The sequence below is a fragment of the Equus przewalskii genome, chromosome X (genome assembly GCF_037783145.1).
Source record: "Equus przewalskii isolate Varuska chromosome X, EquPr2, whole genome shotgun sequence".
In the NCBI taxonomy this organism is placed as follows: domain Eukaryota; kingdom Metazoa; phylum Chordata; class Mammalia; order Perissodactyla; family Equidae; genus Equus; species Equus przewalskii.
In genome coordinates this window covers 59,034,469-59,106,557 of record NC_091863.1, presented here as the reverse complement: position 1 = coordinate 59,106,557, position 72,089 = coordinate 59,034,469, and the positions used below count along the sequence as shown (strand labels likewise).

Here is a 72,089-nt window from a genome sequence, read left to right as displayed (position 1 = left end):
GTTCAATGGTTTTGGAGAACAATGCCAACAAGAGTCCTTGAGAGACTATTTCTCCGACTTTGCTTCACCCCACTCAGGAATTTTATGATTGCCTCTGAGTTGTTCAGCAATGAATGATATTTATTTTGAACAAAAGGGCAAACTGATGGTTTTGAGTTTTTATATAAGCCTTGAGCTCTCCTGGAAAGCGTGATGGAAAAGAAATCTTCCATCCTTTTAAGACCCACCTCTGCCCTTCCTCAATGACTCCCTTCTTTATAAAAACTTTGAGTTTCCTTACTATTTTTTTGAGATGTTCCACATTTATGATCATGCTCCCTATTGTAATAGCCTGAACAAATCATCTCCTTAATTGTCCAGTGCATTTTGCCTTTTACAGGCCCCTACCTTTCTCTCCTGTTTTATCACATAACAGTCTCTCCTTTGTTCACTACACTCAAACCGTGTTGGCCTTTTTGTCCCTGCAGCAGACATAACTTCTCTCTGACTTTCAGCCTGTGCACATGCTGTTCCCTGTGCTGAAATGTTCTTTTGAACTCCTCCCTCTCATCCAGCTCAGCTCAAATGTCAGTTCCTCAGGTAGGTCAGGATTCCTCTCCCATTATCACACTCATAGTACAGTTGATCTTCATTATTTGTGGGTTCTGTATTTGTGAATTTGCCTACTTGATAAAATTTATTTGTAACCTCAAAATCAATACTCGTGGTGGAGTTGCCATTCAAGATGGCAACTAGGAAGATCTTTAACTCACCTCCTCCCACAAATGCACTGAGTATACAGCTACATATGGAAGAATTTCCTCTTAAAAAACCTAAAGCCTGGCTGAATGATGACTACACATCAGACAAATGAGAAGAAAACCACATGAAAGTGGGTAGGAGAGGCTGAGACGTGATCTCCCCATAAACTCCACCCGCTGCATGGTGACTCACAACTGGGAGGGAACTCAAAACCCAGAGCTTGTCCCTAAGGAGTGAAGGGTTCAAGTCCCACATCAGGCACCCCAACTTTTAAGGCAGTCACTTGAGAGATGAGCCCCATAAACATATAATTTTGAAAATCAATGGGGCTCACGTTCCAAGACCCACAAGATGGTAGCAATCTGAGAAATGCCTCTTAAAGAGCTCACACACTCAGACTCATCCTCCCCAGGGCCCAGCTCAGAGGCGTCTGATCACCCTCAGACTTAAAGTAAAGGAAGCTCACCTGCTTATATTAAAGCATTGCCCTGAGGGGCAGGCATCTAATTTAACACACACATCTAGGAGCCTGCTGGAACACTCCCTCGGGTTGGAGACTAGCAGGTGCCATCTTTGTGCTTTCATTTTGCTATGCTCCAGAACACAAGCATCTCCCAGAAGGGAGCCTTTACATGTATCTTGTGCCTTGATTTTTGTGGCTGCTGCCTAGAGGATGCTTCTTGATTGCCTGGCTCTGGAGACCAGGGAAGCTTGCATTCCTGGTCACACAGGACTGTAATAATTAGTGTCACCCAGAAAGGAGCTCATACCCCTGTCTGTGCGTACCCTGATTTTTGTGACTGCTGCCAGGGGATACCTCTATATCACCTGGCTCTGTTGGCAACTGGGGTTTATGCTTATGTGTCCCACAAGTCTGTAACCAAAGGAGAAATACTTCTTAAACAGCTACCACCCCCAGGGCACTGCAAGAGGCAACAGACCCAGGAGATTGGTCTTTCTGTGAGGGAGGCCTATTAGCTAATCATCGTGACTGTGGCCTGAGGGACAAGTTTCTAATTAAACATACATCTAGGGGCTGAATGTAACCCTTTCCAGAGAACTTGGAGGGTGGGTACTATCTTTGCACTCACTCTCTGCTGTGGTGCAGGGTGTCAGTGTCTCCTGGAGGGGAGCTTTACACACTCTGGCACCTGGTTTTTGTGGCTGATGCTCAAGGGATGCCCCTTGATCACCTGGCTCTGGTGGCCAGATGGACTTTGGTTCCTGGGTCCCACAGGACTGTGGCAATCAGAAGGACAATTCTTGGTAAGCTACCACCATCAGGGCACTGCACAGTGGGCTGAGGCACATCCCACAGTATATCTGTGAAGGAGGCCACTTTGCTTTTCCTGGAACTTAAGACTGGAGAGTAGGCTTTGGGTTTGGCTCACATTTAGTGGCCTATGGAGCTGCTGTCAAGGGACATAGGCTATGGACATCATCTTTGTGCTCTACCTCTGCCTTTTTCCAGCTTGCTGGTATCTCAGAAGGAAGCTTATTCACACATCGGGAGCCCTAGTTATTGTGATTGCCACTCAGGGGACACTTCCAGATCACCTGGCTCTGGTGGCCAATGGAGCTTACACTTGTGGCCCCTCAGGACTGTACATATTTGCATACTTTTAAAAGCTTCTGTCTGAGAGTCTGAATTTTAGTCAGCCTGAATCTAGATGCTGAGATCCTCCCCTTTGGGACACTGATGGGTCTGGGCACATCTTCAACTACTGGGAGCTATTAAAAAATATGATAGGCTGCTTGGACAAGCACAGAGGTTTGAGAGATGACCAAGAGCTAGGGCAGGGTTAAGCAGAAAGGTTCATCTCCTACACTAGGCCACTCCTTCAAGACAGGGAGGAGATTGGTTGTTTCATCTACTTTATAGAAACCACCACAGAGAGTCAAGTGAAATGGAGAAATGGAGGAATATGTTCCAAATTGCAAAACAAGATAAAACCTCAGGAAGAAACCTTAACAAAACAGAGTTAAGTAATTTACCTGATAAAGAGTTCAAAGTAATGGTCATAAATTGAACCCTTGTTCACTGCTGGTGGCAGTGCAAACTGATGCAGCCACTATGGAAAGCAGTATGGAGTATCCTCAGAAAATTAAGGATAGATCTACCATATGATCCAGCTATCCCACTGCTGGGTATTTGTCCAAAGAACTTGAAAACACAAAGGCATAAAGATACTTGCACCCCTATGTTCATTGCGGCATTATACACAATAGCCAAGACTTGGAAGCAACCTAGGTGCCCATCAAGGGGCGAATGGATAAAGAAGATGTGGTATTTATACATGATGGACTACTACTCAGCCATAAGAAATGACGAAATCCAGTCATTTGTGACAACATGGATGGACCTTGAGGGTATTATGCTGAGTGAAATAAGTCAGAGGGAGAAAGTCAAATACCATATGATCTCACTCATAAGTAGAAGATAAAAACGACAAAAAACGCCACATAGCATTGGAGATTGGACTGGTGGTTACCTTTGGGGAAGGGGGGAGGGGGAGGGCAAAAGGGGTGATTAGGCTCACATGTGAGGGGATGGACTATAATTAGTGTTTGGGTGGTGAACATGATGTAATGTATACAGAATTTGAAATATGATGTACATCCGAAAAAAATAAAAATTAAAAAAAAAAAGATGCTCACTGAGCTCAGGAGAAGAATGGATGAACACAGTGAGAACATTAACAAAGAGATGAAAAATATAAGAAAGTGTCAAATAGAAGTCACAGAACTAAGAATACAATAACTGAACTGAGAAAGACACTAGAGGAGTTCAACAGCACGTTGGATGATGAAGAAGAAAGGATTGGTCAATTCAAGGACAAGACAGTAGAACTCACCTAGTCAGAGCAGCAAAAAGAATGTAAAAAGTGAAAATAGCTTAAGGGACTTGTGGGATAACATCAGACTAACGTTTGCATTATAGGGTGCCCAGAAGCAGAAGAGAGAGAGAAAGGGAGAATCTTATTTGAAGAAATAACTGCTGAAAACTTTCCTAAATTGGGGAAGGAAATGGACATACACACTCAGGAAGCCCAGAGAGTTCCAAATAAGATGAACCCAAAGAGATCCACTCCAAGACACATTATAATTAAAATGTCAAAAGTTACAGACAAGGAGAGAACATTAAAAGCAGCAAGAGAAAAACAACTTGTTATGTACAGGGAACACTTATAAGACTATCAGTAGATTTTTCAGCACAAACTTTGCAGTCCAGGAGAGAGTGGAATGATATATTCAAAGTCATGAAAGGAAAAAAAATTCAAACCAAGAATTATGTACCAGGCAAAGTTATCATTCAGAATTAAAGGAGAAATAGAGTGTTCCAGACAAGCAAAAGCTAAAGGCCTTCATCACCACTAAACTGGCCTTACAAGAAATGTTAGAGGGACTTCTGTAAGCTGAAAATAAAGGGCACAAATTAATCACAAGAACACATATGAAAGAATAAATTTCACTGGAAAAGTAAATATATAGTAAAGGTAGTGGATCAATCACTTATAAAGCTAGTATGAAAGGTAGAAGACGAAAGTAGCAAAAATACCTATGATTACTATAATTAATTAAGGAATACTCAAGATAAAAAGATGTAGAAGTTGACATAAAAAATATGAAAACTGGGGGGGGACTAAAAAATGTGAAGTTTTGGAATGTGTTCAAATTTAAGTTGTTATGAACTTAAAACAGACTGTTATATACATAGGATGTAATATATGAACCTCACAGTAACCACAAAGCAAGTACTTATAGTAAATGCACAAAAGATAAGGAGAAAGGAATATAAACGTACCACTAAAGAAAGCCATCAAACCACAAAGGAAGAGCGAAAGAGAAGAAGAAAGGAACAGAGAAGAACTACAAACAGAGAAAAATTAACAAAATGGCAATAATCACATACCTATCAATAATTACTTTAACTGTAAATGGACTGAATTCTCTAATCAAAAGACATAGAATGGCTGAATGGGTTAAAAAACAAGGCCCATTTATGTGCTGCCTATAGGAGACACACTTTAAGTATAAGGACACACACAGACTAAAAGTGAAAGGATGGAGAAATATATCCAAGCAGATGGAAACCAAAAAAAATCTGGGGTAGCTATACTCATATCAGACAAAATAGACCTTAAAACAAAGTCTGTAATAAAAGACAAAGAATGGTGTTACATAATGTTAAAGTAGTCAATCTAGCAAGAAGAGATAACATTATAAATTTATATTCACTCAACATAGGAGCACCAGAATATATAAAGCAAATATAAAAAGACCTAAAAGAGTAATTGACAGCAATACAATAATAGTAGGGAACTTTAACATCCCACTTATGTCAATGGATAGATAATCCAGACAGAAAATTAATAAAGAAACATCGACCTTCAATGACACATTAGACCATATGGACCTAATAGATGTATGCAGCACATTGCATCCAAAAGCAGCAGAATACACATTCTTCTCAAGTGCACATGGAACATTCTCCAGGATAGATCACATGTTAGGCCACAAAACAAATCTTAATAAGTTGAAGAAGACTGGAATCATATCAAGACTCTTTTCTGACCACAATGGTATAGAACTGGAAATCAATTACAAAAAGAAAACTGGAAAGACCACAAAAATGTTCAGATTAAACAACATGCTACTGAACAACAAATGGGTCGTTGAATAAATCAAAGAAGAAATTGACAAATACCTAGAGAAAAATGAAAACAGAAATATGACATACTAAAATCTATGGGATGCAGCAAAAGCAGTTCTAAGAGGGAAGTTCATAGTTATACAGGCCCACCACAACAAAGAAGAAAAATCTCAAATAAACAAACTTTATACGTAAAGCTAGAACTAGAAAAAGAAGAACAAACACAGCCCAAAGTTAGTAGAAGGAAGGAAATAACATAGATTAGGGCAGAAATAATAAATAGACACTAAAAAGACAATAGAAAAGTCAATAAAACTAAGAGCTGGTTCTTTGAAAAGAAAAAATATTGACAAACCTTTAGCTAGACTCAACAAGAAAAAAAGAGAGAGGGCTCAAATAAACAAAATCAGAAATGAAATAGGAGAGTTACAACTGATTCCACAGAAATGCAAAGGATCATAGGAAAGCACTAAGAACAATTATATGCCAACAAATTGGACAACTCAGAAGAAATGGATAAATTCCTAGAAACATACAAACTACCAAGAATGAGATGAAGAAACGGAAAATCTGAATTGACCGATTACTAATGATGAGATTGAATAAGTAATCAAAAACCTCCCAAGAAACAAAGGTCCAGGGCCAGATAGCTTCACTGGTGAATTCTGCCAAACATTCAAAGAAGATTTAATGCCTATCCTTCTCAAACTCTTCCAAAAAATAAGAGATGGAACACTTCCAAATTCATTTCAAAAGGCTAGCATTACCTTGATACCTGAACCAGACAAGGACACTGCAGAAAAAGAAAATTACAGGCCAATATCCTTAATGAACACAGATGCAAAAATCCTTAATAAAATGTTAGCAAGCCAAATTCAACAATACATTAAAGGGATCAAGTGGGATTTATTCCAGGGGTGGTTCCAAGTTTCAATATCTGCAAATAAATCAATATGATACATCACATTAACAAAATGAAAGATAAAAATCATATGATCATCTCAATAGATGCAGAAAAAGCATTTGACAAAATTCAACATCCTTTTATAATAAAAACTCTCAACAAACTGAGTATAGAGGGAAGGTACCTCAACATAATAAAGGCCAAATATGACAAACCCACAGCTAACATCATACTTGATGGTGAAAAGCTGAAAGCATTTCCTCTAAAATAAGAAACAAGACAAGGATGCCCACTCTCACCTCTTTTATTCAACATAGTATTGGAAATCCTAGCCACAGCAATTGGGCAAGCAAAAGAAATAAAAGTCATCCAAATTGGAAAAGAAGAAGTAAAACTGTCACTATTTATAGATGACATGATATTATACATAGAAAACCCTAGAGACTCCAGCAAAAAACTGTTGGAACTAATCAATGAATTCAATCAATATACAGAAATCTGTGGTGTTTCTACACACTAATAAACCATCAGAAAGAGAAATTAAGGAAACAATCCCACTTATGATTGCATCAAAAAGAACAAAATACCTAGGAATAAATTTAACCTAGGAATAAAATTAAGGGAGGTGAAAGACTATGAGACACTGACGAAAGACACTGAAGACAGAAATCAATTAAAAGATATTTTGTGCTCATTGATTGAAAGAATTAATACTGTTTAAATGTCTGTAGTACCTGAAGCAATCTACAGATTGAACGCAATCACCATCAAAATTCCAATGGCATTTCTCATAGAACTAGAACAAATAATTCTAAAATTTGTATAAAACCACAAAAGATCCCAAATACCAAAAACAATCTTGAGAAAAAAGGACAAAGCTGGAGGTATCATGCTCCCTGATTTCAAACTATACTACAAAGCTATAGTAATCAAAACAGTATGATATTCACATAAAAATAGACACAGATCAATGGAACAGAATTGAGAGCCCATAAATAAACCCCTACATATATGGACAACTAACTTATGACAAAGCAGCCAAGAGCGTACAACGGAGAAAGGACAGTCTCTTCAGTAAATAGTGTTGGAAAAACGGGATAGCCACTTGCAAAAAATGAAACTAGACCGCTATCTTACACCAGACACACAAATTAACTCAAAATGAATTAAAGACTTGAATGTAAGACCCAAACCCATAAACTTCCTAGAATAAAATAAAGGCAGTAAGCTCCTTCACACCAGTCTTAGTGATGTTTTTGTGGCTATGATTCCAAAGGCAAGGGAAACAAAAGCAACAATAAGTAAGTGGGTTACTTCAAACTAAAAAGCTTCTACACAGTGAAGGAAACCAACATCAAAACAAAAAGACAACCTACCACTGGGAGAAGATATTTACAAATCATGTATCTGACAACGGATTAATATTCAAAATACATAAAGAACTCATAGAACTCAACAACAACAAGAACAAACAAACCAATTAAAAAATGGGCAGAGGATCTGAATAGACATTTTTCCAAAGAAGACATACAGATGGCCAACAGGCCCATGAAAAGATGTTCAACATCAGTATTTATTAGGGAAATGCGAATCAAAACACAATGAAGGCCTGTCCAGTGGTGTAGTGGTTAAGTTTGCACACTCCGCTTCAGTGGCCCAGGGTTTGCCGGTTCAGATTCTGGGCACAGACCTATGCACCACTTATCAAGCCATGTTGTGGCAGGTGTCCCACATATAAAATAGAGGAATATGGGCACAGATGTTAGCTCAGGGCCAATCTTCCTCAGTAAAGGGAGAAGGATTGGCAGCAGATGTTAGCTCGGGCTAATCTTCCTCGGGAAAAATAAATTAATTAATTAAACAAACCCAAAACACAATGAGATATCACCTCACACCCGTTAGAATGGCTATTATACAAAAGACAACAAATAACAAGTGTTGGAGAGAGTGTGGAGAAAAGGGAACACTCATATACTGCTGGTGGAAATGTAAATTGGTGCAGCCGCCATGGAAAACAGTATGGAGATTCCTCAAAAAATTAAGAATAGAACTACCATATGATCCAGCTATTTCACATCTGGGTATTTATCCAAAGAATACAAAAACAGTAATTCAAAAAGATATATGCACCTCTATGTTCACTGCAGCGTTATTTACAATAGTCAAGATATGGAGACGACCAAAGTGTCCATCAATGGATGAATGGATAAAGATTGCATACATATGTATGTATGTGTATATATATATGTGCGTATATATATATATATTATATATGTATATATATATATGATGCAATACTACTCAGTCATAAAAGAGAATGGTCTTGCCCATCGTGACAGCATGATGGACCTTGAGAGCATTATATTAAGTGAAATAAATCAGACAGAGAAAGACAAATGCTGTATGATTTCACTCATATGTGGAATCTAAGAAAAAACAAAACAAGAAAACAAACTCATAGATACAGAGAACAGATTGTGGTAACTAGAGGGAAAAGGGTTTGGGGAGTAGGCAAAATGGGTGAAGGGGGCCAATTGTATGGTGATAGATGGTAACTAGATTTTCGGTGGTGATCACTTTGTAGTGTATACAGATATTGATCCATCAATGGATGAATGGATAAAGAAACTGTGGTATATATATCCAAGGGAATATTATTCAGCCACAAAAAAGAATGAAATCTTGCCATCTGCGACAATGTTGATGGACCTCGAGGGCATTATCTAAATGAAATGTCAGAACAAAAACAAACCAAGCTCATAGATACAGAGAACAGATTGGTGGTTGTAAGTGGCAGGGGGGAGGGGGTGGGAGAAGTGGGTGAACTTTTTTTCTTTTTTTAGTTTAAATAAATTGAATTAAGAAAATACTCATACCGCTTTGGGCATCATTCATGGACAGGCACGTAGCAGTGAAAATTTTGAGTTGCCCAAGTCATGTGTTCCCAACTAAGATTGAACAGGGCAATATGCTGCCTTCTTGTTTCAGCTCTCATAATTTAAACAGAGTCCTTTTTGCAATCTATTTAATGCCACGTTTTTGCATTTTTTGTACCTTTTGTTGGTGATTTTGCTGTTTCAAATGGCTCATGTGCATAGTGCTGAAGTCCTGTCTAATGTTCCTATGCACGAGACTGTGATGTGTCTTACAGAGAAAATACTTGTTTTAGATAAGTTTAATTCAGGCGTGAGTTTGCTGTTGGCTGTGAGTTCAAGGTTGATGAATCAATAGTATGTATTAAATAAAGTGTCTTTACACAGACACACATAAAACAAGGTTATGTATTGATTGGTTGATGAAAATATTGTGACCAGACGTTTACAGGAACTTAACTCTGTATTTCCCCAGAAGCCATGGTTCATGATTCACTAGTTCAATGTTGGTGGTGACTTTATAGAGTGTAACTACTGTGAATAATGAGAATCAACTGCACTTTGGTCTTTTCCTTTGTAGCATTGATCACAGGTTATAAGTATATGTTTATTTGCGTAATTTTTAAATGTGTGTCTCCTCCACTAGAATGTAAACTTTAGGAGGACAGGGACTAGGATTGTTTCATTTGATTAGACCCCCAGTACCTGATACAGTGCCTAGGATGTAGCTGGTGCTTGATAAAAATTGTTGAATGGGTAATTGAATGAATGACTGAATAAACAAAGTGCCTGTAGCTATGCGGCAGAGGAATACCTGAGCAGGGAGCCAGGCAGGTCATTATAGAGGAAGGTTGAAGGCTGTGGTAGGAGAGACCATTGGTCTGCTCCCCATTTCCACTATAGTAGCTCTGGTCCTATAGTGTGGACTATACTCAATGTATAATGGAAGGATTTTCCATTGAGAGTAAGATGTGTCTCAGGTGCCAAAGCAAAATACCACCTTCCTTTAAGTAGTTTAGTATCCTTTCATTGTGCTTACAGTGAAAACAGTCAAAAGCAGCTCCTGCAACCTGGTAGTTGTAAATACCAGGCAGATTTAGAAGAGGTGTGGGGTTTTCTTCCTTTCCACTGGAGGCCCCAACGTGGATTCACATGTGGTCATAACTCCTTTTGGGGTTTATATCTGTTAATATACCCCAGGCGGAAGGCCTGGAACACATATCTACATCATGTTTATTGAAATTAAATCACTCAGGCCTTTCTAGGTGTTCTGATATAACATGGCTAACAGATACTTATTCATTTAGTAACCCCAGAAAGTTGGTTATGGAACATAATCCACCCATCAGAAAGTCATCTTGAGGAGCCAGTTAGTTGGGCCATTGCAGAAAGGAAGTCAAAATAAATCCAGGGCCAAGTCAGGGAAGGCTTTATCCAACTTAGTAAAGGAGTGTTTGAAAGCTGACCTTATGTGTAGGCAGAAATAGTAAGTAACCTATTTTGTGGTCACCTATGTAGAATGATTTGAGGGTCATCAGGAAGGGTCTTCCCACCCCCATTCCTTAATGAGATCTTTTTTTGCACCCAAACTATGCTCTTGGTTATTCTGGACAGACCTCCCTTTTTTTGTTCAGCCTTGCTAAATTTTACCTATCATTCAAAGCCCTGCTCCTCCAAGAAGCTTCCCTGGTGATTAGGTCTTAGTGCCCTCCCTGTCAGACTGTCTGGGCACCCTAGGACTTCTTTCATGTACTGGCTGCCTTTATCAGTGGTAAACAGTGATACAACTAACATTGTATGGCTCTGATGAAATGATTTCCTGAAGGACGTTATATGCTATTGGAGGACAGGGAAATGTCCAGCATTTTCTTTGTATTCCTACCATTTCCTAGCACAGTCTTCTGCACACTTTGGCTCTTAGTAAAGATTTGTTTAATAAATGGAGTCAGGCAATGAACCTTTGTGAAGCCTTCTCTGCCCACCTTACCTGGAAAGTACCTCTTTCTTCAGAGCACTATATTGCCTTGAGAGTTGACTATATTCCAGAGACGACTCTGGTAAAGAAAGTTTGGGTGGTAGGGGCTCATACAAATATGATCATGACCTGGGCTTTACTTTCTCCACTGACCACGCAAGAGTTCTTTTTGGCGCTCAGGGTCAGCCCAAACACATTTGAAATGCAGGTAGAGATGGTCTTTAGTGTTCTGCATTTCCTTTTTGATTTCTTGCCCGCCCTAAGATTCATGATCTTGCCCATGCCCCCCTCTTGCCTATGATTCCCCTACCCCGACCCATATCTATTCTCTTTAGCTGTGTCTACATGGTCTAAATACACGCAGGCTGCTATTTCCCTCCTCAGGCTTGCTCCAGTCCAGATTTAGTTTGTATCATCTGTCTTCATCAATCATACTGGCTGATTCTCCATATTTCAAATTTCAAGGTCTTCTTTAGGCCTCCTGCAGCCAATCTGTCCAGCTCAGGGTATTTCTCCTATGAGTAGGACCCTGGATAGAGGCCCGGCCAGATCTCCTGTGCCCAGTTGGACCTTGGGACAGTCCAGGCATCTCCAGAATGACCTCTGCAGCTCACCATAGGTTAAGGCCAACCCCTGGCTCATGGGTTAACAAGGCCAGGTATCTCTCAGCCCTGATGTTCTTCAGCTTCCTCCTACCTCAGAAACATTTGTCTTTTAGATTAATTTTTTTTCCCAGTTAGATGATTTGTTTTGTGAGTATCAAGTGGAGTCTCTTTTTGCTATTTTCTGTGCATATTCTGAAGCTTGTTTTCTCTGCATGCTGTCCCTGTTTCGGTTTCTGTTTCTCTGCTTTTCTCTCCGTGTCCCTCTCTGCTGAGTCTTCTCTCCTTTGTGAGGGTAAGTTACTCTCCCTCAGAGTAGTGTGGACAGTCCTTCTAGAACTGTGATGGGAACTGTGGTTCTAAAGTCGCTTTTCAAAAGTTCCAGGTGAGGGGAGAATTGGCGCTTTGCTTTTAGGGCACTTAAGCAAAAGACCTCCATGGCTTATCTGAGAACTCTTTGGGCAGGCACTGGACATTGTGGTACCTGGGCCGTGGCATTTCTCCCTTGCCTTATATTTTACCTCATTCCCTATTTTTAGCTAAAAGCAGCATATTCCTTCATCTTTGGCCAATTTCCTTCACTTTAGGTCAAGCTGTCTTAACCTTGGCACTCTTGACATTTTGGGCCAGATAATTCTTTGGGGGGGCTGTGTGGTGGAGGGCTGTCCTGTGCATTGTAAGATGTCTAGTAGCAACCTTGGCCTCTACTCACTAGATGCCGGTAGCACCTCCTTACTCAGTTGCAGACTCTCACCCAGTTGTGACAACTTAAAATGTCTCCAGACATTGCCCAATGTCCCCTGGGGGGCAAAATCATTCCAGGTTGAGAACCACCTCTCTAGGTTCCCTCTGCTTTCATCCCTAGTCCTTTGCCTAATGCCTTCCTTCTACTCAAGCCTTTTCCCCAGCCTCAATGGGAAGTCTCCATCACTTGATTAATAAAGTCATCATGGAAGTAGCAAAGGGAACTCTTAGATTTAGAAGACTTGGTTTTCATTGCTCGGTCCACCACTTACTAGCTATGAGGGCCTGAACAAGTTATGTAATTCTCAGTTTCCTCATCTATAAAATGGAGACAAAACTCCCACACCACAGAGTTTTTGTGAGGATTAAATATCTTTTTTCTTCCTGAAATCATTATTGCTAACCATTACTTTTACCATTTATGGCTTCAAGAAGTAAGATGATAGTGAATGGAGCCAAGGGTAGAGCTGGAAGCCTTCAACAGTGCTGTAACCCACAGTGGCATAGAAGAAGAAAGGCACATATCTGGAAGCAAGAAAAAAAGAAGCATTGGTTTCCAAACCTAGTTGAGCATTGGAATCATCTGGAGACATTTTTTTTTGAAAGGATAGAGTCCTGAGCTGTCTCCTAGGTATCCTGAATGCTGATATCTGGATGTGGGACACAGGATCTGTACCAAACAAGCTCCCCAGTGGATTCTGAGGATAAGCCATATTTGGGTACCACTGAATTAGGTGATCTCTAAAGTCCCTTCTAGTTCTGATAGTTGCTGATTGTATATTTCTATTTATCCTGTAAAGTATTATACAAACTGGAATTGTACCTTCTGAAGATGATCTTAGGGAATTTTCATGGTCGTTTTTGGATACTAGAGTTGAAGAATGTCACCTTGTTCCAAGAGAATGAAGCAGCTTCTGGAGGCACATTTGACCTTTTAAGCAGGGAAGAAGGAGGCAGCTCCATGAAGCTTCAATCAACAGTTGTTTTCACTTCACTAATTAAAGAGCACAAACCTACAAACTGGCTAGTGAATAAACCTCAGTCAATGGTCCACAGACCACAGGGCTGACTAGGCCAGGATAGAAGATAGGATTTCCAGTGGCGGGAGCCTTGAAAACATTTCTGATTAGCTAGAGAAGTGACTGCAAGGTAGGTGCAGGAGGATATGTAACCCCGAAGAGTAATCTTCAGGACAGAAAAGGAAAGGGTCTTTCTGTTCCAGAAGGCCAGGGAGCCTTTGGATGTAAAACAGGATATAGCCCAGATCCTGGGGTTCTATGTCTCAGTGGCTTGCTTTAGCATTGATTTTCTTACCTCAGACCATGCTGAGGTATAAGAAAAAGGAACTGGGATGGAATGTACCATTAGCTATGTCAGACAGGCCAATCTGTGGGACTGCTTGAGTTACTTTTGGATCAGAGTTCAATGTTACATAAAATTAGCTGGGTCTATGTTGGTGTTTGTTTTGTTTGCTCTTGGTTTCCTGGTAAAAGCTCTTTTTGACAAATTCTAATGTTGTCTTCACAGAACTAAGAGAAAAAAAGGATTTTCCACACTGTATTAGTTTTCTATTGCTGTGTAACAAATTATCACAAATTCAGCGACTTAAAACAACACAAACTTATTATCTTACAGTTTCTATGGGTCAGGGTCCAGGTGCAGATTAGATGGGTCCTCTTCTCAGGTGTCACCAGGCTGAAATCAAGGTGTATGCAGGGCTGCAATTTCATCTGAGGCTTGGGGTCCTCTTCTAGGCTCACTGATTTGTGGCAGAATTAATTTCCTTGTGGTTATAGAACTGAGGTCTCTGTTTTCTTTCTGGCTGCTGGCTGGGGACCACTCTCAGCTCCTATAGGTTACCCTCAGGTCCTTGTCATGTGACCCCCTCCACAGGCAGTTAACAACATGGTTGTTTGCCTCTCCAAGGCCCATAGGAGAACCTCTGTTGATTTGAATGTCTCTGACTTATTTTAAGTGCTCGCCTGATTAGGTCAGGCCCACCTAGGATACTCTTCCTAAAATAAAGTCAACTGATTAGGGACTTTAATTACGTCTTCAAAATCTCTTCACAGCAGCACCGAAATTAGTGTTTGATTGAGTAAATGGGAGAAAATGTGTACACCAGGGGCTGGGAATCTTGGGGTACCATCTTAGAATTCTGCTTACCACATATAACTTGGTCAAGAAGTGTGGTGATGGGGCCCAGAGAGAAAATTATCCAGGGCAGCGGGTGGATTGTGTTCCTTTGGATTAAGGCTTTCCCCAGTCAGTTATATATAATAACAGGGAGTGTGATTGGGATGTTAGGCAAGTCTCTTCAGCAACGTGGCTCCTCTTGGAGAGGAGAGGGATGTCTTTGGTCATGATCTGTGCCACCCCTCTTTCCTACCCCAAGTTGCTTATTTGGCTTACAGGGCAAATACTCCAGTCAGTTTTTCCCCCACCTGTGATTTTCAAGTTAGATTGGATTGTGATTTGAAACAGAATCAAGAACAGTGTGGTGTCAAAGAAAGACACTTCCTTTGGCAAAGACCTTTCCAGCCCTTTGCAAGTGTTCTCTCTCCAAGTGCCCCTGACCACAGTGCAGCAAAGACAGGTGAGAAAAGAATCACACAGCCAAAAAGGAAGCTCTATAGTTTCAGGCCAGGGTGACTAAGTGCCTCAGGATGTGAGGTTGTGGCATAAGGAAGTTGTATCTTTTGGGAGAAAGGATAAACTCCTATTGGTGTGGGGACCTCAGAAGACCTAGGAGACAATTTATAAATTTGTGTGTATGTGGGGATAAGACAGGAAGGAGGAGAATGCAATGCTGGCCTGCTGGCTTGTTTCTCTTAGAAGCAATTGAGACGGTGGAATTTGTTAGAGTAATAACAATAATAACTAAATTTTTGGACTGTTTTCTATATGTAGGCACTATTCTAAGTATTTACATGTATTCACCCTCCCCCAAATCTTTTGAGGTGGGTACTATTATTATTCTTGTTTTATAGGTGAGGAAACTGAGGCAAAGAAATTAAATGCAAATTATCCTAAACTCTGGTTAATAGCATGCATGATAACGTGTTTGGGGGAAAATGTACTGATGTCTGCAACATAGTATAGGATACAACAACAACAAAAGGATGGTCTGATGGATAGATAGAGGGATGGATAATAAGTGTATATATATGATAAAACAAGTACAGTAAAATGATAATGGTGGAATCTAGTGGTGGATATGTGGGTGTTCACTGTAAAATTCTTTCAACTTTTGTATATGTTTGGAAATTTGAAAAAAGTGAATAATCCAAGATCACACAGCCAGTAATGGCAGAGCCAGGATTCTAATCCAAGTAGTTTGGCTCCAAAGTATGTACTCTTAACAGCTGTGCTAAACTACTTCTCAAAAGCTGGTTTTCCAAGGATTTATAGTGTATTGAATGGTTGAAATTAGGTTGCTCTCTCAAGTCATTTACTCTTTATAAGCTTTGCTGTGGAAGCTATAGAACAGTGTAACAGTCTCTGTCACAAGAAGCTCAGGGTCTTGTTGAAACAAGATACACACATCTAAATCAATCTGAGAGCAGATAAAATAAAGGAGCAGAGTTCTGGAGGGGGACTAGTAGGAACTGAATTGGAGGCATGGATTGGGGCACTGCTGTACTTCTCAAAGAAAGGAGGAAGGAGGAGAGTGGGGGTAAGGGTATAGAGTTTGAGACATTTGAGGTAGAGTGGAGGAAGTTTGGGCCTCAAAAGACTATCTTGTAGGTATAGCAGGAAGTGAGATCATCTGCCAAGAAAGAGTGGGTGGAGGCCAAGGTGTTAAGGAAAGTAGACAAGAATTGAAACCATTGCTTTGGGGAGTGAACATGAGATGCCTAGAAAATATGTTGGGCAGTAGGCACATCCCAGTTGGGGTCAGAGGGCAAGTATTTACAGTGGCTCTATATTTCTTCAGCCAAGTTCATTGTAGCCTATAGAGATAGGATAGGACAAGGCAGGAAGCAGGATAGGCTCAGAAGAAGACAGGAAGGTGACCAAGGTGTCTAAGGTGACTTTGATAGGAGAATGATAGGGAGGACAGAAAGTTTGGCTCTCCCTCTCCTTGAAAGTCCTCTGCTTGACCTTGCTGTAAGAATCTGGCTCCTCCCTCCAGCCTGTCAGTGGCCTGCAAATCTTTTAAATCTGGATACTAGCTCTGGCAACCTTACCTCTCAGGCCTTAGTTCTCTGCTGTCTAGGTTTTGTCCTCAAGGCTTAATTAAGTCCACTCTTTCAAAGGTCACCAAATCAAATAGCCTTCATTCTGTGCTCATTTCCTTGACACATTTTCTCTGTGCTCGCCCTCTTTTCTAATAACTTTCCTCCCTTGATTTTCATGATGATATTCTCTTGGTTCTCCTTCTACTTTCTGACTGCTCTTTTTCAGTCTCCTTGGTTGAACCATTCTACTTCTTCCTCCAATTTCTCAAAGTAATTGGTCCCAGGAGTCCATCCTTGGCCTTCTTCCATTCTTGCTCTATAAGGTACCCCTCAGATCTCTGAGAGATCCTATTTACTCCCATGGCTTTAACAATGATCTCTTTTAAGATGACTCTCAAATCTCTACCTCCAGACTTGACCTTCTTCTGGAGCCTCAGATCCATATATTCAATTGGCTGGTGAAACCTCCACCTGGATGCCCTTAGATAGCTCAAATTAAGCATATCTTAAAAATCAAGTTACTTCTTCAAGTCTGCGGATGTCTCTTTTCCCCATTACAGGTATGAGTTCCTGGAGGGCAAAGCCTGGGCTCCTTGGTTGTCCTCACAGACTGGAGCTAAGCTGGAATCACAATGAGAAGAAGGGATTATCCCCTTGCACAAGCCTCAGCAAAGGGTGGTCTTGTTGGAGGAGTTAATAGCAGGTATAAAAGAGGGCTGCGTGAGGGTGGGCACTGCTATGCTTTGTACATGGATGCGATTCACACACTTTGGGCACATTGGCCGTTATGCCTCTTGGCATCCCTAGTCCCCCTCCTCCAATTCTTGCTCATATACATATGGACCCATGCCCAGGCCTTTCTCGTGTCTACTGGCAAAGCACCCCCCTTAACACATTATTCACATGCCATCCCCATCAACTTCAGTTTAGATAACCTTCAGACTCAGGGAACAGTGTGGAAGATGAGGCCTGGGAAGGCAATGCTTGTTTTAACTGCTCTATCGTCCTTTTTGGAACACTCTTATCCCCTAACCAGGGACTGACTGTGCCCTGGGGCTGGGACTGAGAGATTGTGGGCTGAACAAGTTTATTCCATACTTTCTGTCATTTGTTTTTGGATAGGAGTTTTCATTTTCTGTGCATAACCCTAGGAAGGCAAGCTAGGAAGCCACTATTATCTTTGCTTTCTAGATGAGAAAACTTAGACCTCAATAGACGTGATTTGAGATGGAGGTGGGCCTAGGAGTCTTGGGCTGCTCATTTCCAGCCCAGAGCACTTGCCACTGCCCCACACAACTGAGCTCAATCAATTCCTGGAGGGCCTGGTTCCTAATGCAGGTAAGCAGTCAGCACTTAAGGGAGATGTTGCTGGGGCCAGGATGGGCTGGGATTCTGTTTGCTTTGCTTAGGAGATGGTGGGGCAATCAGAGATCAGGGGCCTGTGAGCTGCTGTGAGAAGGGAAGGAGGGGCTTGGGATTTGGGCCCAGGAATTCCCATCAGGAATGAAACACTTTCCACCTGCTGCCACCTAAAGCGCCTAACTCCGTCATGGAATTTGCGTGCAGACAGTTAGATCGGACTTTGGAAACAGAGGATGAATAATGAGTTTCCTTCTTTCTGTTCACAGAGGCCAGCCAAGAGCCAGAGCTGGAGCCAGGCCTCTGGTCGTAAACTAAACAACAGAACCAGTTATTGGTTTCAAGTCTGACTGCCTCCTCTTGTAAGGACTTTGGAACTTGGAGAAGCTCCCTTACCCTTTATAAGCCAGCAGAAAGAAGTATGATTGTCAAGACCCCAGACAGAATGGCAGGTAAACTCAAAGATGGAGTGGGAGGCTGAAAGTTCTGCTTAGAATATATTTAGTGATTTTATTGCTTTAATTCTCCCATCATGTCTATGAAAAGCTTGCTGGGAAGGACCTGATTTAGGGGGTGGAGGTGGTGATTACATAGGCAATATCAAGGCACTGGGTGCCTTGGAATTGCGGGATGAGAGCTTAAAGAGATATAACTTCCTGGGGCCTAGGGAGGGGCCCTGGGCTAGCCCATAGCTAACCATCACAAGAATGTACCAGGAAACTAACCCTCTAGTCAAGTCTTGACCAGATGGGAGTTGAATATATAACATGAGGCCTCTTCAAGGCACATGTCTTTGACTCTTGCCTCTCACCTACTAACTGTGGGACAAAAAACATGTCTGGTCACCCCTCTGGGTCTAAATTGACTTTTATGTTCAATGGGGATGATGCTAATCTACCTCACAGGGTTGTTGAGAGTATTAAATAGCCACAATAAATGTGAAAAGGCCTCATAAACCATAAAGCCTGGTGCAGATATGAGGGGCCAATGTCATTATTACCACATGTTCTTCTGGTTTCTCCTAATTAGCACCTCTGGGAGAGACTAAGGAAATCCTAGGATAAAGGGTGAAATATAAATGAGTCTATTTTAGCCCGGGTGACCTCTAAAGAGGAGGAATGCATGGTCACGGGTTGGGGGGCTGGAGCTCTTCCAATGATATTTGTTCTCTTTGGTGTATGTTTGCCTTGTTCCCACGGTGGAGGTGCCAAGTTGGGCCTTCAGTTTGGGCCATAACTCCCTTTTGGATGTCATCCTCAGTTGCCTCTCTGCCTGACTGGAATTTGAGCAGGAAAATGAAACTAAGTTCAGGAGTTAGAGTCCTATCAAAGGCCAGTCAGCTTTACATCAAAATGGAGATTAGCTCCATAAGCGCTGGCTGGGTAAGAATCAGCCCAGCCAGGGAGGCAGTACAGAGTCAGGGAAGAGCCTTTGACTCGGAGTCAAGCCAGAAGGTCTGCGCTGGCTCTGCTCCCGACCAGCTGTGAGACCCTGCACCTGTCTGAGACTTACGTATATATTACCAACTGAGAGTATGTGGGAACCCCTTCTATAAGGCAGCATATAAAGGGAAGTAGTTATCGTTGTTACTTATGTGATGTAAGGAATTGTTATTTTCATTATTCTATCCTCAAATGTGATGTCTTTGGTTGAAAAGGAGACCAAGCATATTGAATTTGTATATCCCATTTCCATTTATTAGATAAACAATTGAAAATGCAGAATCTATTGTTTTTATTATCAGCATATTTGAAGAACAGGTTTATTCAATAGTGGAGGGGTACCTTAAAGATCTTTGCCTAGTTATGGGATTTATTTTGGGGATGATAGAAATGTTGTGGAATTAGAAGAGTTGATGGTTGCACAACATTGTGAATATACTAAAAAACCCACTGAAATCACTTTAAAATGGCAAAATTTTACTTCAATTTTAAAAATTGCAAAAAAAAAAAAAAAGTTCCCAGAAGTCATAAGGGCGATGAAGCCTCGACCTGAAGCAGTGAGAACAGGTCCAGAGCAGACAAGTCAAACATTGCTTCTTAACGTGTGAATTGTGTACTTGTGAGAGATAGGGGAGTCTTTTGGGTGGTATGAGTGTAAGAGAGCGACAGACTACTTAGGTATAAAAGCAGTACATCCCAGAAACAGTCAAGATGGAGTAGTATTGATAATGGGTGTGGAAATGGTAGTCCCAGTGTGGCTTTTGGGAATCTCAACTGGAGGATCCCTGTTGGCTTCAGGGATGAGTAACTCATATTTGCTTATCTGAGGGGTGGGGGAACTAGTTACTATTGTAAAGGCAAACATAGGTTGACTGACCATTCTGGTTTGCTCAGAACTGAGAGATTTCCTGAGATGGGGTGACTTTCATTCTTTCTTTTTTTAATTTTCTAAAAGACTATTTTTTTCCAGCTTTAGTGAGGTATCCTTGCCAAATAAAAATTGTATATATTTAGGTTTCACAATGTGATTTTTAAGGTGTACAACTTGATGATTTAATATATGTATACATTATGAAATAATTATCACAATTATGTTTATTAACACAGCCATTACCTCACATAGTTACCATTTTTCATGTGTGTGGTGAGAACACTTAAGATCTACTCTTAGCAAATTTCAAGTGTACAACACAGTATTATTAACTATAATCACCATGCTGTACATTAGATTCCCAGAACTTATTCATCTTATAACTGAAATTTTTTACCCTTTAGCCAACAATCTAAGTGTCTTTCGATGGATGAATGGATAAAGAAAATGTGGTATAGCTATACAAAATGGAATATTATTCAGCCATGAGAAAGAAAGAAATCCTTCCATTTGTGACAACGTGGATGAGCCTGGAGGACATTATGCTGAGTGAAATAAGCCAGACACAGAAAGACAAATATGTATGATCTCACTTGTATGTGGAATCTAAAAAAGTCGAACTTATAGAACCAGAGAGTAGAATGGTGGTTTCCAGGGGCTGGGGGGACAGCAGAGGAAGTGGAGAGATAGGAGATGTTCAATGTTAAAAGTGTGAATGTCCCGGGAAAACAAGGTTGCCCTAAAACTAGTACCCCTACTAGCAGAGAGGGTGAAAGGGCCTGAGGAATGCTTTACAATTCTCTGGTTTAGATGAAAGTGAAATGTCACATCCCTGGTTGGGATAGGCAAAAACCATTCAGAAAAGAAGTCAGAAGGAAAAAATTTCTGAGGGATACTGGGTAATGAAAGCCATTGTCAAGATGCTGGTGAGGGAGCCGGCCCTGTGGCCAAGTGGTTAAGTTCACACGCTCTGCTTTGGCAGCCCAGGGTTTTGCTGGTTCGAATCCTGGGCGTGGACATGGCACTGCTCGTCAAGCCATGCTGAGGTGGCGTCCCACATGCCACAACTAGAAGGACCCACAACTAAAAGTACACAGCTATGTACCAGGGGGGCTTTGGGAGAAAAAGGAAAAAATAAAAATCTCAAAAAAAGAGAGATGCTGGTGAATGGGAACTGTGTCGGGGGTGACAAAGAAGGTCTTCTGGTGTACCCCTGGGCCTTAGACGTGGTAAGCAGCGCCATCCACAGAGAATGAAATTTTTGGAAGCAGCAGCAGCAGCAGTTTTGCTACAAAACACAAGGAATGTTCAGACAAACTAGGAAATGAGGAAGAATTGGGTTCCTGGCTTTCTGAGTCTAGAGCTAGATTGGTGGCTAGCTCTATTTTGAGGCTGACAGAGGTTATCACACCTAGATCTTGAATGGCCAATTGAAGTTAGATTTCCTTTGGGACCTGTATTCAAGATAAGACATGAATTTGAATGTTTGCTGAATACCTATAATGAACTAGGTCATAGGCTCGAGTGTTTTAGGGATATAATGGTAAACAAGATTGACATGATCTCTGCCTCTATGACAGGTAATCACTTAAGTGCTACAAGAGAAGTATGGGGCCTCAGGTAGAGCAGAGGAGGGACACCTAACGTGGCCTGGGGAATCAGGGAAAGCTTTCCAGAGGAAATGAGGTCTAAGCATAGGCCTGGAGGATAAATAAGGATTAAAGAGGTGAAAGATGGGGGACAGGCATCCCAAGCACAGGGAATAGCATAGGCAAAGATAAAGGAGCGAGTGTGTGTATTTGAAGAATTATGGTATAGTCCAGTATAGCTAGAGTAGGCTATACTTCTCCAAGTGTGGTCCACAGACCGTCTGCATCGGAGTTACATGGGCTGCTGCTTAAAAATGCAGATTCTAAGACTTACTGTATCTCTGTGGTGGGGTCTGTGAATCTGCATTTTAATTTGCTCTCTTGGTGATTCTGATGCATTATAATGTTTTATATAATCCTTAAGCTATATAGATTACATATACTCTAAATGGCAAACATTTATACACTCATACATACACACATACAAGAAAATGTGTGTGTGTATGTATGTGTGTGTGTGTGTGTGTTTAGGAGCTAAATAGGAGATTAGAGAGGGAGGGAGGCATCAAATTTTTGAAAAGCCTCTTTCCAACCTTTTTCTCAAGTTGAAAGGTTGCTCTTCCTAAGGCCAAGGTCTCTGGGGCTCAGCTACCCTAGGCCTCTCCGCAGGGCTGAAGGGATCAATATCTGGCTACACCTGTAATCCATTTAGGGCACACTTGTTGGGAAGCTCTGCTCTTGGCCATAAGGAGTATAGACTTTGTCCAACAGGCGATGGGGATCCATTGAAAGGTTTTAGGAAGAAAGTGACTTGAACTGATTTGTTGTTTGGAAAAAAATATTCAGTTTACAGAGGGAGACTGGATTAGAGTGTGGAAAGATTGAAGATGGGGAGATTAGTTAGGAAAGTATTCCAATAGCTGAGTTCTTTAACTCCTCTAGCCTGATAAATAAAAACATATTGTTTTATTCAGTGATTAGAGATTAATAGCACTCTCCTCATCCCCCTGTTTTCTTTACGCCTGATATAATCAGGCACTGTCATGAGAGTTAGGAGCTGCAAAGAGAAGATTCTGTCCCATATTTGAATTTAACTGGTTATGATGGCAAAGATTCACCCTCACACTTGAAGTTTCTTAAATTGGAAATATGGGAAGCTAAAGGTAATAGAGATCTTCCCTTATGGTTGGCTCTGGGTTCTGTCCATGGGACCCCCCTCATTGAATGGGAGAGGTGAGGTCAGAATCTCTGAGATGGAGTGCAAAATCAGAAGCCAGGAAGATGTCAATTGGCGCTAAACCTGAAGAAGCGGAAGTACAAGAAGGCAAGAGATAGCTGTCAATGGGGAACAAAATGCTGAAGGTAAATGGGGGACATTCTGGCTGACCCATGTCCCACTCTGCCGCTTCCCTTGGGATCTATGGAGAGTGATTCCTTGCTTCCATGGATGGTAAACCAGATTAAGGGAATCTCAAGGGCACAAAAGGATCTGCAGAGGGCAGTGGTGTATGAGCCTAGGGAGTTGAAAAGCTACTTGTTTATGAAGCATTTCTCATTTGGGGAGGGACCGATTCATTTGTGGAGGAATCTGTCTCCTGGGGATGTGTGGTGTGGTCTGACCTTGTGGAGCCAGCATGACCTACTCAGGATCAGTCTTCCCACCTTAATTAAGACTTTTGCTGCAGGTAAAAGAAACAGCTGCTGCTATCCAGAGTAAATCAGTCACAAAGAAACCTGCTCCTCATTCTGTCTCCTGGTTTCCCATAAATGCCTGAAGCCCAGCCTTGTAGTTGGTATGTACTTTTAATTATTTCAAGAGCTGGCATCGCTTGCCTCATAGTAAAAGTGTCATGAAATTACTGTAAGGTTGCATGAGTTTGGGCCATAAATCTTACTCACTTCGGCTACATCTCATACCTTAATTCACTGGAGTATAAAATACCATTTACACTGGTTCTTAGTTCACTTAATCATAATTAAATGACCTCAGAGGGCAGTAATTCGTTGAGGCTCTGGCTTTGATGTGACACAAATAACAAAGTTGGTTTGCCATGTGGACGGGTTCCTCCACACTTTTACATTGGCCACAGATCTCGTGGAGCATATAATGTTGGCTTTTTGGTGTGGGCATATGCTCTGGTTACATGGAACATCTGGGCCACAGATGTGGTTGAGGGGACCAGCTAAATGGTCCCCTTTTGAATTTTGTTACACCATCTTCAGGCCCCTCTAGGCCTTCTCTTGATTTCTTTCAGTTCTCCAAAGAATGAGTGTTTGCCCCATGTTGAGCCTAGATGAGGGCACTTCCTTTTTCAGCTCCTCATCTTTGTGTTATTCTCTTTCTAAAGCAACTAAGAGATCAGTGGCTCAAGAATTTTCAGACTTTACCTCCATGTGTACAGCTTCCTAAGCTCATGTCCTTAATCATGGTGTGTTTCTTGGGATCAGACCCTCAAGACCAAGAGCTCTGGGGACCACTGCCATTTGGACACTCTACTTAACTTGGCAAAACTTTGCTGTCTTCCCATCCAAATGGATTCCTTTCATCTTCTCCATTATCGTCAGTGGTACTACCATCCTTTTGAGCTCCCAAGTTCTAACCCTCGAAGCTTGTGGTGGCAGAATAGTGTCTCCAAGCCCCTGAAGACGTCCATGTCCTAATCTCAGAACCTGTGAATATGTTAAGTTACATGGCAAGGGAGGATTAAGGTTGCAGGAATTAAGGAATTAAGGTTGTTAATCAACTGACCTTGAGATCGGGAGAGTCTCCTTGATTATGGAGGTGGGCCCAATGTAACCACAAGGGTCCTTAAAAGTGGAAGAGGGAGGCAGAGGGAGAGTCACAGGCAGATATGACTAGGAACAAAAGACTCAGGGATGCAACGCTGCTGGCTTTGAAGATGGAGGAAGAGGGTCATGAGGCAAGGAATGTGGTGGCCTCTGGAAGCTGGAAAGGGTAAGGAGAAGAATTCTCACCTAGAGCCTCCAAAAAGGAACGCAGCTTTGCCGACACCTTGATTTTAGCCTAGTGAGACCTGTGTTAGACTTTTGACCTACAGAACTGTAAGTTAATACGTTTGTGCTGTTTTAAGCCACCGAGTTTATGGTAATTTGTTATAGCAGCAATAGAAAACAAATACAGAGCCCATTTTGACTTTTCTCTTTCACTATATCTACTTAGATGATCAATCTTGTGGATCCTTTTTCAGTCACATCTCTCAGATTCTTATCATTGCTTCCCTTGGTATTTTCCACCTGCTTTACAACTTGGCTTGTTTCATGGACACCAAAATTCTTTGCTCCAAATGACCTATATATAGATACTAGAAGAATTATTTTCAAATACAATTTTCACCATATTATTCTTGCTCAGGAATAAGTTATGGCCTTACATTGCATCAATTCCCAAATTCTTATTCTGGCCTCCAAGGTTTTACCATTAGGATATGGGGTTCATGGGAAAGCACCTTGCTATCTAGAAATCATTTATATAAATGTAAGGAATTTCTATTAAAAATAAAGGACTTCTAATATTGGCCTTCTAATGAGGCCAATGTCTTGCTTTCTTCCCTCTAAAGACAGGTGAATTCACATAGGTAAGAATCTAAAATACAACTCTGTGCTTGCATCCCACCATACTATTATTTTGTAAGTGTTATCAGTAGCTCAGTTTTTTAAGAGTTTTTTTTTTTAAAGGAAAGATTGCTGTTTCAGTTACCTATTGTTGCACAGTTAAATACTCCAAAACTTAGTAGCTTGAAACAACAATTTAACACTTTTCATGATTTTGTGGGTTGGCTGGGTGGTTCTTCTGTTCCAGTGATATTTGTTGGGATCACTCTAGTGTCTGAGTTCAGCTGGTGGCTGAGCTGGGGTGTCTTGGTTCTCCTCCATGTGTTTTTTCTCTCTGCATGATGTCTTATCTTCTAGAGCCTTTCTAAGTAGCCTCTTTCTCCAGCAAGATTAGCCCAGGCTTTGTTAAAGATGGCAGCTAGGCACCAAGAAGGAGAATTCTGAGAAGACAAGTCTCTTTTTGTGTAGTGTTTGCTAATATACCATTGGTCAAAACAAGTCACAAGGTCAAGCCCAGAGTGAATGTGGGAGGGAACTAAACAAGGGCATAAACACTGGGAGAAGTGGTTCATTGGGAGCCACCAATATAAGTCTACCACAGTTCTTTTTCTCTTTTTTACACTTTTTTAAAATTAAAGGAATATTTTTTACAGGAGTTTAATGTTTACAGAAAAATTGAGCAGATAGTGCAGGAAGTTCCCTTTGCCCCCTCCTCCCTCCACAGTTTATCTTCTTCTTATTTTTTATTTTTATTTATTTATTTTTGACAAATAAAAATTGTATACATTTAAGGTATACAATGTGATGTTTTGATATATGTATGCACTGTGGAATGATTACCACAATCAAACTAATTAGCATATTCATCACCTCCCATAGTTTTGATTTTTTTGTGTGTGTGGTGAGAACACTTGAGATCTACTCTCTTAGCACATTTTAAGTGTACAATACAGTATTACTAACTGTAGTCACCATGCTGTGCATTAGATCTCCAGAACTTATTCATCTTACAACTGAAGGTTTGTACCTTTTGATCAATATCTCCCCGTTTCCCCCACCCCCCAGCCTCTGGTAACCACCATTCTACTCTCTCTCACTATAAGTTTGCCTTTTTTTTTTAAGATTCTACATGTAAGTGAAATCATGTGATATTTGTCTTTCTGTGTCTGGCTTATTTCACTTAGCATAATGTCCTCCAGTTTCATCCATGTTGTCGCAAATGATAGGATTTCCTTCTTTTTAAAGGCTGAATAATGTTTGCATTAGCATGGTACATTTGTTACAATTGATGAACCAATGTTGATACATTATTATTAACTGAAATCCATGGTTTACGTTAAAGTTCACACTTTGCGTTACAGAGTTCTATGGGTTTTGACAAATGCATTATGTCCTGTATCCATCATTACAATATAATACAGAATAGTTTCACCACCCTAAAAATCCCTTGTACTCTGCCTATTCGTCCCTCCCTCCACCCCCAATCCCTAGCAACCATTGATCTTTTTACTGTCTCCATAGTTTTGCGTTTTCCAGAATGTCATACACTTGGAATCATACAGTATGTAGCCTTTCCAGACAGGCTTCTTTCACTTAGCAATATGCCTTTAAGCTTCCCTTTCTCTTTTGTTGGCATTTGATGGCACAAGCAGGGCAGAGGTAGACCTGACTATTGCCTCAGGGCCTTCTCCCACTTGAGATTTCCACCAGGCATTGTTTTTGGAACATATTTGAACAGTTTTTCAAGAGGAACTCAGACAGGATGGGAAAATAAGGAGGCAATTGTGCCAGCTGCTGGATGTGTCTGGCTAAATTCTAAATAACAGTTGTGGTAGATTGTTAAAGTAATTGTCCCTAAGGAATCATGCCTCTCGGGATCTGTGCACTTTTATGTTCCCTCTCACATTGACACTTGGCCAAGTAACTTGCTTCGGCCATTGAATATTAGTAAATGTGACACAAATGGAAGTTTGAAAAACCCTTGTGCTTTGTGGTTGCCTTCTCTTGCTCCTGGAGACTCTTCTGCCGCCATATGAAAAAGACTAGGCTGACCACCTTGAGGTTGAGGGATTACACTGAGAAGCCCAACTGACAGACAGCACCAATTGCCACCCATCTGAGTGAGGCCATTTTAGACCATCCAGCCCCAGCCGAGCTATTGGATAGCTATAGCCACATGAGTGACCCAAGAGAGTCCAGTAGAAGGAGCACCCAGCTGAGTCCAGCCTGAATTTCTGATTCCTAATATTTGTGAGCATAATAAGATGGTTAAGTTTTGAGGTAGTTTGTTACACAGCAATAAATAATTGCTACAATAGCTATCTAAATTTGAGTTACTTGTTATGGGTCATTGGCTAGAACTGGCCTGCCTGTAAATGTGCTGCCAGGACCTGTCCAGGTACAGAGAAGGGTAATTAAACACTTTGAGGGAATAAAAATTGACATTCTTTTGAAACTAGGAAATGTTGTTCTTAAGGTCATCTCACTTTTTTGAACTTGGTAAACATCTTCCTGTTAATTTGTTTTGTAGCTCATTAGTCACTAGATTTAAATCTCTTTAAATCCCCCCTGCCCACTTTAAAGAAACTTCCTTGTTGAAAACCTTTCTCCTAGGCAGCTGGTGATAGTTCCAACTTCCTTTAGTATCAACATGGTTTACCCAGAGGTAGCAGCATCACGTGTACACTCGCCTGTACGGTACTCACTTTGTGTCTATGACAAGGTTATTTGTTTTTGTCAATCTTTTTTAAAACTACATCCTTTAGATATTGTCATTTAAAGTTCTGATTATAATTATTTGTAGATATTGTCTTTCTGCTTCTAAGTAAGGGAGCATTATAGCACAGTGGTTAAAAAAACATACCCTGGAGTCAGGCTTCATGGTTTTTTGTCACCACTTCCCTACTTACTAGCTTTGTGATCTTGGACAAATTATTTAACTTCACTGTGTTCCAGTTTTCCCATCTGTAAAATGAGCATTATAACCTATCTCCTAAGGCTGAGATGATTAAAATGATATAATTCACTTAAAGGACTCACAATCAATATTAGCTGTTGTTATTATATACTACAAACAGAGTCTCAGAGCCTGAAGGCAGCTTCTTGTTGGGCCAGGCCTCTCTTAGAACTTTTAGAAATTGAGTAAGTCTTTATTAAGACCCTACCATGGGCAATCTTCCACTGGGGGTATAAACCAGAGCTTTGATAAGGGATCCTGGCCACCTGACCTTCTGCTCCCATGTCAAGGCCCTTACTCAATTAGTCGGTGAATGTGTCCTTGTTACAGATTGTTTGCTGTGGGCCTACTGTGGACAATATGGAAAATCACTGCACACTATCCTTTCTCTCAAGAAGCTTCCAGGAAAAATGAAATAACTGACAAAGATGACAGTATAGGATAAGTTAGAAGACCATTTATGTTAAGTGCCAAGTGATAGTAAGGGTTGTAGAAGTTCAGAGAAGGGAGAGATCTGTGAGGCTGAAGGAGGCAAGACAGACTTCCTAGAAGAACTAAGACTTGAGCTGGGCCTTGAAGGATTTATTAGGTAGAAAGGAGGAAGGAAGCCATTCCAGGCAGGGTGTACAATCTAAGCAAAGCCAGATGCTGATGTGGCTAAGTGAATTCAGGTAACTGTGAAGAGACCATTAAGGGATGTACTGAGGGACTCTCAACTTGCAGTGTTTGAGTTTTCCCCATATTTAACCCTCCCCTTGCTCATGTCTTCTTCCCTTACTTCCAGCACAACTGGTTCCCTCCAGAGCCTCTGCCTAATAAGACAGCATTATGGGAATTTATTTGACCTGGCAGGTACAAAAGTTGTTCAGCCCAAGCCCAGGCTCCCTAAGGGCTGATACAAAGTTCCTATCTGGCCAGCAATGTTTTGTGCATATTCAAACATGTATTTGTTCATTGTATAAAATGAAACGTTATAGAGAAGGAGAAAAGCATGGCTTCTGTAAGAAGTTTGTGGCAGAAGTGAAGTTCTAAAGCTGATGAAAAACTGTTGGAATCTTTAAGAGACAATTTTGAGCAGCCCAAGGCAAACTAACTTTTATATAGCCATGTGTTTCAAAGAGCAGGGAAATTAGATAGGAGGAGAAATAGCGGGAGAGAAGATCTGACAAGAAAGAAAAATCATAAGGCTTCATCTGTAGACGTTCTGGAGCATCCAGCCTAGGTAAACATATGGAATTGTGATGTGGTGGAAATTTTTCTTTATCCAACTGAAACAGGGTGAAACCAGAGAAGACTCACGTGGAACTGAAAGCACTTTTTTTTTTTCTCTGTACAAAAAAGATGCAGGACAAGTACTTTGGAGGTTCTGAAATATAAGTGGCAGCATACTAAGAAGGCCACTCATTGCGTTCTCTCTTGCAATTTCTAAGAATATGGAGCAATAGAAATTGAATAGTTACAAAGCAGATAGTGAAAAAACGTAACCTTCTTTTCTTTGTATCACAGAGCTCAACTTTTTTCTTACCCAGCTCAGACCTATATAGCGGTTTTTCAACAATTATTATATCAGATCATCTGGTCTTTTGGGCATTGTGCATTTACTCACTGCCAAGGACCATAGATGTTGCCAGACCTTTCTCTAGTCAGGAGGTTTCTGTATTTTGGTATCTCCTCTTCTGGCTCATTAATCCTTAGTATTTCTATGCACCCCTTCTCCCAGTGCAGGCTTAAGAACCCTCTGCTTCTTTTTCTACACCCTGCAAGAATGTGCAAGCTCTTGTAAGACTGCCCTCAGGCCCACCTGCCTTGCCTCCTTTTTCAGTCCTAATTACTTCATGGCTTTCAAATCATACAAAGCACCAGGGGCTTAGGGGCTTCTCCGTGAGGCTTGCAGTCTCCCTACACTACGGCTCAGGAAGCAGGGCACAAACCTTAGATGTTCTTTTCTTCCCCTAAACCTACCTGGGGTTCTCCCCCTGCAACTCTACCTGGGGGTTTTGATCCTGTGGGGCAAGTCAAGAGAATCAAGTCTCAATTTGTTTCCTTCCCTCTGTCCCCATCCTCTCCTTCTCCAGCTCCAGCAGGCTTCTCTGTTTCCTATGGGGTGGGTAGTTCCCATATGTTATAACTTGCATTCTCAGTTTTATGATTTACTTTATGGAGAGTCCTCCAAGATTGGTTACTGAAATTTAAAAGCTCAGCTTTTACAGTTCTGAGAATAACCTTCCTTTTCTTTTAAAGTCTGAGTTTCAAGATTGTTGTCTCCATACGGACTTTCAAAAGCCTACTTAGAACCTTAAAGCTGAACAATGACTTTTGTTTTAGGTACCACCTGTCCTCCTCCTTCGGAAGTCATAGTCTCTGGGATCTAGGCTTAACCACAGAAGTCTTAGGCCAGTGGTACTCAACTGGGGTTGATTTTGTCCTCTAGGGAATATTTGACAATATGTGGATACATTTTTGATTGTCACAACTGGGGGTTTGTGCTACTGGCATCTTGTGGGTAGAGGCCAGGGTTGCTGCTAAACATCCTACAATGCACAGGACCGCCCTCTACAATGTCAAGAATTTTTAGATTGAGAAACTCTGGTCTATGCCCACCCCATTAATGACCAAGAAGGGAAAACCTATTGAGTGATATTTTAAAATGTCACCCTGCTGCTTTTACCTTGAAAGGTCTAACTTCTAAGGAGGGCTCAAAGTGAGAGTCATTTGTGTTAAACAAATAAATGCAGTACTGCGTTATGGTGTTGAGATCTAATCAAGTTGATAGTAACACTTCTTTTTAAACCTTACTCTTCACTGTAGCCTTTAAACTTAGGAAACTGTTAGTAGTTAGCAATGAGTGATTAGCTAGTATTTAAACTTTTCAATTTAACAAATATTACACCATAAGTATTATCTGTGTTCTAAGTTATATCCATCAACCTCCATCTGCCAAAAAATTTGTTCATAAAGCCATAAGCAGGCAGTGCCATCCACTTAGCGGGGGCCTTCTGAATTGTAAGCATAATGCCTAGAAAGAATGAATCAGCCTTGACAGTGTTAGACTTGGTAAACCCACATGTATAATGCGATAACAAATGTTATGGCTAAAATGACCGTATAATTTATCTCCCAAATTGGGACACATTTGAGAGTATATGGAGGTGCTATTAAATAATCATATCAGGGTAATAGGTATAAACTGGGACTGTCCAGAGCAAATCCTAGTTATAGCTCTCTTGAAGGTGTCTACCGGTGAATATCCAATTAATTCCTCATGAAGTATTAGCTGCTAACAGCTTACAATGTGTCTCTTTCCAGGGGAAGTTGTGTTTTCACATGGGGCTTTAGGAGACCAAGGAGCCTTTAAGATCTAAAATAACACAATTGTGATGTTACTAAGGTTGCCTAGCAGTGGGGAAATTGGGAACAGGAAATACTTTTCTGGGGCTCCTCAAATTCTACTAGGCAGATGGTCACCTCTGCCAATCTTTTGGGGAAAGTCCATAATTCTGGGATCCTATGGAACCCTTCTTTTTTTTTTTCTTTTTTTTAAAGATTTTATTTTTTCCTTTTTCTCCCCAAAGCCGCCCCCCCCCGGTACTTAGTTGTATATTCTTCGTTGTGGGTCCTTCTAGTTGTGGTATGTGGGACGCCGCCTCAGCGTGGTTTGATGAGCAGTGTCATGTCCGCGCCCAGGATTCGAACCAACGAAACACTGGGCCACCTGCAGCGGAGTGCGCGAACTTAACCACTCGGCCACGGGGCCAGCCCCCTATGGAACACTTCTTTGATGACAACTCTCTTCTTTACAAGTGAATTGTTCAAAGTGATGATATGACTGAAACAGGCAAGTCACCTTGACTAGTTAGTGCCAGAAGATGCCCAACTTGCAAGTAAGGTAGGTAGTTGGCATTTGGTTTCCAGAACTAACTTAACACCAGCAGATGGTGCTAAAATGTACAGTTTCTCCCTCCTAAAATAAATATCTAGATTTAAAAAAAAATCATAGGCTAGATAAATGTGGGCATATTAACTAATTGTCTGGAAACTTCACATGAGGGTGATGCTCGTCACCATTTAACTTCCTCTAACAGAGCTCCATCTGAAACCTAGGGGGCCCTTCCACCCATACATCCGGGCTCCTTTCAAGCTAAATCAGTTTTCTTCCAGCTGGAATCTCACTCACAGGAAGGTAATTAAAGCACAGTAGATTTTCACCTCATGCTCCAACTGGGAGGCAAAACAACGAAAAATCTATCTACATAGCTTAGTGAAAGAGGATTGTTTGCTACTTCTTGGGGTTTTTAGTATCATTTCTTCCCGGCAGAGTACCAGCCTCTCCAGAAAAAACTAGTTCTCAATTTATGACTCTTTCCTCATAGATATATAAAACATTAATGCTTGTAGGGCACTTAGCAAGTATGCAAGTCAGTAGCTTTCCAACTATTTTTAACATTGGAACAATTTTTTTTCAAATGGAATCTTTTGTGAAAGCCCGATATATAAAACAAATAGAGGCTGAACTGCTCTGTTGAAATGTGTGTTGAGGGGGTCTGGATCTCTGCCCTTTTGGCCTCTTCTTGCCTTTCTCATCCATGAGGTAGCACTTGAGCCATGTGCTCAAGCCATGCCCTTGAGACTGAACCCTGGGGCTCCACAGAATAGAAAACTATGATTGCATTCCAGCTCCCTCATTCACATATTGGGAAACTGAGTCCAGTGAGGGAAAATGCTTGAGGGTATAAAAGATAGTTAGAAAGGCCAGGTAGTCTGGTCAGCAGAGCCAGAGTCCATGTGCAGGTATAGAGCACGTAATAGAGCTCTAGTTCTCTGGAGCCTCTTGCGAATGGATGTAGATGTGTACAAAGGTCCTGTCCTACTTATAACCATATCTGATATTTCAATAGAGCTCATTTAGTTCATTCCCCTGGGGGAGGCGTAACCTTCCCATTTCTTCCTTTTAACTTCCTCTAACAGAGGAAGATACCCTTGGCGAAATACCTCATGACCCTCTCATACATGCCCTGGCTGGTATAGGTGGTACACTCTTGGTTTGATCCAGGGAAATTTGTGAAATCTTCCATTTAGCTTAAAGCATTCTAATCTTACCTTTCTGTGATCTCCTTTCCCCCTAGTCACTTGAGCTTTTATGTTAGGGAGAAAAAGACCTGCTGATCTTATTCAGGCCAAGATACTGCCTTCAGATGTTCTATCTTCAACCAAATTGAATCTCTTTGTACCTTTTATATAATGCAAGCTGTCCTTCCTTTGAACAGCTATGCGATTCTCCATGGGCCCAATATTTTTGGGAAGGAAACCAAGACAGATATCTAGAGATCTATGCTTTCCCAGTGAAGAGGGAACCTGAGGTTTTGGACTGAGGTTTTAACCCTGTGTCAAGGGTTAGTGGGGATACAGGCTTTAAATCAGGATGCATGGCCCAAGGCTATATATACCATGGCACGCTTTGTACTAAAAAAGCCTTTGTCAGGTTCTCTTAAACATGATGCTATGATCTCAGGGCCTCAGGTGAGTGATATCCCCCACAATCTGAATGGTACTCTTTAGAGTTGTGTGACCCTGAGGTACTGAAGATGATGTTAGACTTACAAACCCAACTTCTGGGAGAGTGCATTATAATATGGATGTGTTTGTGCGGCAATATCATGATTATTAGGACCAAAAGTGTCCTTAGAGGCTATCTAGTTCAACCCTGTGATTTTACAGATAAATGTTAAAAGCCCAAATAATAGAAAAGGGTTTTTTTCGAAGCCACATACATGGTGGCAGAATTTGGACCAGAAGCCAGGCTTCCTAAGTACCACTGATTGCCCTCACCAGTGCACGCTCTGCTTTTCTACATGTGTAAGGGCTGTAAGGTCAGCTTCCCAGTGGGGAATGAAGTTCCATGAATGGCAGTAAAGTATTTGCATTTTCACTTGTGTTTTGAAGGTTGAGGAGTATGATGAGCAGGTTGCTAGAGAAGCTGGGGGTACCCAGAGGGGCTGGGGAACAATACCTGGGTTTATTGTATCAACCTGGGAAGACCTAAGCCAAGGTGAGAGCTGCAGCCTTTCCTAAGAATAAAGTGAATGGAAAAAATAGGCTTGAAAGCTTAATAGGAAGAATGTGAACATTAAAAAAAAATCTACTTCGTTGCTCAGCAAACTCTGAGACCACCCTCAGTGCTGGTGGATAAAACCCAAACACTGGCAGATTTTATTCTCAACACAGTCAGACTTAAGCACCCGAGATAACTTAGTGTACTGAAATAATGCAATTAAGCAGACTCCTCAGGCCCAGCTTCCAGTCTCACTCACTTTAACAAATATAATTTGGGTGACATCATGAAAAACAACATTCTTCTTGTGAGTGGATGTAGATTACAAGAAAAATGATCACATGGCTTAGCCTTGGCAAGCAGAGAGAAAGCACTAAATTTGGCCCTTATGAAAATGTGTTCTGTAAATGGCTGGTGCTTACACAAGTGATAGGGTTTGTTCAACAGTGTGTGTGTGTGTGTCAGTGTGAGTGTGTGTGCGCATGCTTGCATGTATCTGCCCACGCATGTGACTCTGACCAGCATCCTCTTAATTTTAGGTCATAGATTTACAGATGTCAACTCTCAAAGCAATCTTACTTTTTCCAAGCCCCTTGTTCTACAGGTGGTAAACACTGAGAATGAGAACTGGGCAGTGACTTGTCCAAGCTCATGCAATGCATCCGTGACAAAACCTGGGTCAGGACATAAGTCTCCTGACTGCCAATCCTGTACTCTCTCCTCTCCCCCTTACTTAGCACTGGGCTGATGAGATTGGGGCACTCCTCCCCGGTGTCACCTTGGTCACACCTCTATAAAAACTTATCTCTTTTCTTTGCTTGAAATAGTGGCTTTTGCCTGTTGTCCTTGAAACAGTGTCTTTCACTATAGCAACACGGATTGTCTAAAGCCTGGAGCTGGCCTATATTAAGCTGTAAACACCTCTACTGCCCTGGACGCAAATCCTTGGTGAGGCAGAAAGGTAGGCAGGAGAGAAGTGTGCATATGGACCAAAGAGGCTATATGAAGAGTAACCCCAAATTTGAAGGTGTATGATCCTTTGAAGTAGATGACAGTGGCAGAAAGGGAGTTTGGTGTAACCATTATGATTGATGGATTCAGCAAACGTATTTATTTATATTGCAGTAACATTGGTTTATAACATTATATAAATTTCAGATGTACATCATTATATTTCTATTCATGTGTAGATTACATCATGTTCACCACCTAAAGACTAATTACAATCATCACCACACACATGTGCCTAACCACCCCTTTCACCCTCCTCCCTACCCCCTTCCCCTCTGGTAACCACCAATCCAATCTCTGTCTCAATGTGATTGTTTGTTGTTGCTGTTTTTATCTTCTCCTTCTGAGTGAGATCATACGGTATTTGACTTTCTCCCTCTGACTTATTTCACTTAGCATAGTACCCTCAAGGTCCCTCCAGGTTGTCACAAATGGTCAATTTCCTCATTTCTTATGGCTGAGCGGTATTCCATTGTGTAGATATACCACATCTTCTTTGTCCATTTGTCCCTTCATGGGCACCTTGTTTGCTTCCAAGTCTTGGCTATTGTGAATAATGCTGCAGTGAACATAGGGGTGCATGTATCTTTATGCATTTGTGTTTTCATGTTCTTTGGATAAACACCCAGCAGTGGAATAGCTGGATCATGTGGGAGATCTATTCTTAATTTTTTGAGGAATTTCCGTACTGCTTTCCATAGTGGCTGCACCAGTTTGCACTCCCACTAGCAGTGTATGAGGGTTCCCTTCTCTCCACATCCTCTCCAACACTTGTTTCCTGTCTTGTTAATTACAGCCATTCTGATGAGAGCGAAGTGATATCTCGTTGTAGTTTTGATTTGCATTTCCCTGCTAGTTAATGATGTTGAATATCTTTTCATGTGCCTGTTTGCTGTCTGTGTATCTTCTTCAGAGAACTGTCTGTTCAGATCTTTTGAACATTTTTAGTTGGGTTGTTAGTTTTTTTGTTGTTGAGATATGTGAGTTCTTTATATATTTTGGATATTGACCCGTTGTCAGATATATGGTTCGCAAATATTTTCTCCCAACTGTTAGGTAGTCTTTTTGTTTTCTTGATGGTTTCCTTTGCTGTGTGGAAGCTTTTGAGTTTGATGTAGTCCCATTTGTTTTTCTGTTGTTTCCCTTGTCTGATCAGACATGGTACTTGAAAAATATGCTGCTAAGACTGATGTTGAAGAGTGTACTGCCTATGTTTTCTTCTAGAAGTTTAATGATTCTAGGTCTTACATTCAAGTCTTTAATCCATTTTGAGTTAATTTTTGTGTATTGTGTAAGACAGCAGTCTAGTTTCACTCTTTTTCATGTGGCTGTCCAGTTTTCCCAACACTATTTATTGAAGAGACTTTCCTTTCTCCATTTTATATTCTTGGCTCCCTTGTCGAAGATTAGCTGTCTATAGATGTGTGGGTTCATTTCTGGGCTCTCGATTCTGTTCCAATGATCTCTGTGTCTGTTTTTGTGCCAGTACCATGATGTTTTGGTTACTATGGCTTTGTAGTATATTTTGATATCAGGGAGTGTGATACCTCCAGCTTTGTTCTTTTTTCTCAGAGTTCCTTTGGCTATTTGGGGTCTTTTGTTGTTCCATATAAATTTTGGGATTATTTGTTCTATTTCTGTGAAAAATGTTGTTGGAACTTTGATAGGGATTGCATTGAATCTGTAGATTGCTTTAGGAAGTAGGACTTTGGGTAAAATAGTATATATATAAAGTGCCTGCACATTTTAACTATGTTAATTCTTCCAATCCAAGAACATGGAATATCTCTCCATTTCTTTGTGTCTTCTTCAATTTCTTTCAACAATGTTTTATAGTTTTCAGTGTACAGATCTTTCACCTCTTTGGTTAAGTGTATTCCTAGGTATTTTATTCTTTTTCTTGCAGTTGTAAGTGGGATTGTATTCTCAGTTTCTGTTTCTGCTACTTCATGGTTAGTGTATAGAAATGGAACTGATCTTTGTATGTTGATTTTGCATCCTGCTACTTGACCATATTCATTTATTATTTCTAAAAGGTTTTGGTGGATTCCTTAGGGTTTTCTGTAAATAAAACCATGTCATTTGCAAATAGTGACAGTTTTACTTCTTCCTTTTCAATTTGGATTCCTTTTCTTTCTTTTTCTTGCCTGGTTGCTCTGGCTAGGAATTCCAATACTATGTTAAATAAGAGTGGTGGCAGTGGGCATCCTTGTCTGGTTCCTGTTCTTAAAGGGATAGCTTTCAGTTTTTCTACATTGAGAATGATATTAGCTATGGGTATGTCATATACGGCCTTTATTATGTGGAGGTACTTTCCTTCTATACCCGTTTATTCAGAGTTTTATCATAAATGAATGCTGTATCTTGTCCAATGTTTTCTCTGCATATATTGAGATGATCATATGATTTTTATTCTTCATTTTTTTAATGCGGTGTGTCACATTGATTGATTTGTGGATGTTGAACCATCCCTGCATCCCTGGAATAAATCCCACTTGACCATGGTATGATCTTTTCTATGTATTGTATTTGATTTGCTAGTATTTTGTTGATGATTTTTGCATCAATGTTCATCAGTGATCTTGACCTGTAATTTTCGTTTTTTGTGATGTCTATGTCTGGTTTCTTTCTCGTCAGGGTAAAATTGGCTTCTTAGAATGAGTTAGGAAGCTTCCTCTACTCTCAAATTTTTTGGAAGTGTTTGAGAAGGATCGATATTAAGTCTTCTTTGAATGTTTTGTAGAACTCACCAGGGAAGCTGTCTTGTCCTGCACTTTTATTTTTTGGAGGTTTTTGATTACTGAACAAACATTTTTTAAGTGTCATCTTTATATCAGGTTCTTTGGTGTAGTGAGAGAACACAGCCTTTAGAATCTGGATGTCCAATTCAAATTCTACCTTGATCACTTTCCAGTGGTTTGATCTCAGACAAGGCATCCTCACTCTATGAGTGTTAGTTTCATCATTTATTAAACAGGAAGAGTAATAATATCTACCTTCTAGGGCTTTGGGGAGGACTTTAGGTAAAATAGTATATATATAAAGTGCCTGTGTAACCTGTTATTTGGAATGGAGAGATGAAGATGTAGTCCCTGAGTTTAGAGAAAGTACAGCCTAAAAAGGGAGGCAAACCATGTACTCAAATGACTATTGCATATCTTTATAGTTTTGATCCCTTTTGATCTCCTTATAAGTGGCAAACCCTGCTAATTATGTATTTAATAGATAATTTCCTAATTCCTCAATTTCTTCTGTACTGGAAAACCCATGACTTTATTTGGGGCTCTGATATGCCCAGTTAAAATTTTTGATTTCTTGGGAGCCTTTGCAGCTAAAGGTAGTCATGTGATACAGTGCTGGCCAGTAAGATGTAAATGGAAGACTACAGCAGGTGCTTCTAGGGAAATGATTCTTTTTCTGACAAATGTGGCTGGCTTGCCCTATTTAGTCTTTTCTCCTTTCTTCTTGGAATGCTCATGTGATGTCTAGAGTTGTAGCAGCCATCTTATAACGTGAGATATTGTGGAGCCGCCATATCTGCCCTGGACTTCATACCATCAGACTTCTGGCTTCATGAGAAAATAAACTCCTTACTGGTTTAAGCCACTGGACTAGGTTTCTATTACATGCGGCTGAACACAACCTTAACTGATAGAGTAGAGTTTCAGAGATTTTTTTTTCATGTGTACTGGAATTTTCCATTAGAATTTAAGGAAGTATAGCAATTATTCTTTAGGAAACCCATGAGTTTGGAGGTAACTGGGTGGTTTCATTTGAGCCAGAACTAAAAGATATTCTCTGGTCAGATATTTTCGCTCCCATTCCCATAAGAAGGCCTTCATAAGATACAGAAGGGCACTGTAGCTCATGTTTGGGGCCTCTATCATCAGTTGGGCTCACTAACAATACGAATTTTGTTGTAGTGTCATTGTTCCAGGTGTACTGATAGATTTAGTATGGGAGGTAAAGATGAGGCCATGGCCTAGCTAATGAAACAGCCTATGAATAATTGGGCTAAACTATGAGAATAGAGGTTCATTGTTGAAAGCATCTTGATGATGGAAATTAGAGTATAAACAACAGGGAACACTTTTGGAATTGTCTGGCTTTGTCCATGACCAATACTCCTGGGGACCCAAGTCTATTCTGAGGTGTCTTAGAGTCTCAGATAGTGGGGTGCCAGTATAAACATCTGCTTTCAGGATAGCCTTTGCTGTTTCTATGCCCTTTTATCCTGGCCCTTCTCCAAAGGGTGTTGTCTAAGGTAGAAAGGGCTTAGTGCCTGAGGAAGGCACAGAGAAAGAGTATGGGAATTCAGATGCTGGGGAAACCCAGAAAACTTCTTGGTAAAGGTGACATTAGATTTGGAACTTAAAGGATGTACAGTATTTATAGATAGATAAAAAGTAGTTGCAATGGGAAAAGGATATCCCAGGCAGAAAGGAAAAGAATGAATAAAAGCAGAGGTGGGAAGTGTGGTCTTGCATGATGAGCAGGGCTGATCACTTGGGGAAATTAGAGACATTAAGGAAACTTCAAAAGGACCTTAGGCAGCCTCACTCAGCTCTGGAGTCTTCCCTGGAGTTGACAATCTGTTCTAGTTTTAGGCAGCATGCAAATCAGATTATGTCACCCCCTTCTCCATTCAAAACCACCATGGCCTCTCCTCACATTTATAACAGCACCCATGTTCCATACTACAGAGATAAAAAAAATTCAAATACTATTTGTAGCACACATGCAAATACTCTCTGAGGAGGGAGTACCAAAAGACTGGAGTCAGCTTCTAGAAAGTACAGACTAAAAAACTAGATGTCAATGCTCAGCAACATTTTAGAATTGAATAGTAAGCTGATGGTTTGTGAGCATCCAGAAAAAGAAGTGATCCCTAGGAGCTAGCCTACCAAAGGAAGTAGATTTCTTCTCTGGATGTGGTTACTTGACTTCTAGACAAAGAGAACTCTTTAGTAATGGAGTAATGTCAGTAATGTATACTGACTTCGGTAAATTTTCTCTGTGACATCTTTGTTGGCAGAATGTAGAAACATGGGCTGAATGATGAAACAGTTCAGATTCATAATTTGGACCCCAAAATGGTTGGCTCATGTTTTGTGTCAGCCTAAAGGTGAACTTTAGTGCCACATTGGACTTGGTCCTTTTCTAGTCAACATTTTAATCAGCGATATGGATGAAGACATAGACAGTGAGCTGATCAAATTTCAGATGACAGAAAGCTGGGAGAAAGAGGTATTATGTTAGATGTCAAAATCAAGATGTAAAAAATTCTTGGACAGGCTGGAATAACAAGTCAAAACAAACACAATGACATTAAATAGGAACAAAATACGTCCTGCTTTTGTAACTGTAAATGTCCAGGACAGGGAGATATGACTGGATTACAATTCTTGCAGCTAAGACTTGGGAGTTGTAATTGACAACAAACTCAGTATGAGCCAAAATGCTTTTTTGGCATGCAGATCAAAGGAGGGCTATCTCCAGGGTACTGTAGTCCTTGAGAGACTTTCTACCATTAATTTTCAGGGCACTGTACTCTACTGATTCTCCTACTGCTCCTCTGGTTATTCTTCAGTCTCATTTGAGAACTCCTCCCTTGTCTCTTTTCCCCCCCGCTTTACTGAGATATGATTGATAAATAAAAGTTGTATATATTTGGGGCCGGCCCGGTGGCGCAGTGGTTAAGTTTGCATGTTCCGCTTCTTGGCAGCCTGGGGTTCACCAGTTCGGATCCTGGGTACGGACATGGCACCACTTGGCAAGCCATGCTGTGGCAGGCGTCTCACATATAAAGTAGAGGAAGATGGGCACGGATGTTAGCTCAGGGCCAGTCTTTCTCGGCAAAAAGAGGAGGATTGCCAGCAGGTGTTAGCTCAGGGCTGATCTTCCTCAAAAAAAAATTGTATATATTTAAGGTATACAACGTGATGTTTTGATATATGTATACATTGTAAAATGATTACCACAATCAAGCTAATTAACATAGTCTTCCCCAGGGTTTCATTTTCAATTCTCTTCTCTTTTCAGTCTATATTTTGTCCTAGGGTAAGCTCATCCATTTCCATAGTTTTGGATAGAACCTTTGAGGACTCTCAAATCTGTATCCCTCTTCTTCATCCTCACTGTCACTACCTTAGTCCAGGCTTTTGTTATCTCTCAACTAGACTACTGAAGCAGCCTATTACTAGTCTTCCTTCTGTACCAGTCTCATTGCTCTTATTCCACCTTCCATACAAACACTGAAGTTGTCTTTTTAAGTCAGAGCCTAGATCCTGTCACTCCTCTCCCTTGATAATTCCTAAATAATTAAATCTAAAATCTTTGACCTGGCATGCAGGGGCCCTCACAATCTGGCCCCTGCCACCTTTTTATGATTTCATCTCTCGCTACATTCCTCTAGGAATCCTACATCTAGTCATTCAACATCTGGTGAACACTGTGGGTCAGGGCTATGGTGCCCTCTCCTTCAGTCACAATTGATTACTCACTCTTAGCTCAATATTTCACTTACATCTCTGCCTTCATGCTCTTGCTTATGCTGTTCTGTCAGCCTGAATTGATCCTTCTTATCGTTTCTATCTGCTGAACTCAAACTCATTCTTCAAGCCTTAGCTCCTATGCCACTTTGAATGTGAAGTGGGCCACGATCTCCCAATCAGATTGAATGATACTTTTCTTTTTAATTCCTTAGCTCTTTGCTTGTACTTTATTATATTATTTAATTCCTCCTGATTGGTATTAATGTTTATTATGTATGTATCTGTCAGTTCTCCTGTACTGTAAAGTAAACCCTTAATCACTATGCTTAATCACTGCTAAGGAAATATCTATCTATTAATTAAAGGCAACAGTACTTGTGATAGATTCTGGTAAAGGGGATGGGAGTACAGCCTCAGTTAAGAAGTACCCTACCTTGCCCTATTTCTGGGACCCAGTATGCTGGATATGAAGCATGAAAACTCCCCAGATGCTCTTCTTCAAAACATAACTTAGTTGGTGGGCTGGGGAATGTTCCTGGAGAAAGGAATTTGATCAATGCAATAAAAGAGCTGCAATGAAGTCATGCTAATGGGAATTGTCAGCAGTGAGGGGTTGGCTCCCACTCTCTGGGGGATGCCAAAAGCCTAATGAATCTATTTGTAGGGAGGAGAAAGACAATTATTTATACAGATGAGAACCTTCCTCCTCCCTATGACTTTTCTGGATGCCAGAGAGCTCCTGGCAGGCTACAGAGTTCAGCTCCCTTAGGATGCTGTGAAGGTGAGGCTTTGGGGCCAAGAAGGGTGGGGAAGTCTACAATCTCTTTGGCATTGCATGGAATTTTCCCTTCCCTCAGACTTAGATACAGTTGTCTTGCCCAGCTTCCCCTCAGAAAACTGTGTAGTCAACAGATCCATTTCAGCGATTGTCTCCCCACCTCCAAGTACCCTACTTGAACCCTTAGGAATATCTTCCCTTAGCCAACTACCCCCTCAAAGGGATAACAAGGAAGTTCATCAAGGAGTATTGATGGCTGATGACAGCTTAGTTGTTCTTCCTGAGAGACTGGACATTTTTCAAGGACAATAACTGGGAGTGAAGGGTAAAGGATTGTGGCTGGCAATTTCCCCTATAAATTGGTATAACTTTGTTGATTCTTATGATTATAAAATACATGCTTAATGTTAAAAGTTCCAACACTACAGAAAAGTATAAATAAAAAGGGAAAAATTAGCTAAAATCTTACCATTCAGGAAAAATGATCATTAGCTTTATAGTGGATTTCTTTTCAGACATCTCTCTCTTTACACAAATGTAAACACATATACATACACTCAAAATTTTATATAAATGAGATTATAGTATATATGCTATTATAATTAACTTCTATTCTCTTCCCAGTGCCCAGAACAATGCTGGTACATAGTAGATGATCAATAAATATCTGCCTAATGAATGAATATCCCGTTTTGAAATATGCTTAAAAAACCAAATAATGCATCTTTCCATGTCAATATATATCAACTTCTTTTAAAGAAAAATATCTGCATTCCATTTAATTGAATATAGAATATTTTATTTAACCAGTTTCTTGTTGATGGCACTTAAGTTTTTCTAACTTTTCGCTTTTACAAACAATCCTGAAAGCACAGTTTTATTTTTTGTTTTTTCTTAAACGTTTTTATTACATGTGATTTTAAACACATCTCTAAATGAATTACAGAAAAGCTATCATATCCATTTCCTGCAGTAACACTGTTGTCAAAATAACTGAATGCATAATTTTATACCTACATCTTTGCACAGTTCTCTGATTATCTTCTTCTTGGGTCACATTCTCCTAACAGGAGTTACTGGGACAAAGGGTACTTCAAATTCGAATACACTACCAAACTTTACTTCAGAAACGGTGTGAAGATTTTTTAATCAACAAGGTCTTACATCACACAGCGGTCTACTTGTAAGGCAAGTCCCAGAATTCCAGGGTTCATGTATATAAGACAGTGTGCAGGAATATGTGTGAATGGGGACAAAGTTAGGACAAGAAAAAGAAAGTTCAAGCCCAGGAAATAAGTCACAGGGAATTGCTGAAATTATCATATTACTGAGATTTACTGCCCCCCACACCTCTTGCCATAACAAAAGTAATTAAAAGAAAAAATATTAAATAAAAGAATACATTGTTGACTCACAAAATTGGTGAAGATAATGATACTCAGTGTTGGCATGGATATAGAAAATACATACTCATATACTGCTCACAGAATGAAAATTGGTACAACTTTGCTGGAGGGCAATTTGACAATATATTTTAAAAGCTTTAAAATTGTTCTTGCCCTTTAAGCCAGTAGTTCCACTTATAATATTTTATCTTAAGGAAATAATCAATGTGAACAAAGGTGTATATGTATGGAGTATTCTGTAAATGATATAGGGGCAGCTGTCAATTTGTAAGGAAATACAGCCAGACCCCCACCTTGTACCATATAGAAAAATTTCATAGAATTTGAGATATAAATGTAAAAAGTAAACTATAAAGGTATTATAAGAAAATATAGGATATTTGTATAACTTCTCTTTGGTTTTCTAAATGTTTATTTTTTATAGCATCCTGTTTTAATTTTATAGTTATAATATCTTAGATCTCTGGGTATAACAAAAAGTTTTCTTCTGCTCTCTTATTTCACTATTGCATCTGATTTGTTTGTTTTGTTCTTTATCTTTTCATATAGGAGGCTTTCCTATAGAGACAGAGCTTATCAACTGGTGATCTTCACTGTGAGATGATTGAGTGAGAACCTGGCTAATTCATTGGGGACCCCAAAATGACATTATCTATGGGTCTTTTCTTTGAGAGCAGTTCCAGTCTCCTCAGAGATGAATTCTCCAGTTTCCTGCCTGGAAAATATATACCTGACTGCTGGTGTTCTTGGAACCAATGTTTTTGGAGTGTAGGAAAAGGGACCTTATTGTAGACTTTCATTTAGTGCCCCTATTTTCAATAGAATGCCCATTCCCTATTTTTAACTCTATCTGGGGCATCTGGGTCTGGGGCTTCTGTGGATCAATTTAGTTTGAATAAACTTCCAATCTCCTGCCAGAGTAGGGAAAAGGTATTTTCCTGGCTGAGCAGGTTGAGGGAGGAGAACTAAGAGTGGTCTAGCTGCTTTTCTCGCACACATGCAACCAAATCCTCTGCTTTCGGCCTCTTGACACACCCCTGCTTTCTTTGGTCACTGGTGTCTCTAATTTCTGAGCTTCCCAGGCATTCCACAGCATGAATTGTCTTGCTTCTCATTTTGCAGCCCCCACTCTGCAGACATTTGCTCTTCAGTCCCTTCAGCTCTGCTAACCTGCATCTACTTTCTATCTTCCAAAAACGTCTTGGCATATCTAGTCTTCTGCTGCCTTCATTACCATTCTCTCTGTCTTTGTGGGATTTTACCCCTTAAAAAACTAATTTCTCTTCATTTTAGCGTAGTTTTAGAAGAGATAATAGATAAACATGTATTTAATGTCATATTTAATTGGAAGTCCTCCAATTGTATTTATTAAAATGAAAAATTCACATGCTCCTTGACTTGGAAATCTCACTTATGATAATTTAACTGTCAGAAATAAAAGTGCCAGTATTGTATAGGTAAGTTTACAAGAGTGTTTACTGCAATAGTAATAGCAACAATCAGAGTGTCCGCTGATAAGGAACAGTTATGTAAATTATGGTGTATTTATACTATGGACTACTCTCCAATCATTAAAAGGAATAAGGCATATTGACTTGGAAAGCCATCCATGATATATTGCTGAGTAAAAGAGAAGGCTATAGTAACCCCATGTTTGTGAAAGAAAGTGAACTAGTATTATATGTTTATATGTTTGTATACATGAAGAATAAAGTGTGTAAGGAGTCATACTAGATTTTTAACAGTGATTACATTGGGGGATGGCTTTGGATGGGGAGTGGAAGAATATATCAATTTAACTTTAGAAACTTTTTTATTGTCTTTGAAGTGTTTCAGTTAACCTGTGTTGCTTTTGTTATTCAAACGCCAAAATAAACATGCTTAAAAAAAGTTGTAGATGCAAGAATGTTCACTGCAGCATTATTTATGATGGTGAAAAATTGGAAAATAATATAAATGTCTGACAATAAAGACTGGTTAAACACATTTGAAATATCTGTATGGCAGAATATTAGGAGCCTATTATAATGATCTTTTAGACAAATTTTAATGTTGTGGTAAAATGGTCATGAATAATGCAAGGTGAGAAAAGTAGAATACGAAATCGTATATACTTTGTAATTCCAATGTTGTAATTAAAATGTAATGCGCACAAAAAACTGGAAGGAAATTTGCTGTATTGGTTATTTAACACTGCATAACAAACTTAGTGATGTAAAATGACAATTATTGGTTATTATCTCTCAAGACTCTGAGGATTGACTGGGCTTATTTATGTGGCTCTTGCTCAGAGTCTCTCATACAGTTGCAGTCAGACAATGGCTAGAGCTGGAGTGATCTCGAAGACTTCCTCATTCACATGTCTGGCAGTTGATTCTGGTTGCTGGCTAGGAACTCAGCTGGGGCTTTCAGCTGGAACACTTACATGTGGCTTCTCTATGTGGTCTGGGTTTCCTCATAGCATGACAGCTGGGTTCCAAGAACAAGCGTCTCGAGAGAGAGAAAGCCAGGTGGAAGCTATATTGATTTTATGACCTAGTGTCGGGAGTCATGCAGCATTACATTCACTGTATTATATCTGTTGGAAGCAAGTCACTAAAGCTAGCCTATATTCTAGAGGAGAGGAATTGGATTCCACACTTTGATGGGACAAATGTCAAAGAATTTTTGAATTTGTTTTAAAACCACCACGTATGCCAACATGTTTGCAGGCAGTGATAAGATTTAAATTTTATTCCTTATTCTTTTCTGAGTTTTCCACATTATCTACAGAAAGCATATATTGTTCTTAAAATAAGAGAAGAAAAGATAACCAAGTGCCATAGAGTAAATAAGAGCATGGGACAGAGCTAAAAGACCTACATTTTAGTCTCAACTCTGCCACTAACTGTGAACTTTGGGCAATCCCTTCCCCTCTTGGGGTCTCACTTTCCTCATCTGCCACAACTAAGGGTTTGTGGCAGAGCTAGGAATGAAAGGCTCTTTAGTCCTTTCGATCTCAGAAGGCTCTCCAAGTGCTGGAGTTTTCAGGAATGTTTCTTTTGTGATGTCACTGGTTTCTGGCTCCTCATTTACCTTTGCATGTTCCTTTTCTTCTGTTTACCCTTTACATGTCAGTGTTCTCGAGGGCTCCATCTCAAGTCTGGGAGCCTTACTTCATTCATTCTCACAATGCTCTCTACTCCCTTTGCTACACTTGTCCTGTAGAGCTGCAACCCTGGATAAGTCCAAGTTCCCACCATTTCTCTGCTCAACACTCAGGCTATTGGAAAACACACATGCACATGCATGCATGTGGACACACACACACACACACATACACATGCGCACACGCAATGTAGTTTGGAGTCAAAACAAATTTACGGTTTCCCATTCTCAACAAGGCCCTCAACTGAGCTGCTCAGCAACCCTTCTGTATGTTCCTGGTAGCTCATTCTTGAATTTCTTAGTGGCTATTCTACATTTCCACTTTTCTTCTTAATCTCTCTGTTCAGCCTTCTCTTTTCTAATTCATGGAAGTTGACTTTATCTACTTGACTGCGAATATGAAGATAGTCAGATAGGACCTTCCTCAACTTCTTCCTCCACCATCCATAATTTCAATTTTATCTAGACGAGTTATCTCCTCTTTTCCTTCTGTCTCAGTGGAGGAGGTATAGCTTCTCCTGTTCTGAGTATATCCCTCTACCCAAGCTCTGGATCCCATTCTATCCTGCCTCTTCAGACATTTATGTGATCCCTCTCCCCCCACCCCCAATATACAGACTTCTGTATCTTCAACCTCTTCTTTTCTACTAGCTTTTTCTCCTCAACTTATTGGTGGTTGAAATATTCTATAGATGTCAATTATATCCAGTTGATTGGGTGTTGTTGAGTTCAATTCTGTCCTTACAGATTTTCTGCCTGCTGGATCTGTCCATTTCTGATAGATGAGTGTTGAAGTCTCCAACTATAATAGTGGATTCCTCTATTACTCCTTGCAGTTCTATCAGTGTTTGCCTCATGTATTTTGGTGCTCTGTTGTTAAATGCATGCACATTAAGAATTGTTACATCTTCTTGGAGAATTGACCCCTTTATCATTATGTAATGTTCCTCTTTATCCCTGATAATTTTCCTTGCTGCGAAGTCCGCTTTGTCTAAAATTAATATAAGCACTCCAGCTTTCTTTTGAGTACTATTAGCATGGTATAGCTTGTTCCATCCCTTTACTTTTAATCTATATATGTGCCCAATCACTCCTTTTGCCCTCCTCCCTCCCTCCTTCCTCTCTGGTAACCACCAATCCAATCTCTGTTTCTATGAATTTATTTGTCATAGCTTTTATCGTCTACGTATGAGCGAGAGCGTACGATATTTGACTTTCTCTCTCTGACTTATTTCACTTACCCTCAAGTTCCATCCATGTTGTCACAAATGGCTGGATTTCCTCATTTCTTAAGACTGAGTAGTATTCCATTGTGTATATATACCACATCTTCTTTATCCATCCGTCCCTTGATGGGCACCTAGGTTGCTTCCAAGTCTTGGCTATTGTCACTAATGCTGCAATGAACATAGGGGTGCATATATCTTTGTGCATTCATGTTTTCATGTTCTTGGGGTAAATACTCAGCAGTGGAATAACTGCATCATATGGTAGATCTATTTTTAATATTCTGAGGAATCTCCATACTGTTTTTCATTGTGGCTGTACCAGTTTGCACTCCCACCAGCAGTGTACGAGGGTTCCCTTCTCTCCACATCCTCTCCAACACTTGTTTCCTGTCTTGTTAATTATGGCCATTCTGATGGGAGTGAGGTGATATCTCATTGCAGTTTTGATTTGCATTTCCCTGATAGTTAATGATGTTGAACATCTTTTCATGTGCCTGTTGGCCATCCGTATATCTTCTTTGGAGAAATGTCTGTTCAGATCTTTTGCCCATTTTTTAATTTGGTTGTTAGGTTTTTTTGTTGTTGAGATATATGAGTTCTTCGTATATTTTGGATATTAACCCCTTGTCAGATATATGGTTTGCAAATATCTTCTCCCAATTGTTAGGTCATCTTTTCATTTTGTTGATGGTTTCCTTTGCTGTGCAGAAGGCTTTTAGTTTGATGTTGTCCCCTTTGTTTATTTTTTTCTGTTGTTTCCCTTGTCTGGTCAGACATGGTACTTGAAAATATGCTGCTAAGACAGATTTCAAAGAGCGTACTGCCTATGTTTTCTTATAGAAGTTTAATGGTTCCAGTTCTTACATTCAAGTCTTTAATCTATTTTGAGTTAATTTTTGTGTATGGTGTAAGATAATGGTCTACTTTCATTCTTTTGCATGTGGCTGTCCAGTTTTCCCAGCACCATTTATTGAACAGACTTTCCTTCCTCCGTTTTATGTTCTTGGCTCCCTCGTCGAAGATTAGCTGTCCATAGACATGTGGGTTTATCTGGGCTGTCGATTCTGTTCCATTGATCTGTGTGTCTGTTTTTGTGCCAGTACCATGCTGTTTTGGTTACTATAGCTTTGTAGTCTATTTTGAAATCAGGGAGTGTGATATCTCCAGCTTTGTTGTTTTATCTCAGAGTTCCTTTGGCTATTCAGGGTCTTTTGTTGTTCCATATACATTTTAGGATTCTTTATTCTATTTCTGTGAAAAATGTTGTTGGAACTTTGATAGGGATTGCATTGAATCTGTAGATTGCTTTAGGAAATGTGGACACTTTAACTATGTTAATTCTTCCAATCCAAGTGGACAGAATATCTCTCCATTTCTTTGTGTCTTCTTCAATTTCTTTCAACAATGTATTGTAGTTTTCAGTGTACAGATCTTTGGTTAAGTGTACTCCTAGGTATTTTATTCTTTTTCTTGCAATTGTAAATGGGATTGTATTCTTAATTTCTCTTTCTGCTACTTCATGGTTAGTGTATAGAAATGGAACTGATTTTTGTATGTTGATTTTGCATCCTTCAACTTGACCATATTCATTTATTATTTCTAAAAGTTTTTTCGTGGATTCCTTAGGGTTTTCTGTACATAAAATCATGTCATCTGCCAATAGTGACAGTTTTACTTCATCCTTTCCAATGTGGATCCCTTTTATTTCTTTTTCTTGCCTGATCTCTCTGCCTAAGACTTTCAATTTTACATTAAATAAGATTGGTGAAAGTGGGCATCCCTTGTCTGGTTCCTGTTCTTAGAGGGATAGCTTTCAGTTTTTCTCCATTGAGAATGATGTTAGCTGTGGGTTTCTCATATATGGCCTTTATTATGTTGAGGTACCTTCCTTCTGTACCCATTTGATTCAGAGTTTTTATCATAAATGGATGCTGTATCTTGTCCAATGCTTTCTCTGTATCTATTGAGATGATCATGTGATTTTTATTCTTCATTTTGTTACTGTGGTGTATCACATTGATTGCTTTGCAGATGTCAAACCATCCCTGCATCTCTACAATGAATCTCATTTGATCATGATGTATGATCTTTTTAATGTATTGTTGTATTTTATTTGCTAGTATTTTGTTAAGGATCTTTGCATTGATGTTCATCAGTGATATTGGCCTGTAAGTTTCTTTTTTTTTGATGTCCTTGTCTGGTTTTGGTATCAGGGTAATGTTGGCGTCACAGAATGAGTTAGGAAGCTTCCCCTCCTCTTCAATTTTTTGGAAGAGTTTGAGAAGCGTAAGTATTATGTCTTCTTTGAATATTTTGTAGAATTTACCAGGGAAGCCGTCTTGTCCTGGACTTTTATTTTTTAGGAGGTTTATGACTACTGTTTAAATCTCCTTACTGGTGACTGGTCTATTCAAATTCTCTATTTCTTCTTGATTCAGTTTTGGAAGGTTGTATGATTCTAAGAATTTATCCATTTCTTCTAGATTATCCAATTTGTTGGTGTATAGCTTTTCATAGTGTTCTCTTATAATCTTTTTTATTTCGGAAGTGTCTGTTGTAATTTCTCCTCTTTCATTTCTGATTTTATCTATTTGAGCCCTCTCTCTTTTTTTCTTTGTGTGTGTAGCTAAAGGTTTGTCCATTTTGTTTATCTTTTCAAAGAAGCAGCTCTTGGTTTCATTGTTTTTTTCTATTGTTTTCTTAATCTCTATTTCATTTATTTCCTCTCTAATTTTTATTATTTCCCTCCTTCCACTGATTTGGGGCTTTGTTTGTTCTTCTTTTTCCAGTTCCTTTAGTTGCACTGTTAGAAGATTTATTTGGGATTTTTCTTGTTTGTCGAGGTAGGCCTATATTGCTATAAACTTCCGTCTTAGATTTGCATTTCCCTGATGATTAGTGATGATGAACATCTTTTCATGTGTCTATTGGCCATATTCATATCTTCTTTTGAGAAATGTCTGTTCATGTCCTCTGCCCATTTTTTGATCGGGTTGTTTGTTTTTTTGTTGTTAAGCAGTGTGAGTTCTTTGTATATTATGGAGATTAACCCTTTGTCGGATAAGTGGCTTGTAAATATTTTTTCCCAATTAGTGAGCTGTTTTTTGTTTCAATTCTGTTTTCCCTTGCCTTGAAGAAGCTCTTTAGTCTGATGAAGTCCCATTTGTTTATTCTTCAGGGAAATGCAAATCAAAACTACACTAAGATATCACCTTACCCCCGTTAGATTGGCAAAAACATCCAAAACCAAGAACGACAAATGTTGGAGAGGTTGTGGAGAAAGAGGAACCCTCATACACTGTTGTTGGGAATGCAAACTGGTACAGCCACTATGGAAAACAGTATGGAGATTTCTCAAAAAGTTAAAAATAGAAATACCCTATGACCCAGCCATCCCATTACTGGGTATCTATCCTAAGAACCTGATAACAGATATCTCAAGAGTCCGTTGCACCCCTATGTTCATCGCAGCATTATTTACAATAGCCAAGACGTGGAACCAGCCTACATGCCCAGAAACTGATGACTGGATAAAGAAGATGTGGTATATATACACAATGGAATACTATTCAGCCATAAAAAAAGACGAAATTGGCCCATTCACAACAACGTGGATGGACCTCGAGGGCATTATGTTAAGCGAAATAAGTCGGTCAGAGAAAGACGATCTCTATATGACTCCACTCATAGGTGGAAATTAGTATATTGAGAAGGAGATCTGATCGGTGGTTACCAGGGAAAAGGGGGGGGGTGGGGGGAGGGTTCGAAGGGGGAAGTGGTGTACCCACAACAAGACTAACAAAAATGTACAACTGAAATCTCACAAGCTTGTAATCTATCATAACATTAATAAAAAAAAATATATAAAAACAAAACAAAACAAAAAAAAAAACTTCCGTCTTAGAATTGCTTTTACTGTATCCCATTGATTTTGGCATGTTGTATTTTCATTTTCATTTGTCTTCAGATGTTTTTTGATTTCTCCTTTGATTTCTTGATTGACTCCATCATAGTTCTGTAGTATTTTGTTTACTCTCCATATATTTCTGTGTTTTCCTATTTTCTTCCTGTAGTTGATTTCTAGCTTCATACCGTTGTGGTCAGAAAAGATGCTTGGTATTGTTTCAGTCTTCTTAAGTTTATTGAGACTTGCTTTGCTGCCTGATATGTGATTAGTCCTGGAGAACGTTCCATGTGCATTTGAAAAGAATGTTTATTCCGCAGTTTTTGGATGGAATGTTCTCTATATATCTATTAAGCACATCTTCTTTAATGTGTCATTTAAGACCAATGTTTCCTTCCTTATTGATCTTCTGTTTGGATGATCTATCCATTGGTGTAAGTGGAGTGTGAAAGTCCCCTAGTATTATTGTGTTTCTGTCTATTTCTCCTTTTATGTCTGTTAATACTTTATATATTTAGGTGTTCCTATATTGGGTGCATAGATATTTACAAGAGTTATATCCTCTTGTTGGATTGTTCCCTTTATCATTATGTAGTGCCCTTCTTTGTCTTTTATTACTGTTTTTGTTTTAATGTCTGTTTTGTCTGATATGAGTATTGCTACCCCCACTTTCTTTTCTTTGCCATTTGCGTGGAGTATCTTTTTCCATCACTTCACTTTCAGTTTGTGAGTGTCTTTAGGTCTGAAGTGTTTCTCTTGTATGCAGCATATAAATGGGTCTTGTTTTTTATCCAATCAGCCACACTATGCCCTTTGATTGGAGCAATTAGTCCATTGACATTAAAAGTAGCTATTGATAAATATGTACTTATTGTCATTTTGTTACTTTTTCCTGGATGTTTTAGTAGTTTTTCTTTTTTCTTTTCTTGTTTTCTTGCTCTCTTCCCTTGTGGTTTGCTGGTTTTCTTTAGTATTATGTTTGGATTCTTTTCTCTTAATTATTTGTATACTTATTATAGGTTTCTCGTTTGTGATTAACATAAGGCTCATTATATATGACAATATATAAATATACTATATATGGTCATTTATACTATACTAGTATTATAGCTATATATTGCTATTACGTATACTATATGTAGTCATATATAGTATATACTACATACATATATACTATTATATAAAAGTGTATGTTATCTATACATATATATATGACATATATAAGAGATATATATGACATATATATGTATACACATACACTGTTATACAGTAGATATTAGATATATGTTACATAATATATATGTACTATCCTTTAGTATATTTATAATCTAATATATATCTTTTTATTTTGCAAACATTTCAACTTATAGAAACATTGCAATAGTGCAATGAACTCCTATATACCCTTCATTTATATGCATTAATTGTTAACATTCTGCCATATGAACACTTACTCTTTGTTATTATTCTTTTTATTTTTTATTGTTGCTGAACCATTTGAAAGTTGCAGATTCTCTGATCCTTTAACCCTAAATACTTTAGTATGTATCTCTTAAGGATAGGACGTTTTCTTATATCACCACAATATAATTTTCAAATTCAAGATATTTAACATTGGTAAAATACTTTTATCTAATTTAAAGTCCATATTCAAATCTTCTCAACTGTCTCAATAATGTCCTTTGTGGCAATCTCCCTTCCCAAATCAGGATTCAATCCAGTAGAGCTGCATTTCACCTTCAGTCTCCCTTAGCCTAGAGAAGTTTCTTAGGCTTTCTTTTTCTTTCATGATATCATCACTTCTGAAGAGTTCAGGCCAGTTATTTTGTAGAATGTCCCTCAATTTGAGTTTGTCTGTTATTTTCTCATGGTTAGATTGATATTATGCATTTTTGGCAGAAACACAACAGAAATGATGCTGTGTCCTTCTCGGTGCATCATATCAGGAGCCACATGATGTTGGTTTTAGAAGAAATGATAGAGTTAGAAAAATCACTATTTTGCTACAATTATAGTAATCATTGATTCAGGCAAGAATCATCAATGCGTGCTAAAAGTAGTGGGTGAAGGTTTGATGGGGAACAGGATATTTACATACACTCAAAGAATCTTGCCACAGATTACTTATTATTACAAAGGGGAAAATATAAACTTTACAGTGGAAAACCTGCTGCACAGCCCATCTTAGCCAAGAGACAGATATTTCTGAGACAGAGGCATGGGCACCATGAGGACTTCCAATTCCTGATGATTTGTATTTGAATTCTCATGCCAACTTCCAGGAATGATTTTATGGGTGGTAGAGGTGGTGGCGTAGGGAAGGGTGGAGTGAGAGGAGTTCCTAGATTACCTGTGTTTCTGTTCACCTTATCCAGAAGGCAGCTGGTCTGAATCTGGAACAAGAGGTATTTGAAAAGTCCCAGATCCTTAGGCTCTTTACTCTTAATTGCCATGAGCGTTCTGGGAAGTTGGTCCCAAATGGTGTGCAGATAGATGAGGAGTGAAGGAGCCAGTGTAGTTTTTCACTTTCTCTGAAAATTGGCTGCCATTCCTAGCCTTTGAAGCTGGATGGGAGGAGTTTGACCAGGACTGCAAGACATAGAGCCTACTTTTTCTTTTGTAGTGGCTCTTCCTGCATTATAGAGGATGACTCAAAAGGATGATGAAAACCTGAGGGTAGGAGTGGGGAGGCCTTCTAAACAAATCCCTGTTTTCCCTGTTATCAGGCATTTCCCCTTGCCACTTTATGAGGTTGATCCGTCTTTCTCCGTATTCACTTTCATCTTTTCTTCCCCCTCCCATTTCTTTCTAATCTCTTCACATGTCAAGCCAGGAGCTGTAGTCTCTAATTAGCAAAGGAGACAGGTAAGAGCTTACTAGCTTTGTTTGGCTGTTTCACCCTTCCTCTCAGCCATTCAGCAGGACAAGACCAGCTAAAGTGTGTGGGACCACCTCTGAGGGAGGTCTCCAAAGCCCTTTCAAAGCCTTCTCTGGTCTGTGGAGGTGAGGACTGCAGCCCCAAAGGTGACTGCAACACAGTCTGCAACTGCTTCAGTGACCTGTTTTACTTTAGCTGGGTAGCGCGGAATCACATTAGCAGCTTGGGAAGATGGGGGCTTGTATAGCATGATGGGGCAGAGTAAAAATGTCTGGACTATGAGGTCCTTTATTTAGGATAAAAGGGGAATTGACGTTTGCATTGAGATAATTCTTGAAAGAAAAACTTGAAGTGATCAGAGAGGCAGTGGGATGCCTTGAGAAATTATGAGTTTGTTTTTCCTTGAGGTCTTGGGGGCCTGTCACAGTGCTTTGAGTTTCCTCATGACCATCAATTTAATACCCAAATTTAACTCTCATGAGCCTAATGCTTATGTGGGTTTGCTTTTGGCTGTAATACTCTGAAAGGTTAAAACTTTCTTTTCTCCCCTCTTGACCTGACTTCCTTTCTCAGGGTATGATTTTATCATCATAGGGCCTGTTTTCTTTATAAAAGAGAAAGTGTGTAACAATAGATAAAAGATAGAAAAAAGAATCAGTTGCTTCACATAAGCGATGGTGGACATGGGGTCAAATTGGTAGATATATTGAGGTCTGATGTCCACCTGGGAGCCCATATTTCATGCTGACTCCTAGTTGGATATTTGAGTGCATTTAAAAAAATTTGCTCTACAACAGTGACTGAACTAAAAGTGATATATAACAGGTAGTTGGCTACTCATCCTAGGAAAGCAAATAAGAAGTGATGTACATATTGGCTTTTGGGGATTTATGACCTGAATTCCCCAGAAATGAAGTGACAATAAAATTTATTGCTGCTTAGAGCAGATTTTGGCTTAATAGGCAGAAAAGGTAACCAAAGAAAAAGGCTACCAAAGTGAGCCTTTCACTGGTAACAAACCTGGAAGGGACAAACATGAGTCCTTCATCATCTGACCTCTCTCAGGGATAAAGATCTGGTGGTGCAGGAAGAAAACAGAGAATCTGAATTATACGATATCTATTAATAAAATTGATTCAGTTATTCAAAACTTTCCTACAGGGACAACCAGGACCAGGTAGCATCTCTGGTGAATTTTTCCACACATTTGAGGAAAAAACAATACCAACGATTTAGAAACTCTTTCAGGCAATAGTAAAAGAGGGTAAACTTTCTAATTCATTTTATGAGGCTAACATAATCTTGATAACAAAACCTGACTAGAATATTACACAAAACAAAATTATTTTCTTGTTTTAGCTTTATTTAGGAATAATTAGCAGATAAAATTGTAAGACATTGAAAGTGTACAATGCGATGATTTGATATATGTATACATTGTGAAAAGATTTCTCCCATCAAGTTAATTAATACATTCACCACCTCACATATTTACTTTTTCTTTTTTTTTTTTTGGTGAGAACATTTAAGTTCTACTCTCCTGGCAAATTTCAATTATACAATACAGTGTTATAAACTATAGTCACCATGTTATACATTAGATCCTCAAACCTTGTTCATCTTGTAATTGAAAGTTTGTACCATTTTACCAACCTCTCCCTATTTCTCCACTGCTCAGCTCCTGGCAACCACCTTTTTGCTCTGTTTCTATGAGTTCAACTTTTTTTTTTCAGATTCCACGTAAAAGTGATACCATGCAGTATTTGTCTTGTGGTGAGAGTGGGCATCCTTATCTTGTTCCTGATCTTAAAGGAAGAGCTTTCAGCTTTTCACTGTTCAGTATTATGTTAGCTATGAGCTTTTCATATATGGCTTTTATTATGTTGAGTCATTGTGATAATTTATTTCTACTCTGATATTTGTTATTTTACTTTATTACCACTAACTTTTCCCTCTATACGCAGTTTGTTGAGTGTTTTTATCTTGAGAGAACATTGAATTTTGTCAAGTGCTTTTTCTGCATCTATTGAGATAATCAAATGATTTTTGTCCTTCATTTTGTTAATGTGATATATTACATTAATTCATTGCAGATATTAAACCATCCTTGCATCCGTGGAATAAATCTCACTTGATTATGGTATATGGAACTTTTAACGTATTGTTGAATTTAGTTTGCTAATATTTTGTAGAGGATTTTTGCATCTATGTTCATCAGGGACATTAGCCTGTAATTTCCTTTTCTTGTAGTGTCCTTGTTTGGCTTTGGTGTCAGAGTAACGTTGGCATTGTAAAATGAGTTTGCAAATGTTCCCTCCTCTTCTATTTTCTGGAAGAGTTTGACAAGGATTGGCATTAATTCTTCTTTAAATGTTTGATAGAACTCACCAGGGGCTGGCCCTGTGGCCGAGTGGTTAAGTTCACGCACTCCGCTTTGGTGGCCCAGGGTTTTGCTGGTTCAGATCCTGGGCATGGACCTAGCGCCACTCATCAAACCATGCTGACCTGCCATCCCACATAGCATAACTAGAAGGACGTACAACTAGAATATACAATTATATACCGGGGGGCTTTGGGGAGAAGAAGAAAAATAAAAGATTGGCAGCCAGTGTTAGCTCAGGTGCCAATATTTAAAAAAAACAAAACTCACCAGTGAAGCTGTCTAGTCCTGGGTTTTTCTTTGTTAAAATGTTTTTGATTACTGATCAATCTCCTTGCTAGTAATCGTTCTGTTCAGATTTTCTCTTTCTTCACAACTCAGCCTTGGTAAGATGTAGTTTCTAGGAATTTATCCATTTCTTCTAGGTTGTTCATTTGTTGTATAATTGTATATATACAATTGTATAATTGTAATTGGTGTATAATTGTTCACAGTAGTCTCTTATGATCCTTTGTATTTCTGTGGTATCAGTTTTAATGTCTCCTCTTTCATTTCTAATTTTATTTATTCGAGTTCTCTTTATTTTTTCTTGGTAAGCCTAGCTAAAGATTTGTCTATTTTGCTTATCTTTTTGAAAAAACAGCTCTTAGTTTTATTAAACTTTTCTATTGTCTTTTTAGTCTCTATTTCATTTATTTCCACTCTGATCTTTGTTATTTACTTTTTGCCACTAACTTTGGTCTTTGTTTTTCTTTTTTTAGTTCCTTGAGGTTTAAAGTAAGGCTGTTTATTTGAAATCTTTCTTTTTTTCTTGATGTAGGCATTTATTACTATAAACTTCCTTCTTACAACTGCTTTTGCTGCATCTCATAAGTTTTGACATATTGTGCTTCCATTTTCATTTGTTCAAGGTATGTTTGATTTCTCTTTTGCTTTCTTCTTTGACCCATTGGTTGTTCAGGAACATGTTGTTTAATCTCCACACATTTGTGAACTTTTCAGTTTTATATTTGTAGTTGATTTCTACTTTCATACAATTGGGATCAGAAAAGATACTTTGTATGATTTCAATCTCCTTAAATTTATTAAGACTTGTTTTGTAGCCTACCATATGATCTATCCTGGAGAATATTGCATGTGCACTCGAGAAGAGTGTGTATTCTGCTGCTGTTGGATGGAATGTTCTGTATACGTCTGTTAGGTTATATAGTCTACTGTGTAGTTTAAGTTCAGTGTTTCCTTATTGATTTTCTCTCTGGATGATCTATCCATTGTTGAAAGTGGGATATTGAAGTCCCCTGTTACTATTATATTGCTATTTCTTCCTTCAGATTTGTTAATGTTTGCTTTATATATTCAGGTGCTCCTATCTTGGGTGCAAAAATGTTTACAATTGTTATATCCTCTGGGTGAATTGAATCCTTTATCATTATATAATGACCTTCTTTGTCTCTTGCTACAGTCTTTATCTTAAAGTCTGTTTTGTCAAATATAAGTATAGCTATCCCTACTTTCTTTTGGTTTCCCTTGACACAGAATATCTTTTTCCACTCATTCACTTTTAGTATACCTGTGTCCTTAAAGCTGAAGTGAGTCTCTTGTAGGCAGCATATAGTTGGATCTTGTTTTTTTATCCATCCAGCCACTCTATGTTTTTTGATTGGAGAATTTAGTCCCTTTACATTTAAAGTCATTATTAATAAGTATGGACTTACTATTGCCATTTTGTTAATTGTTTTCTAATTTCTTTGTTTATTTCTTAGTGTCTTGCTCTCTTCCTTTGTGATTTGATGATTTTCTGTAGTGGTATACTTTGATTTCTTTCTCTTTATCTATTATGTATCTACTATAGGCTTTTGCTTTGTGGTTACCATGAGAGTTACATAAGACATGTTTATAATAATCTATTGTAAGCTGATAAGAGCTTAATGCATACAAAGCTCCCCCCATTTTATGTTTTTGATGTCAAAATTTATATCTTATTACAGTATGTATCCATGAACAAATTATTTTAGTTATAGTTATTTTTAATACTTTTGTCTTTTAACCTTTATACTGGAGTTATAAGTAATTTACCCACTACCATTACAACATTAGAGTATTCTGAATTTAACTATATACTTAGTTTATCCAGTGAGTTTTATACTTTCACGTCTTTTCTGTTACTAATTAACATCCTTTCATTTCAGTTCATGAATGCAAGCCCCATCAGCCATCAGGGCCGGTGATCTGAAGACCCATCCCTCAGGTGGCAGCCACAAAATCTGGGACATCAGACATGTGTATAAGGTCTTTCTAGGGAGACACTGGCAGCTTGGTTTTATTGTTGGAGTGGGCTGGAGGGTGAAGGTGGGAGAAGTGTCCTCTGGCTTCCCATCTCTAGGGAGCATTTCAGCCAGCCCCTAAGCATGCAATAAGGTTAGAAACCTGACTCTCAAGCAGCAGCTTGTAAATGCAGACAAACCTCTTTCAGGGAAAGACTGGGAGATGAGTGTTTTTGCCTGCTTTCTCGATGCTGAACCCTGAGGGGGTAGCTGGTTAAGAACTATTTTTTTGCCACAGTCCTGAGGGACTTGTGAATGGAAGGCCCATTAGTTATAAGAGTCAGGTAATATGAGGACTGTGCTATGGGCAGGAGCCATAAAAGTTGGGGTGCAGACATGTGTACCAGCTCTTTTCAGGGAGATGTTAGTAACTTGGTGCAGGCTGAAGGGAGAAGGCAGGGGAGGTGACTGCAGGCTTTCCCAGTTTCTGGGGAGGATTACAGCCAGCCCCTAATGTGTGCTAAATTAGAAGCCTGGCCTTTAGGCAGCAGCGTTTAAAGTATTCAGATAAACCTCTTTCAGGGAAAGACTGGGAGATGGGCATTTTTGCCTGCTCCCTCTATGCTGAGCCCTGCGGGGGATAGCCTTGGCGAGTGCTCACATGCCTGCATGCCCGTTAAGAACTGCTTTTTTGTTTGCTATAATCCTGTGGGTCTTTTGGATGCAAGCCCCACTGGCTTTCAGAGCTAGGTGTTTTGGGGGCCTGTCCTTAGGTTGGGAGCTGGGAATGTTAAAAGTTGGGGCATTAGATATAAGGTTCAAACATTTACTTCTCAGCAAGAAGCTGGAAGTTGGGGGTTCCCAATTGTGTGGTGCTGTGCTGGGGATGGGTTTATGGCAAGAGTGTGTCTCATGGTTTCCTACCCACTTTGATGTGGGTATTTTCTTACTTGCCCTATGTGTAGGAGTTGTTCAGCTAGTTTTGGGATCTCTTTCAGGTGAAATTATTCTGTATGTAGCTGTACATTTGGTGCATCCGTGGGAGGAAGGGATCTCAGGAGCCTCATATATTGCCATCTTGGTTGACCTTCTTCCAAAATTACTTTCTTGATTAATCTCTTTCATGATTTTGCAAAAATCCTTGAAAAAAATAGTAGCACATTCAATAGGCATTATTTACCTATGGCTGCATAAAAATATACCCCAAATATTAGTGCCTTAAACAACAATAAACACTTATTATCTCATACAGTTTCTGTGAGTTAGGAATTTGAGATTGGCTTAGCCAAATGACTCTGTCTCAGGGTCTCTCATGAGGTTATAGTCAAGATGTTGCCCAGGGCTGCAGTCATTTAACTTTTTTCTCCCTAACTTTATTGTGATACAATTAACATATAACATTGTGTAAGTTTAAGATGCCCAATGTGATGATTTGATGCACATACTACTGCAAAATATTTACCACAATAAGATTAGTTAACACATCCTTTACCTCACATATTACAATTTTGTTATTTTTTTTCATGAGGAAGATTCACCCTGAGCTAACATCTGTGCCAATCTTCTATTTGTATATAGGTCACTGCCACAGCATGGCCACCAACAGAGTGGTGTAGGTCTGTGCCCGGGAACTGAGCCTGGGCTGCCAATGGAGCATACCAAACTTAACCACTAGGCCATGGGGCCAGCCTACAATTTTGCTATTTTTATGGTGAGAACATTAAAGCTCTACTCTCATAGCAACTTTCAAGTACACAATACAACATTGTTAACTATAGTCACCATGCTGTGCATTAGATCCCTGGAACTTAGTTGTCTTATAACTGAAAGTTTGACCCTTTGACCAACATCTCTTTTCCCCCACCAACAGCTCTTGGCAACCACCATTCTACTTTCTGATATTTTTAGATTGCATATATAAGTGACATCAAACAGTATTTGTCTTTCTCTGTCTGACTTGTTTCACTTAGCATAATACCCTCAAGGTCCATCCATGTTATCACAAATATCAGGATTACCTTATTTATATGGCTGAATAATCCATTGTATATACATACACCACATTTTCTTTATCCATTAATCTGTCAATGGACACTTAGGTTGTTTCCATGTCTTGGCTATTGTGAGTAATGTTGCAATAAACATGGGAGTGCATATTTGTATTTCAATAATTATAGATTCACAGGAATTTTCAAAGATAGTACAGAGAGATCCCATGCACTCTTCATTCCATTTGTCAATGGTTATATCTTAGCTATAATACAATATCAAAAGCAGGAAATTGACATTAGTGTAATGTATGTGTATAATTTTACATCGTTTTATCACATGTGTAGATTTGTGCAGCTACCACTACAATCAAGATACAAAATAGTTCAATCACAAATATTCCTCATGTTACCTTTCAATAGCCACAGCCTCCTCTCCTCTTCCCCCTGTCTCTAACTTCTGGCCATTACTAATTTGTTCTGTATCTCTATAGTTTTGTCACTTTAAGAATGTTATACAAGTGGAATCATACTTGTGATGTTTGGGATTGGCTTTTCTCACTCAGCATAATGCCCTTGAGATCCATCCAAGTTGTTGCATGTATCAATAATTTGTTCCTTTTTATTCCTGAGCAGTATTCTGTGATACATATGCACCACAGTTTGTTTAACCATTTACCCATCTCAGGCATTTTGGTTGTTTCTGGTTTTTGGCTGTTGTGAATAAAACTGCTATGAACAATCATGTATAAGTATTTATGTAGATAGAAGTTTTTATTTCTCTGGGATAAATGCCCAGGAGTGACCTTCCCTTGTTTGTAACATAATTATCTTAAATATTTCCTCTACACACGTTGAGAACCACATAAGATAGTCCTATAATTATGTTTCAACCATTAAACATAATTTTAAAAATTCCTGAGGCGAAGTATTTGCCCTCTTGATTGTTGTTTCTTCCTTCTGGATGCTCTAAGTTTTTCTTTTTAAAAAACTATTTTCTTTCTGTTTAGAGAACTTCCTTTAGCTGTTCTTTTACAATAGCTGTGCTGATAACAAATTCTTGAGTTTTTTTCACCTGAAAATGTCTTCATTTCCACTTCATTACTGAAGGATATTTTCACTGGATATAGAATTCAACCCTCCTGAGACTAGGTTATAAATTCCCTTAGCATGCTTCCTCTTTCAACACACTCATTACACTCTCAATTACTTGTTTCATGCCTGTTTTCACCATTTCACCATTCTCAAACTAGGCTGAACATTAAAAATTCTGATGCCAAGCTGTATCTCAGATTAATTAAATCATAATTTCTGGAGTGAGGGACCTAGACATCAGTATTTTTTTAAATTAATTTCATAATAGTTTACATCAATGTGAGATTTCAGTTGTACATTGTCTCTTGACTGTCACCACATAAGTGCTCCCCTTCACCCCTTGTGCCTGACCCCAACCCCCCTTCCCCTGGTAACCACTGAACTGTTTTCTTTTTCTGTGGGTTTGTTCATATTCCACATATGAGTGAAATAATCTGGTGTTTGTCTTTCTCAGTCTGGCTTATTTCGCTTAGCATAATTCACTCCAGGTACTTCCACGTTGTTGCAAATTGGATGAATTGTCTTTTTTATGGCTGAGTAGTATTCCATTGTATATATATATGCCACATCTTCTTTATCCAATCATTAGTTGATAGGCACTTGGATTGTTTCCACGTCTTGGCTATTGTGAATAGTGCTGCAATGAACATAGGGGTGCATATGTTGCTTTGGATTGTTGATTTAAAATTGTTTGGGTAGATACCCAGTAGTGGGATAGCTGGGTCATATGGTAGTTCTATTTTTAGTTTTTTGAGGAATCTCCATACTGTTTTCCATAGTGGTGACACCAGTTTGCATTCCCACCAGCAGTGTATGAGGGTTCCCTTTTCTCCACACCCTCTCCAACATTTGTTATTTTTAGTCTTAGTGATTATAGCCATTTTAACAGGAGTAAGATGGTATCTTAGTGTAGTTTTGATTTGCATTTCCCTGATGATTAGTGATGTTGAACATCTTTTCATGTGTTTATTGGCCATCTGTATATCTTCTTTGGAAAAGTATCTGTTCATCTCCTCTGCTCATTTTTTGATTGGGTTGTTTTTTTTTTTTTACTGTTGTTCAGTTGTGTGAGTTCCTTATATATTGTGGAGATTAACCCCTTTCAGATATATGATTTGCAAATATTTTCTCCCAACTGGTGGGTTGTCTCTTTGTTTTGATTCTAGTTTCTTTTGCCTTGCAGACGCTCTTTAGTCTGATGAACTCTCACTTGTTTGTTTTTTCTTTTGTTTCCCTTGTCTGAGAAGACATGGTATTTGAAAAGATCCTTTTTAGTTAGATGTCAAAGAGTGTACTACCTATATTATCTTCCAGGAGTTTTATGGTTTCAGGACTTATCTTCAAGCCTTTGGTCCATTTTGAGTTTATTTTTGTGTATGGCGTGAGATAATGGTCTACATTCATTCTTTTGCATGTGGCTGTCCAGTTTTCCCAACACTACTTATTGAAGAGACTATCTTTTCTCCATTGTATGTTCTTGGCACTTTTGCCGAAGATTAGCTGTCCATAGGTCTGTGGTTTTATTTCTTGGCTTTTAGTTCTGTTCTGTTGATCTGTGTGCCTGTTTTTGTACCAGTACCATGCCGTTTTGATCACCATGGCTTTGTAGTACATTTTGAAGTCAGGGATTATGATACTTCCAGCTTTGTTCTTTTTTTCTCAGGATTGCCTTAGCAATTTGGGGTCTTTGGTTGCCCCATATGAATTTTAGGATTCTTTGTTCTATTTTCATGAGGAATGTCATTGGGATTCTGATTGGGATTGCATTGAATCTCTAGATTGCTTTGGGTAGTATGGACATTTTAACTATGTTTATTCTTCCAATCCATGTGGGTGGAATCTCTTTCCATCTCTTTACAGACATCAGTATTTTTAAAAAGCTTCTCCAAGTGATTCCACTGTGAAGCCAAGATTGAGAACCAGTACCCAAGCCAGGCTCTGTCACATTTACAACTGGATACATAGTGCCTTGTACATAGTTTGTTGTAAGTCGTCCTGTTGAAATTAATTGAATTAATTGTAATTGACATTATAATGAACTTTTATAACTCTGAATTTGTTTAATAATGTCCCAACTTATTGAAGAGACATTCAATTCAGCAGTCCAATTCTGCAAACACTTTTTGAGACTTACTGCATACTAGGTGTTGGACATATTAAATTTAATAAGAAACAATGCCTGCCCTAGGGTATCCTATAGTCTAGTGGGGGAGACAGGCCCATAAACAGATAATTAAAATCCAGTGTGGCTAGTGGAAGCCATAGACTTTTATGTAAGATACACGGAGAAGGTAAAGATGAACTTTGGGAGATTAGGCAAAAGAGATGTGAATACACTCTCGTAGATAATGTTTTTTAAAATTTTATTTTACTTTTTAAAAAACCACTTTATTGAAATATGATTGGCATACAAAAAGTTGTACATATTTAATGAATACAACTTGATGAGTTTGGAGATAAGTATACATGTGAAACTATCACCAAAATCTAGGCCATAAACATATCTACTACCTCCAAAATTTTTCTCCTACCCTCTTTATTATTATTTTTGCGATAATAACACTTAACATAAGATCTACCCTATTAGCAAAATTTTAAGTATAGAATGCAGTATTGTTAACTACAGGCACTATGCTCTACAGTGGATTTCTAGGACTGATTCATCTTGCATGATTGAAAGTTCATACCCTTGACTAATACCTCCATATTTCTCCCTCCCCCAAATCCCTGGCAACCACCATTCTACTCTCTGATTTTATGAGTTTGACTATTTTAGATTCCAAATATAAAGTAGTATCATGTAGCGTTTGTCCTACCGTGTCTGACTTCTTTCACTTAGCATAATGTCCTCCAGGTTCATCTATGTTGTTACAAATGGCAAGCTTTCCTTCCTTTTTAAGGGCTGAATGATATTCCATTGTATGTATATACTACATTTTCTTTATCCATTTGTCCATTTATGGACACTTAAGTTGCTTCTATGCCTTGGCTATTGTGATTAATGCTGCAATAAACATGGGAGTGAAGATATGTGTTCAGGATACTGATTTCAATTCCTTTGGTTATCTACCCAGAAGCAGGATTGCTGGATCTTATGGTAGTTCTATTTTAAGATTTTGAGGTACCTGCATACTATTTTCCATAGCGGTTGCACCAATTTACATTCCCATCAACAGTGCACAAGGGTTCTCATAGAACATCTTTAGTGGAAATTCAGAGGAGCTCAAATGATGAAATGATTGGTTCTAGATGTATTCTTTCCTAAGTAGGAGAGATTTGAGACTGATAACCCTCAAGGATGAAAATGCTACAGCCCTGGCTAACAGAGACCTGGTACTTGACACCTGTTGGGATCTCCTAGGTGCTTTTGTATCTGTTGCATTCCTCACAAAAAGCCCATCAAGGTAGGGATTATTATCCTCATTTGACAGAGCAAGAAACTAAGGCTCAGAGAAGTTAAGTGATTTTCTTTTCAAGGTTACATAGACAGTTAATAGGAATGTGGAGACTTGAACCTGGGTCTCCTGACTGCCAGTCCAATGCTGTTTTTGAAGGGTCATCAATAGATTAATTTCATTTCATGGATTTGGGACATGGTCAGGGAGAATGTTGGAAGGCAGGTTTTGGCTAGCTTACTGAGGGCCTCACATTCAACACAGAGAAGTTTGAACATTTCCTGGTAGGTAGTGGGAAGTCATAGAAAGATTTTGAACAGTGGGAGTGATTGCGCCTGTTGACTGTGTTCCTTGCCACTTCAGCACTCACTGTTTGGCACTTAAAACCAAGCTGACAAGTTAGTCTTACACCCCTATTAGCAAGTCAGAACCTGGTAGTTTGTGGTCAAACTGTTTATGTACTTTCTTTTAACAGCTTTTCTCTTAGTTGCTTTCTGCTTTATTTAAGGGCATTCCAGTCATTTCCATCTGTCCTCTATTAGTGGCCAACCTTAAAGTAGCTCTGGTCTGTCCTCCTCACCTCCCCCATCCTGCCTTAATGAGAAAGCTGGTTTCTCTAATTCTGAAATCAGACCCAGCCAAACAAGCAAAGACACAATCACTTTGGACATGGAACACTGAAATGGTGATTAATCTTCTTCCTGAACATTCTTGTCAATGCTTACTTCACCTTACACTTTCTTCATTTCTCAAAAAACATCTGGTGTGCAGCTTTTTTCCCCTCCTCCTTTCTACATATTGCCTAATTTCTCTCCCCTCCTTGTCTTCTATTTTTGCTACTTGGGGAAGAAAATGCTAAAAGCAAGATGAGGATGTCAATGAGCCAGAAGCCTGGTGTTGCCACCCCATATCCCCACCACAGCTTTGTGAGGGAGGGCAGATTGGAGATCATGCCAATTTTACTAAAACAGAGGAAGAAATGTTTCAAAAACTTCCTGGAAGTTAATGGGAGAGAAAATATGGGGCAAAGATCCAGGGCTCCTGATGCACTGGGCAGTGTTGTGCCCTGCATGCCATGTTTTTTAAGGATATAAGCACTGAGCCTCAGAAAGCTTAGGTGAATTGGCGAAGGTTGCAGAGCCAGTAAGTTGTGAAGCCAGGGTCTAACTTGTCTTGGTTCCCTGTGGTATGGAAAGAGTCAAGACAAGAACTCCTGTAAACTACAGGACTTCTTAGAATACTGCTTTTTTTGTTGTTTTAAAATTTTCATTTTCAAATAATTTTAGATTCATAAGAAGTTGCAAAAATAGTACAGAGAGTGCCTGTGTACCCTTTACCCAGCTTCCCCCAATGATATCATCATGGTACATTTTCAAAACCAGGAAATTGACATTGGTACAATACTATGAACTGAACTTTATAGCTTGTTATGAACTGAATTGTGTCCCCCCCCCCCCCACAACTGATATGTTGAAGCCCTGACCCCCAATGTGATTGTACTTGGAGATAGAGCTTTTAGGGAGGTAATTAAGGTTAAATGAGGTCATAAAGGTGGGGCCCTAATCTGATAGAACTGGTATCCTTATAATAAGAGGCAGAAACATCAGAGCTCTCTCTCTCTCTGCACATAGAGGAAAGACCATGTGAGGACACAGAGGGAAGCTGGTCATCTACAAGCCAGAAAGGGTGGTCTCAGAAGAAACAAACCCTAGCACCTTGATCTTGGACTTCTAGTCTCCAGAACTGTGAGAAAATAAATTTTTGTTGTTTAAGCCACCCACTCTGTGGTATTTTGTTATGGCACCCTGAGAAGACTAATGCAGCTTTATTCTATTTCACCAGTTTTTATATGCACTAATTTGATTTTTGGTGTATACTGCTATATTAGTTTGTTAGGTTTGTAAATGTTGTCTCCATCTGTGGCTTGTCTTTTCATTTTCTTAACAGAATCTTTCAAAGAGTGAAAGGTTTTTATTTTGATCAAGTAAGTTTATCAAAGTTTTTATGGCTCATGCTTTGGTGTTATATTTAAGAACCCTTTACCAAGACTTAGGTTCTGAATATTTTCTCTTATATTATCTTCTAAAAGTTTTATAGTTTCCTGTTTTACATATAAGTGTGTGATCCATTTTGAGTTGATTTTCATAAAAGGTATGAAGTTTAGGTTGAGGTGCATCCTATACCCAAAAACATTTAAATGTTTCCCATGACCTTAAGGACAGTCTAAGTTCTTTACTCTGGCATTTAAGGTCCTCTATGATCAGGGCCCACCTTGCTATCTCGTCTTTTTCTTTTGATTTGCTGCCTATGAATATGGGCTCTAGAACCAGATCACTTGTATTCAAATCCTGGGGCTGCCATTGATTGGCTGTTCTCTATGACTCTATGACTCAGTTTTCTCACTTATAAAACGGGGATACTAATAGTACCTATCTTATAGGGTTGTTGTAAAAATAAAATAATTAATTCATGTAAGTAGCCAAGTGCCTGGCAAACAGTGTTCAACAAATGATAGCTCCTACCATATTACACAAAATATTTACTTCAGACAAGGTTTCCATCTGCTGGCCTCATATCCCCATTTTCTCCTTTCCCTTTGATTGTTGTAGTCTTCATCTATCGAATTCCTACCTGTTTTTGTGGTTGCCTCTGAGGGTGGTATGTCAGTTAAGATTGAGTGAAAAGGGGAGATTTCTGGGATGATGGTAAGGTTCTATATCTCAATAGGGATTTTAGTTACACAGGTATATGCATTTGTCAGAACTCAGCAAATGTTTCCTTAATATTTGTGTTTTTAAATGTATGTATAATTTACCTCAGAATAACTATAAACATATATTGAACTTTAGTTAACAACATGCATGCTGAAGTGTTTAGTGGTAAAGTGTACTGATGTCTGCTACTTACTTTGAAATGTGACAAAAAATAAGATAGCTTCATGGATGGATACATGAATAGATATATGATAAAACAAGTTAAATAAAATGTAAGTGGTACAATCTAGGTGGTGGGTATATGTGTGTTTACTATAAAATTCTTTTTATTTTGCTATATGCAGGGTCAACTTAATGGATGTGTGACCCATGCCGTCACATAGAGCCCCATGCTCAGAAGGACCCTGTGCTTGGTTTAATGCTCTACTGTCACTTTTTTGAAGTTGTTGGTCATTTCATCTCTGAACTTGTGTTTTGTAAGTGAAGTCCAAGAGGAAAATGGAGCATGCACATGAGTAGAGTAGATGTACATAATGTGTGTGTTTACTGCTCTGTGCCATTCTATTTGCATATAGTGTTTGTGATGCTCCGTGAGCACAGAATTCCAGTGGACCCACAATGTGTGGGAGTTGAGGAAGACTCAAATCGAGTACAAGTTGAACAAGATATTTGTACAACTGAGTAAGGGGGGCACTGAAAACCCCAAGAGCTTATGCTTTCCATTCAAACCAGAACTTGCTTTGAATGTAAAAAGAAGGCAATGGGTTCTGAGAAATATGAATAACCAAGGAACACTATCATGACCTTCCCACTCACGTTACTTCTTTGTATTAGCCAACTACTATTGCTGAATATGATGATATAGAAGTAAAGAGAAAGATAGGGCAAAACATACTTCCTTTTCATTTTATTGCTTCTTTACTCATGAATAGACCAAAGGTAGAGAATGTTGGTAGAGTGTGTGCATATCAAAAAGTGAAATAAAAAACAGTTGAATTAGTTTTGTGTAGTCATTTCCATTGTTCTGCTAAGAACAAAATACATATGCATGTGAAAGCTATGAAATATAAATTGTGTAATTTTGGTGATTCTGCATATGAGTTAAATGCTCTTATATTTGCATTTAAAATGATATTGCACAGTATAAAGGTGAACAATAAAATTGATGCTAATAATTTAAATTTTTAATTATTCTTTACTTAGAACAACATAAAATAACAAATAGAAAACACCAGGACAAGCTGAGAGAGTGAGTGAGTGAGGGAGTGTGCACACATGCACAAAAAAATGAAAAATGCTTCATGTTTTAGTACCTTTAGCAGGACTTTCCCCCTGCTTTTTGAATGAGTGGCCCCACATTTTCATTTTGCACTCAGCCTCACAAATTATGTAGCTGACCTTGGCTGTATGTTTAAAGTTTTTCATAATAAAATCTTGGGAAAAAAATCCTACCTATTCTTTAAATCCAAACTCAAAACTCCTGTGAAGCTTTCTCTTGCTATACAAACCAGGGTAATTTTTGAGTCCTTTGAATTCCTGTGTAAAGATCACCTCTGTTATTACCTGGCTATGTAACTCTGAGAACACTCTTTTCCTCTCTGGGTTTGTGTCTTTCCTTGTATAATGAAGAGGTTTAACTAGTTGGTGCTTTCTAAAGATCTTTCAAATTGAGAGACTGCTTCTCTAATTTACACCATTTAAATCCTTTTCCATGTACAACTGGGTGGTGTTTGAGGATTTGTATAGGCCATGTCCCCTTGTGGGGGTAAGATTTTGGAGAAGGAGTGCTTGCCTTGTATATTTCTATTCTGCATGATACTTTGCACATAGTAGGTACATAATAACTGTTTTCTGGATAAATGAATGAATAAGTGAGTGAGTGAATGAGGTGAGCATTATTTGTATTTCACCTCACAGCTGCTTCAGAATCAACCTATTTTTTCCATTTTTATTGTAGGAAGGTTTTGTACCAAACCTATGCAGTGGAAAGTCTGAATGTGATAGAAGGTGGCAATAATACTGCCCTAGGTCATCAACCAGCCTCTTGGGACCATTCTCCTCCCATGCCTGGAAAAGAGTTCCCTCTTTCCCCACCCTTCTGACTTTCCAAAGCTCTTGGACTCCTATCGCACACCTTCATGGGAGGTAGGTCCACCCTGCCTCACTAGGCTCAGCCTTGTATGCCCAGCTGAGAGGCCCATAAAGGAATGGGATAATGAACAGAGCACCTCATGATGGTTGAAGATGCAGCCCCGCAAGAGGCCTTTAAAACTTCCCATCTATATGGAGCCTTTTGTTTCCCACATCCACTGGAAGGGTGGAGTGGGGAATGGGGTGGGGAGGATGGCTTTGTGAAATACAACATCTTGAGGCAGTGAGCCATGAACAACTCCATACCAGTAGAAGAGTAGCCTGGCCTTTCAAGAACCTGGGCTGTCCATCTACTTGCCACTGGCCAGCACACATTGATGGCATTATAAATCAGGCTAGCCCCACTACCTCCAGAGCCCACTGCCCAACCCCACTTTAAACTTTCACAAGTTCTACTCGTCACTTCTCAATGAATCAGGCAGAATTTTTCCAGTTGGTCTTGGTATTGGTTTCCCTGAATGACCCTTAAAAAGTTCAGATTTGAGTCCATGGATCTGTCTGAGCATGAGTCGGGCCTCACACATCATTGAATACTCATCTACTCAGAAGGTTGGGGCCTTGGCATGGTTGGGTGTTGATGTCCTTATAGATGGAAAATGTTGGTTTTACATTCTATCAGTAACCCTACAGAGATGATACTGGGATTTAGAGATGTAATCATTAGGAAAGTGCTTGATTGGAGCCAGATCTAGTCTCATTTGTATTTTGGAAAGAGAAGATAATGACTTGTACTACAGAAGTG

At 39.3% G+C, this 72,089-nt stretch overlaps 1 long non-coding RNA gene across 2 annotated transcripts; it reads left to right on the top strand.

Moving 5' to 3' along the window:
• The first annotated feature begins 17,721 nt into the window (after positions 1 to 17,721).
• LOC139081140 (uncharacterized) lies at positions 17,722 to 46,372 on the top strand. 2 transcript variants are annotated; one of them, XR_011536194.1, is made up of 5 exons: positions 17,722 to 18,012; positions 18,303 to 18,485; positions 23,621 to 23,728; positions 43,867 to 43,984; positions 44,752 to 46,355. It is a non-coding gene; the product is annotated as an uncharacterized lncRNA (long non-coding RNA). The 2 variants fall into 2 exon arrangements; XR_011536193.1 differs by lacking the exon at positions 17,722 to 18,012 and having other exon boundaries at positions 18,061 to 18,485; positions 44,752 to 46,372.
• The last annotated feature ends 25,717 nt before the right edge of the window (positions 46,373 to 72,089 follow it).